Here is a 71,634-nt window from a genome sequence, read left to right as displayed (position 1 = left end):
TCTTAAATTTCTTAAATTTCTTAAATTTCTTAAATTTCTTAAATTTCTTAAATTTCTTAAATTTCTTAAATTTCTTAAATTTCTTAAATTTCTTAAATTTCTTAATTTTCTTAAATTTCTTAAATTTCTTGAATTTCTTGGATAAGCTATATTTTGCAAATCCCGTAACTTGTCATATTCCGGGTTTCATCGGAGTACTGGGAACCGGTCCCAAAGTGGCCAGATCGGTCCAAAAGTGGTTTTGGGGATTATGGATGAGCTTGATTTTGCAAATGATGAACTTTGACATCCATATTGTCTTGTCAAAACTTGTTCAGAAATAATCCCGTAATTTGCCATATTCCGGGTTTCACCGGAGTGCCGGGAACCGGTAACAAAGTAGCCAGATCGGCCCAAAAGTGGTTTTGGGGATCATAGATGAGCTCGATTTTGAAAAAGATGAACTTTGACACCAATATTGCCATGATAGAAATAGTTTTATTTCTGACCGTCCCTTAACCTGTTCCCCCGGGGTAGGTAACCTGTCCACTCAATCCGGAACATCCCCGTTGGTTCAAAATCCATGGTCAGCACTGTCTGTGGGTAAAACAAAGATCGTAACATGAAAAATTGTGTTTTTTCCATGATTTCTGTTGACAAAATTGTGCGAGACCCAAAAATGGCAATTTTTGTCTCTGTTTGACCCAGTGACCCACCGGAATATCTCCGGCCACCGGAACATTTCCGGTTTTGTGGGTCATTTTTGGAAAATAGACATTCTAACGAGTCCAACTAACAAAGAAGTATGCAAATTTGTTTGAGTTTTCACTGAATTATTGTCATTTTGGTGATTCTAGTTTCACCCGTAGGACGCTAGTCTACTCATACGACCATTTGAAAAAGATTTATTGAGCAACATCAGCTTATTTCAAAAGTTGTGCTGGAATTCCGACCGCCACGCAAATGCTGCTTTGTTTACGTTTGAATATGTCATTTTCCATCCTTCGTTAACTTGCATGCAAGTGTTCCTTATTCCGGAAAGTCGATTTTGGGTTTGTGTCCAAGCTAAATGAAGTAACGCAAGCCATGAGCATCGAGTTGGTTCGATGCTCGTGCTCTCGATGTCGTTGCATAATCCATGAAAATCCAGCCTTAAAGAAAACCTCATAGTTCATAGAACCAATTCACAAGCTGTGTGTAAATATACAAATTACAAATTACAAATCATTTTTTATAATTTACCATATGATATCAAATGATTCGAAATTTTGCATATATTTTCACTGTTTAAGAGTTTTTTTAATAAAAAACTTAAATTTTCACAAAATACCGTATTTTCTCCAAATAACTCAATTTTTTTAAATTGGGTATAACGATTCGAAATTTTGCAATATGAATATCAAACGATTCGAAATTTTACATGCTTTTTGTTCAGAGTTTTTTGAATAAAAACCAAACATTTTCACAAAATACCGTATTTTCTGAAAATACTCAAATTTTTATGATTCGCAATGTTGATGCGAGGCGAAATCGTTCCTATTTTTGCACAGTTTTTGTATTTTTGAGAAAATACGTTATTTTGTGAAAATTTTAGTACCTCGTTCAAAAAACTCTAAAACAATTAAAATACATGCAAAATTTCAAATCGTTTGATAATCAAAATGCAACTTATAAATTTTTTAGTATTTTCGAGAAAATTCGGTATTTTATGAAAATTTTATCAATCAAAAAACTCTAAAACAGTGAAAATGTATGCAAATTTTCAAATCGTCTGATACCCATATTGCAAATTTAAAAATTTAAGTAATGTTCGAGAAAATAAGGTATTTTGTGAAAATTTGAGTGTTTCATTTAAAAAAAAACTCTAAAACAGTTAAAATACATGCAAAATTCCGAATCGTTTGATACCCATTAGGGTGGGTACGTTTTTCAAAAAGTTCTCGGATCAAGTTTTAGTATGGTTCCCCTTGTAGGGCATGCCCATAGGGACTTTCATGCCAAATATCAGCTTATTTGGTTGTAAACTGGCTGCGCGCATCAGGGTTAAAGTTTACATGGGAATTACTATGGGAAAATTGGAAATTTTGTTCAAACACTCCTACAGGTCTGGGAAAATAACGCGCCAACTTCTGGTATGGTCAGGCCTATGGGGAATGGTCTGGAGAACACTTTTCCCGAAGAGAGCATATGGATTCGTTGTCCCTAGACCTGGCGCATCGGCAAACAATCCAACGTCTCCGAAATCAACGGTTTTCCCCCAAAAAGCATCAAATTTTCCTTAGCATGCTATGAATGGTTGATGAACACCGCGACGCCATACGTCAGGCAGCTACCACGTGGGTGAGAAACGGCTGGAATATTCAATTGCAAACCTTCTTTGAACTAGAAAATGATCATTTCGAGCAATCCTGATATTATTTAGTCGAATTCAGAATCTTTGCATAGCAAATTTGTATTTTTTTGCAAATATTTCAACCACGTGGTAGCTGCCTGACGTATGGCGTCGCGGTGTTCATCAACCATTCATAGCATGCTAAGGAAAATTTGATGCTTTTTGGGGGAAAACCGTTGATTTCGGAGACGTTGGATTGTTTGCCGATGCGCCAGGTCTAGGGACAACGAATCCATATGCTCTCTTCGGGAAAAGTGTTCTCCAGACCATTCCCCATAGGCCTGACCATACCAGAAGTTGGCGCGTTATTTTCCCAGACCTGTAGGAGTGTTTGAACAAAATTTCCAATTTTCCCATAGTAATTCCCATGTAAACTTTAACCCTGATGCGCGCAGCCAGTTTACAACCAAATAAGCTGATATTTGGCATGAAAGTCCCTATGGGCATGCCCTACAAGGGGAACCATACTAAAACTTGATCCGAGAACTTTTTGAAAAACGTACCCACCCTAATACCCATATAGCAAATAATAAAAAAAATGAGTAATTAAAAAAATACGGTATTTTGTCAAAAAAAACATTTACTAAGAGGAAGCTTGAAAATTAAACATAATTTGGTCGGTTTTAGTCAGTTTTAAAAATATATTAAATATAAGTTATCGCCCGTTATCGTCGATAAAATTTTCAACGATAGAATTATCGGAATAACGATAGATTATCGTTGTCGTTATCGAACCTCTATAATTTTAGCGTCAAAAACCTTGTATTTGTATTTGAGTATTTGAAGTATTTGAAGGATTTGAAGTATTTGAAGGATTTGAAGTATTTGAAGGATTTGAAGTATAGGAAGTATTTGAAGTATTTGAAGTATTTTAAATATTTGAAGTATTTGAAGTACATATTTTAAGTATTTCAAGTATTTTAAGTATTTTAAGTTTTTAAAGTATTTAAAGTATTTTAAGTGTTTTAAGTATTTTAAGTATTTTAAGTATTTTAAGTATTTTAAGTATTTTAAGTATTTTAAGTATTTTAAGTATTTTAAGCATTTTAAGTATTTTAAGTATTTTAAGTATTTTAAGTATTTTAAGCATTTTAAGTATTTTAAGTATTTTAAGTATTTTAAGTATTTTAAGTATTTTAAGTATTTTAAGTATTTTAAGTATTTTAAGTATTTTAAGTATTTTAAGTATTTTAAGTATTTTAAGTATTTTATGTATTTTAAGTATTTTAAGTATTTTAAGTATTTTAAGTATTTTAAGTATTTTAAGTATTTTTAGTATTTTAAGTATTTTAAGTATTTTAAGTATTTTAAGTATTTTGAGTATTTTAAGTATTTTAAGTATTTTAAGTATTTTAAAAATTTTAAGTATTTTAAGTATTTTAAGTATTTTAAGTATTTTAAGTATTTTAAGTATTTTAAGTATTTCAATTTTTTTAAGTATTTTAAATATTTTAAGTATTTGAAGTATTTTAAGTATTATAAGTATTTTAAGTATTTTAAGTATTTTAAGTATTTTAAGTATTTTAAGTATTTTAAGTATTTTAAGTATTTTAAGTATTTTAAGTATTTTAAGTATTTTAAGTATTTTAAGTATTTTAAGTATTTTAAGTATTTTAAGTATTTTAAGTATTTTAAGTATTTTAAGTATTTTAAGTATTTTAAGTATTTTAAGTATTTTAAGTATTTTAAGTATTTTAAGTATTTTAAGTATTTTAAGTATTTTAAGTTTTTTAAGTATTTTAAGTTTTTTAAGTATTTTAAGTATTTTAAGTATTTTAAGTATTTTAAGTATTTTAAGTATTTTAAGTATTTTAAGTATTTTAAGTATTTTAAGTATTTTAAGTATTTTAAGTATTTTAAGTATTTTAAGTATTTTAAGTATTTTAAGTATTTTAAGTATTTTAAGTATTTTAAGTATTTTAAGTATTTTAAGTATTTTAAGTATTTTAAGTATTTTAAGTTTTTTAAGTATTTTAAGTATTTTAAGTATTTTAAGTATTTTAAGTATTTTAAGTATTTTAAGTATTTTAAGTATTTTAAGTATTTTAAGTATTTTAAGTATTTTAAGTATTTTAAGTATTTGAAGTATTTTAAGTATTTTAAGTATTTTAAGTATTTTAAGTATTTTAAGTATTTTAAGTATTTTAAGTATTTTAAGTATTTTAAGTATTTTAAGTATTATAAGTATTATAAGTATTTTAAGTATTTTAAAAATTTCATTTATTTCAAGAATTAGTTCAAGTGACTGAGCTGTGGTGAACCGATTTTATTTACAAATTTTAAAAAATATAGATGTCTGTTAGTACTTAAACCATCCATCTATCAATTGCTTGTAAATGAGCTGTGGTTAGTTCAAAATTACAGTGGTGAGTTTATGACTGTCAAAATGTTGAAAATTAGATGTATGACGCTAACTTCTTAGACTACAATCCATCAGTTGTGTCAGTTGAAGTCGGACAGACGTAGCATTGTAGTTGATTTTCTTGGCACGATTTAAGCTCAGTTTCCACAAAAGACAAGGGAAATTGATAGCGGATGGACACTGCATTCTCGCCCTATTGTGAGGTATTCAATCGCCACAGACAAAATGTTCAGAAAAATGATTGAACGCTCATTATTTTAAAAAGTGGTGAGTTTATCAAATTCACCACAGCGTTTTGACAGTTCATCACATGTTCTCCGATAGCTGTTTAATCTCAAATCTTCAAGGTCTGCTTAGCTTGGTCAGAATCGAACCGTCTGTGGTATGATTGAAATGCTAGACGGGTTGAACCCGTGGGATTGAAATCAGAATACGGTCCGTATCGTAACTTCCCACCCCCTTCCTCCGTTCCATCTTGCGGAGGTGGTCAAAGACATGCCGGATTGACCGCACAAAGTCCGGCCCCGGTGCCAGTAAATGGACGGAAAGTGTTGTCCCAATCAATGCTTCCTATTGTCTTTCGTTTGGTCATGCGGGGGTTGTCTGATCAAGGGTTAACCCTTGGCTTACCAATGTTGAAAAAACTTTTAATTAACCACAGCTCGTTTACACGCGTTTGACAGTTGCTTCGTGCAAGTCTTCGCAGCTAGACGACTCTTATGCCAAAATCAAGCTCCAACGGATGTGCACTGAGTCGTGCACTTGTTTGATGTGAATTTCTCGATTCCAACATTTCAATTTCGTTCGTTGATTTACACTCCTACACTTTCTGAATGGGACTCATCATCGGAAGAAGCTGAATTGAATGGTCCCAAAGTTTTTTTCTTTTCTTTCCCCAGTCTCGAGAGACAACAGCATCGTAAAAAAGGGTTCCAACTCTGCCCGGTGACTTCTGAGAAGATGCTCGCAATTATGGCAGGGTCGGACAAATTCGAAGAATTTTGCTTCCCAAAAGTTTGGTCAACAGTGCGCCGGTGTGGGGGAGTTCGCCGATAATGTGAATTCTATTCAAATCCTAATGGATCTAATGAAACTTGCATGATGAATAGTCCTTGAGAGACTGATTGATCCGGATTCCGAATGGCGAAACTTCATCATGTTCATCATTCAGCGAGGGAATGACAGCTGCAACATCCATCAATGTTCTGGAATCACTTCTCAGAAGCTTTACAGCGAAGCCAATCAGACTTAGATTTCTATTAAAATCGCAAACTCACCTCAAAAAGTCAAACTCACCACAGCTCATTAACGCGCGTTTGACAGTTGCTTGAAAGTCGCACGTTCACAACCAGATGGCACTAGTGTTTTGATAAAAACAAGCAAAATTTTCTTCCGCTTGTCTGTGCTAACTGCACAAGCTTGAGCTGGGCCAAAATTCATCAAAATTGTGTTTCCTTTGAAGAACGGCATCGACGCGAATGCCCAGCCTCAGAACCCGGACTGATGACCAAGCCCCAGAACCACGTATTTCCCGTTCGGAACACATGTGGCTTTGGCAGGCGAGATGATATAGCCCACCGGAGGCGCCATAGTCTGAATTTAGAGCGAATTTAACACGGCTGACGTCAGTTTTGGTGAAAGGTGGAAATTTAGATCTGAGCGGTTCACAGACAAACATGCGTAAATCTGTTGTGAAACCCCTTAATCAATCTGTTAACTGTCAAATTAATTGAACAAATGAAGCTCACCACGCCAAATTAAATTCACCACAGATAATTTTCAAGCGTTTGACAGCTGACAGCAAATTAATAGTGGTGAATTTAAAATTGTTGAGGTGAGTTTGAAAGTTTTTTTAGTAATTTAATAATTTAATAATTCATTACTGATATTTTTGTGCGATAATCTTGAAGAAAAAACATTTCAACTTGAAACATCTTTGAATAGGGCAAGCTTTTCGACTAATTGCTGACCTGAAATCAAAGAAAAACAAGCTTGTTCAGAGCAGACGTCAATTATGCTGATTACAAGGCATCTCTGTAATGAACGTGTATGATGATGAAGATGTTTGTGGAAATTGTACCCTTCATGTAGGCCAGAGCCTGTTTTTTTTAAGTGGAATTCCTTTGATGATGTTTTGTCAGAGATATTCAGAATGTATACTCAGTTTTTTTATGTTTTATTTATTATAATAATTCTGACGATTAAAAAATTAAGCAATAAAGAACTTTTTCATGATATTAACTTGACTATTACCACAGACAAACAGACGTAAGGTAAAAATGTCTTAACAGAGCCATCTAGTTTTGAAAAATTGTACCAAAAGTGACGGAAGTGATCGTAAAGTTGACTATTAACACAGACAAAAAGATGTAAGGTAAAAATATATTAACAGAGCCATCTAGTTTTGAAAACTTGTACCAAAAGTGATGGAAGTGATCGTAAAGTTAACTTTTACCACAAACAAACAGAGGTAAGGTAAAAATGTCTTAACAGAGCCATCTAGTTTTGAAAAATTGTACCAAAAGTGACGGAACTAATCGTAAAAGCTTTCAAGCAAATTGAAAATGAATGTAAACGAGATGTGATTAAAAAAACTTGCAGTGTTGACTGCAAACTGGCCATGAAATTATTCATTGATTAGTTTTAAATTTCTATTCCTGAAGTCTAACAAAATTCTTCAAATTATTCACCTACTGATTTTCAGACAAAATAAAACTTGATAATCAAGTTACAAACTCGACATTCCGGAAGTGCTCAACTTGCAACACGTGTCCTCTTTAATCATCTTAAAAAAATGCATCCTCCCCCTTTCTCCACGCTTAAATTATCACGATTCATCAACCGTATCGTGGGACAGATCGCCCCAACCCCTTCACAACTCGGTCAGAACCGATCCATTTCACAGCGCGTCCAGCCGGATGTGGCTAATGAGAGTTGCGGAATCGAGATTTTTATATGAACTTCCCCTGCACAAATAGACTCCAGAAACAGTGCTGCCGGCAGCCGCGCCTAATAGAGTCGTCCACCAGGACAGCAACTTTACTAATTCAGTGTTCGCAAGTGTTCAGCCAGGCTGGCGTTTTCTTCCGTTTTCGATTGGTTCAAACAGAAAAAAAAGTCGAGCAAAAAACTTTTTGAGTAAAATTTTCCCCCGTCTGCTGCAACCGGCGAGTTCAGTCGAGAGGAAAAGTTGAAGTTGGAAAACTCTTCGAACTGCGGAAAGAAATAACTTGCTTTTTTGCGAGTGGGTAGACACGACTTGGCTGGCTATTGGCCGATGTTGAGCTCGATGGCAAGGGGTGTCACAGACAAAAAAGGAAAAAAAGGTCACTTCAAAGTAGTTTTAGTTCCAAAAATCACCGCAATCGTTAATGGTGGCACCACCTTCGTTCATTGTCATTTTGAATTATGCGTTTTAAGAGCAGTTAAAAAAAAAGAGTTTTCATTTTATGTCAACAGATGGCACTGATTTCAAAATTTCAAGACCTCAAATTGTAAAAAGTTCATCTAGTTGTCTGTGACCTATTATGACATTCGCAGAAGCCTTGCTCTATCAAACTGTTACTCGGAAATGTTCTTTCAAAAAACTTCAACCAGCCAAACTGCTGCTGCTTGTTGACGAAAAAGATGCGCGGGACCATCTTTGGCGCGATTATCTTTAATTGGTGGGAAATTTAAATCCTTGTTCCGTAATTTGATGATGATTACCCGCTGGCGCGCTTGTGCGGTGGTGCTTAATTTAATTATATTTTCATGGTATCGCAGCTCTTTCTTTCGGGTGGCAGCATTTGTTGGAAAGGGGGTAAACAAGATTTAATTTAATTTTGAAACTTTGACAGGATGCTATCAAAGTCTTTACTTGTTTGCGAAGTGAGGCCACAGACAAATTGAACAAAATATTTCAGCTTAATATTTTTTATTTTTTTGAAGAACCTTATACGAATTTGTGGTTTTGTTATTATGTAACTTTTAACCTCAGGTCACTGACAAACAGATGTAAATATGTATACGGATCTCTAAATCAGCAATTTAATCGTCATTTTGAAAAAAACTTAAACTCGAAATTCACCAGAACTTTGTGACGTGAGATTTGACAGTTAATTGAAGCTGTTTTCAGGCACACTATCTTCATAGACAAACAGACGTTATCTTTATTAGAATCTGCTAACCGCTTCCAGAGCCATCTAGTTGTGACCGTGCACACTGCAAAAAATGATTGGCCTTTCATGCAACTGTCAAACGCGTGCAAAACAGCAGTGGTGAATACTAAATAGCCGTGGTGAGTTCAAAAAATTTCAAATTGGCCGTTAAATTGTAGATTTATGGATTTTTTAAAAAGAATTGTGTCTGCTGTCTGCACTTTTTGTGTTTCTTCCAAAACTGGCATCAGTAAAGAGTGAATAATTCGTCTGCTTGTCTACGCTTTTAGAACCAAATGTCCATAACAAAATTACAGCCCATCGTCCTCAAGGTATCAACTAACCCAACTTTACACTTCCTGGGCTGACCCTTGCCATTATCGCACAAAGTTTCATTTTGTTTCAAAACAAGAAACAATCCGGAGATTCTCCGAACGAGTAGTACAACTTTGTTGTAATTTGTTCCTTCACAATACTAGGAGGAGGAGGGGGGGTTCAAAAGTTTCTGTTCCTGATCCAGAGGCACATCTGGGCAAGTTTTCCACCGACGAGACAGGCCCCTTGTTTTGATGCTAATTAGAGAGTAAGGCTTATCCTGATGGACTTCTGGGAAGGGACGGGAATTTAAAATTGAAATTGTGTTTATGCTAGACAAGCAGACGTGATTCTCTTTTGAAATTCATCAGCAACTATTTAACGGTCATTTCGAACAATCAGAAACTGACCACAGCAAGTTTGAATTCACCACAGGTCATTTAAATGCGTTTGACAGTTGCATGAAATGCCATATATTTCGTGTGGTGAATTAAACTTGCAGTGGTGAGTTGGAAATCATTCAAATTGCCCGTTATCTTTTTAATTAATCGAAAAAAAAATGATTTTCGTTTGATCGTCTGTAGTTTAAGAAACTTATGTTATTCGAGCAAAACGAGAAAAAGAATCAATGTTGTTAATTAACCACAGCATCAAAAGAAAAGTTTGATAAAAAGACTTTCTCAACGCAATGGATGAATTATTTGTCAATAAAGAACCCTCTACGAAAAGGGGCTCTCATCTTTCCACAAAATCCATTACCGATATTGAACTAAGAGCACCTGAGAAGCAAAGTTACAGGCAAAACAAACTCCCCATGGGATGGGATGGCAAAAGCAGTAGAAAAATTGAACTTGCATACCTTCGGTAAACGTTTGATTGAGGTATTCAAACAAAATCTGGGAAAAGATAATAAAAAGAGGGGTTCACTTTGAAAAACTGTTTTTTGATCCACTCAAATGGGAAAATCACACCCCACAAAGAAAAAAAAAATCCACCTTTATTTGAGTACCGCAATTTCGCCAAAGCTTCACCTTTTCCTTTTTTATTTATATGAGAAAGAAAGGCCTTCCACAATCTTGCAACGCATCTTTTCACCCCGAAAAAAAGCGAGAAATTTTTCCCACCCCCAAAAAAACCCTTCGAGGACCCCCTCAACGGATGCGGAATATCTTCAGCCATTTTTCCAATTACCTTCGAGAGGGGCGGCCTTTTATGTGACGGTGTTAACAAGAGTCACGCCGCCGCCACACTCACAACAATGCAATAAAACATGGCCCCAGAGGCGATAGTGACAACAGCGTCCCCTTGGACCTGCCGTGGAATCGGTGAAGGTTTTGGTGGAAATCTGACGAAAAAAAAATCTCAAAAAAAAAAACAAAAAAATAGTGGGGAAGTAATGTGATCAAAGTGTAAATATTCACCACACAAAATTTCAATTCACCACCACGTATTTACTCGCGTTTGACAGTTGCTTAAATTTTTAAGCACGCACACAATCATACATTAATAGTTGTGCACGCGTTTGAACCTACGTCTATTTGTCTGTGATCAAATATAAAATCCGTGACTCCTCACTAGAGCCATCTTGGTGTGAACGCGCGCACTATCAGCAATGTATGATTGTGTGCTTGCTTCCAGATTCAAGCAACTGTCAAACCCGAAAAATACATGGTGATGAATTCAAATTTGCTGTGGTGAGTTTCTTCACAAATACCACATTACTTTCCCCCTTTGAATATGTTTTTGTTTTTTTGTCACCTTTTTTTCGCTAAATTTCGTCCGAATGTTAACCGACTTTTAAATCTATTTATCTGTGTTGTAAAAGTGAATAAGATTCGCTTTTAAACACTCTCAAACGTCAAATTCCATGTTGAAAAAACAAAATTGCTGAAATAACTTGTATTTGATTTTTTAGGCAATATTAAATTTAAATATTTAATTTTCAATTTCAGCACACCGTGTTTTTTCACCGCCATCATCGTCGCGAGTCCTTGTCGGAACACGTATCGGAAACACTGCATGTATGCCTTTTTCCTGACTTCATGTTTGGGTTCCGTGTTATGCTATGTTGTTTTGCTGTTATCCGTCCCTTTATCGACCTTGAACCTGAATGAAGGAAATGCATCATGTTAGTAAAGTGTCAAAACAAGTACAATTTGATAATTTGTCTTTTCAAAAACACTCAAAAACTCATTATAAAATTGTTTTAAAAATAATGAAGAAGTTTTGAAACATTTACCATAAACAAACAAACTTAAATGTGCAAAAATCTTCAAATTTTTTCGTCAAAAATCGGTAAATCACTACTCACTAGCTCCACCTAGTTGTGAACGCACGTGTTGCATTTACAAGCAACTTGCAAACGAGTCTTATTGAATTGTGGTGAATTGTAAATTGCCGTGGTGAGTTTCTGAACATTACAATTGTTAGTTGATTGATTTGAAAAGATATTTCTGTCTGCTTGTCTGTGCACCTTCAAATTTTGACACTTACTTCAAAATCGAATCTCACGATTATCTTCATCTCCTTGACCCAGAATCCTTACAAGCTTCAGGGTTAGACAGTAAATATTACACGTACCCACCATATCACGTGAGGCTGTGCTCACGTCAATCTACGTGGTGGTGCTCGGATGAGGACCAAACATCCGTCAGCAGCGCTTCCCTTTTCCAAAAAGGTGACAAGAACCGTCATCATCGTCAATTTTATGCATCATTGAACCGAGAAATTTTGTTTTTATTTTAAATAATATCAAACTTTATTGTGAAAAAGATCATCATATCGAAGAAATTTATTTTGACAGATACGTTACCTTGATTGTGAATGACCTTGACCTGCATCGCATTGAAGGACAGTCAACGTCAATCAAATTTGAGGTAACGTTCTGTGACAGTTGTTTTTTTTTTCGTACAGAAACATACACGCTAAATCCGAAAGACTTATCCGCACCTATTAAGATGACATTTAAATGTACATTTTAATCTGAATTATCTCAAAATTAAACCCGTGACAGCTGCCTGTCAATTATCCTCCCTTTTTTTCGTTTCGTCCAAAACAAAAGCAGCTTATCACCATTAATCTACCGGCAGATTACCTCCAGCTTATCACCGGAAATGCTGCTGCTGCCAACAAAAAAAAATGGGAAAATATCCAGGAAATTTAATGACTAGCCGGGTGGACTTCACCGCGTGAGTTCAATTTCAGAAGACGGAAACAAAATGCCAACGGAAGGAGCTTGTAACAAGGGAAGACAAAACAAACAAAAAAACTCCATTCAACCCTTATCACCGCGCTATCAAACCCCGAAGAATGTTGTGTCCTTTTTCAGGGATCGGGGAAACACAAAAAAAATGAAAACATTTAGATACTTTTTTGGTGAAGAGGAAATTGGGAACGGGTCAATGAAAAACAGTTGAGCAAATTTGGCGAAAAAGAGGTCAAAATAAATCAGAGAATGTCAAAAATGGTCTACCAATCAAGAGTCATTGTTATTGTTGTCAATAATAGTCGGTTTAAGGTTCGTGCGTTCACAACTAGGTGGCTCTAGTGATACACTCACTGCGGCCATTTGAATTCACCACAGATCATTTACACGCGTTTGACAGTCCCTTGAAATTTATTCCTGAACTCTACCAAATAGATCAAGTAGTGTGCACGTTTACAACTAGATGGCGCTAGTGAAGAGTGATCGATGGTTTTTCTAGAAAAATGTTCAATGATTTACGTCTGTTTGTCTGTGCTAAAATTGCTCAATGACGTTTGTTTGTTTACGATTAGATTTTTTTAGGAATCTGACCACATTTTCACCCAAACTAACCCACAATCCAACTATGTAAAATAAAAACAAACCAAAACAACACAACACAAAAAAAGAACCCCAAAACCGTCATTGTTGTTTTTGGCGTAACTTTACCCTCCCTCCCTTTGAGAATGTTTCCGAAACTGCTTCAAACTGGACCCCGAGAAAGACAATGATGCCTGCCGGACCGTCGGAAGGATGTACCCGCTTGGAAATGGAGTCATTTCCCCCCTTTGACACGAGCACGTCAACGCCAGAACAACTTTTCAATATGACCTCCGGAGGAAAGGGGGGGGGGGATCAGCGATTGTGGGGAAATTTTGGGGTAGTAAAAGTGATAGTAGGGTAGAGTGAGCTGTTGTGGTGAATTTAAAGAGATATCAGAAATGAAGACTGGAAGACTTGAAGACTTTAAGTTTGGAAGGCTCCAAGAACGAAATACTCCTAGATTGAAAGACTCGAAAGAGTGGAACATTTTAAGACTGGAAGACCCTTAAGGCTGCAAGACTCCCAAGAATGGAAGATTGAATGACTTCAAGATTTGATGAATTCAAGACTGGAAGACTCCCAAGACAGGAACACTCTCATGATTGTAAAACTCCCAAGACTTGAAGACTCCCAAGACTGGAAGACTTCCAAGACTGGAAGACTCGCAAGACAGGAAGACTTCCAAGACTGGAAGGCTCCCAAGACTGGAAGGCTTCCAAGGCTGGAAGGCTCTCAAGACTGGAAGACTCCCAAGATTGGAAGACTCCCAAGACTGGAAGACTCCCAAGACTGGAAGACTCCCAAGGCTGGAAGACTCCCAAGACTGGAAGACTCCCTAGACTGAAAGGCTCCCAAGACTGGAAGACTCCCATGACTGGAAGACTCCCAAGATTGGAAGTCTCCCAAGACTGGAAGACTCCCAAGACAGGAAGACTCCCTTGACCGGAAGACTTCCTTGACTGGAAGACTCCCATGACTGGAAGACTCCCAAGACTGGGAGACTCCCAAGACTGGAAGACTCCCAAGACTGGAAGACTCCCAAGACTGGAAGACTGCCAAGACTGGAAGACTGATGACCGAGGAATTCAGTCAACTTTTGGCCTGTCTACCCTAAAACCGTTTGACAAAAAAGGGGGGACAAAAACTCTACAACGATGAAAGCATATCATGATCAGCTGAATGTCCCGGGAAGATCCGGGTCGAATCGAACATATTCTAGTCCAGACTTTTTCAGCAACAAAAAACCCTTACACCCCAGTCCAGAAAGTCACTCCCCTCTCCACAGCAGAATAACACTCACAAACACGGCAGCTCGTCTGCAGCTCCAGCACAAGTGCTAATGGTGTCGCTAACAAAGCAGCAAAAAAAGAAGTGGGGGTAGGATCATAAGGATGTGGCGATAAAATTAAATTATCTTCACTTCATCCCTAACGAGATAAGGAAAGGCACTTCTTGGTGTGGCGTCGAGAGAAAGGAAAAATGGGTTGACTTGCCCTTAAGGGGGGTCAGGAAGAGAAAGCTACTTTAGGTTTAGGGGTTGCCTCTGAAAGATTTCCGAATTTATCCGAATTTATCACCATTTCGGTTGGGGTGAGATTTTTGAAGGTCACTCTGCAGAAATAAGTTTGAAGCGAGTTCTTGAAGCGCTAAATAGAATCTCACCTTGGAAACTTTGAATTCACCACACCCCAATTGCACGAGTTTGACAGTTGTTTAAATCTGTATTTTTGTTATGATTGATGAAAAGTTCGTCTGTTTGTCTGTGCTTTGTTATTAAGCTGTTCATCTGTTCATCTGAGCTGTTCATCTGTGCTCTGCTAAATCTTTCTTCTCCAATTTTAAACGTTATTACTTTCCTAAATCCCAACGCCGGCTTCAAACTGACCAATTTGCTTTTGAGAAGATTACTTCCAATGTGCATGCGAATGCTTTTAAGGTGCTTTGCATAATTTAAGGCGACTAACTTGAAGGAACTGAACTAACACTCAAATTTGGGCGCCACCTAGTTGTGAAACCATACAACTGTGAACGTTTTGGGGTGAAGAACTGTCAAAAAACGCAAATTTGTTGTTTTAAGATTTAATCGTCTGATTAAGACGTTTTATTTTTGACACTTCAATCGTCTGAAATTGACGTTACATTTTTTTTACAATTTTCGCGTGCACGTGTGCTCCTTTTAAAAATACGTCATCCTAGTCAGGCTGCACCCAGCATGCACAAATTGCCGGAAACTGGTCCATGTACTCCTGGCGGGCTTACAGAACTTCAGCTTCCACCCTCTCACAGTATCGGATACCATTCTGCGATTGACTTGCCAACGGTGCAGATTGAAGAGCAGCTCAATATTTCATCACAATTTGAGCTTGTTCGTTTTTTCCCCCTTCTCTAGCGAGCGAAATGAAACGCGAACATAACCTAACCTAGCTGGCGACATTTTCAATTTGTGACATTTTTCATTTTTCCAATAAATATTAAATGTGCCGTCGTTTGATCGTGGCGGCGAGGTCAAATTTCGTTCCGGGAATTCTTGAGAGCTTGTCAGAGGCACAGAAATGCTGATTTCGCAAAAAAAAATAAATTCACCAAGTGGATCAATACTCACCACAGAAGGTTTCATTTGACAGATCGTCACAAACGTCGCGTTGTCAAAATTTAGATATTTTCCGCGAAAATAATCGAATAATTTTATCTAATTGTCTGAGCTACACTTCTCTAACGCTTGAAAGAATCTGCCGCCGACTCTGTTGCTCTTGGTCCAGGCACCCGGAAGTAGTTGTCCATTTTGGAATCGATTTTCCTCGGGAAAACCCCCCTCGCCGCCGACAGTGTGTGGGAGATCCTCATGAATGATGCAGGTGTGCGATCTATTCATGGAGATTTGCTCGCGTGGTTTCGACGCAAACATGAATTTTCCATTGGCCGAATTGAAAATAGATTGGAAAAAGTTAGTTTTGTGAGCTTTGAAGTTAAACGAGTGACGTTAGACGTTAGTCGTTAAACGTTAGTCATTAGACGTTAGACGTTTGACGTAAGACGTTAGTCGTTAAACTTTAGTCGTTAGACGTAAGTCGTTAGGCGTAAGTCGTTAGACGTAAGTCGTTAGACTTAAGTCGTTAGACGTTAGTCGTTAGACGTTAGTCGTTAGACGTTAGTCGCTTAACGTTAGTCATTAGACGTTAGTCTTTAGACGTAGGTCGTTAGACGTAGGTCGTTAGACGTAAGTCGTTAGACGTTAGTCGTTAAACGTTAGTCGTTAAACGTTAGTCATTAGACGTAAATCGTTAGATGTAAGTCGTTAGACATAAGTCTCTAGACGTAAGTCGTTAGACTTTAGTCGCTAGACGTTAGTCGCTAGACGTTAGTCGTTAGACCGCAGACGTCCAACGTTAGTCGTTAGACGTTAGTCGTTAGACGTTTGACGGTAGTTCTTAGACGTTAGTCGTTAGACGTTAGTCGTTAGACGTTAGTCGTTAGACGTTAGTCGTTAGACATTGGACGTTAGACGAATGCACTCAAAATCCATCGACAATTTGTACAACAGTGTATCGATAAGCCTTTCTATAAATGCATTGCGGAAATTGCATTTCCAATTGCCTTGTATCGTTCCACCCTCACAGCAAAGCATGTGAAATATATCGTTTGAGCTCAATGCATTCGCGATGAACACCGGTGAATTTATTCATGAGCACGATTCTCGTGTTGAGCAGTGCTGCTTGTCTGCATTATCCACCAGGAATCGAAATATTTACCCTCAAAAATGGTTGAACTTTTTTTCAGGGTGAGAGTCCTTATTATTAGAGCAGTAAATGGAATTTATTGTGTGGGATTTCAAGTGCAAATGTGGAATTTGTTAGAATGGTGGAGCCACAGATTAACAGACGTTGACGTTTGTGTTTCTGCTGTCGCCATCTAGTTGTGAAATTTGGAAACTCTTAACAATTTGACAGATGGAAACAATTCTGTCAACTTGTTTGTCCGCCAACAAAATCACTAAACATTAACTCACCGTAAAGCTCCGGATTTAAATTCCATTTAGGCCGAAAAGCATCCAAAACAAAACCATCATTGGCAAATTGTTTTGGCTTCCGCGCCACAAAAGCCGGCGCAAAATTTCATTTGCATTTGAAAGAGAGAGCGAGCTTTCGGTATGCGAAGCTCCGGGAAAATATGTTTTGCATTTTCTGGTGTGCTTTTACTTGGCCATAATGTATGTGGAAATGGTGGGTGCTTCGGCAAAATTGAGGCAGCTGCAGCAGCACTGTTGTCAGTCTATTGTTGTGCATAGTTGGTGGAAAGTTGTTTGTTGAGTTTCTTTTTGAAAAGAGAGAGTCTTTGAAGGGGTATGGAGACGCATGGTGCTTTCGAAGAAATTGTTTGATAAAAGTGTGATTTGTGAACATCAAACGACCTTTTTGTACAAAATTGAAAAAAAAAGTCAGAAGAAACTGCAAGTCGTATGTACCTACTTGCTTCTGTATCTTCAGAAAGACTCTTTCAGTTATAAGGAAAATTCCAAATTTCCGGGAAATTAGAATGCATCGCTTTCTAAATAAAAAATATTAATTTTAAATAATTGTTCATTGATTCAATTACTTAATTATTCAATTATTCAATTATTCAATTATTGAATTATTGAATTAATGAATTATTGAATTATTGAATTATTGAATTATTGAATTATTGAATTATTGAAATATTGAATTATTGAATTATTGAATTAATGAATTATTGAATTATTGAATTATTGAATTATTGAAATATTGAATTATTGAAATATTGAATTATTGAATTATTGAATTATTGAATTATTGAATTATTGAATTATTGAATTATTGAATTATTGAATTATTGAATTATTGAATTATTGAATTATTGAATTATTGAATTATTGAATTATTGAATTATTGAATTATTGAATTATTGAATTATTGAATTATTGAATTATTGAATTATTGAATTATTGAATTATTGAATTATTGAATTATTGAATTATTGAATTATTTAATTATTTAATTATTTAATTATTTAATTATTGAATTATTGAATTATTTAATTATTTAATTATTCAATTATTTAATTATTTAATTATTTAATTATTTAATTATTTAATTATTTAATTATTTAATTATTTAATTATTTAATTATTTAATTATTTAATTATTTAATTATTTAATTATTTAATTATTTAATTATTTAATTATTTAATTATTTAATTATTTAATTATTTAATTATTTAATTATTTAATTATTCAATTATTTAATTATTGAATTATTTAATTATTTAACTATTAAATTATTTAATTATTAAATTATTTAATTATTTAATTATTTAATTATTTAATTATTTAATTATTTAATTATTGAATTATTTAATTATTGAATTATTGAATTATTGAATTATTGAATTATTGAATTATTGAATTATTGAATTATTGAATTATTGAATTTTTGAATTTTTGAATTTTTGAATTATTGAATTATTTTATTATTTTATAATTTTATTATTTAATTATTAAATTATTAATTTATTACATTATTTAATTATTTAATTATTTAATTATTTAATTATTTAATTATTTAATTATTTAATTATTTAATTATTTAATTATTTAATTATTTAATTATTTAATTATTTATTTATTTAATTATTTAATTATTTAATTATTTAATTATTTAATTATTTAATTATTTAATTATTTAATTATTTAATTATTTAATTATTTAATTATTTAATTATTTAATTATTTAATTATTTAATTATTTAATTATTTAATTATTTAATTATTTAATTATTTAATTATTTAATTATTTAATTATTTAATTATTTAATTATTTAATTATTTAATTATTTAATTATTTAATTATTTAATTATTTAATTATTTAATTATTTAATTATTTAATTATTTAATTATTTAATTATTTAATTATTTAATTATTTAATTATTTAATTATTTAATTATTTAATTATTTAATTATTTAATTATTTAATTATTTAATTATTTAATTATTCAATTATTTAATTATTTAATTATTTAATTATTTAATTATTTAATTATTTAATTATTTAATTATTTAATTATTTAATTATTTAATTATTTAATTATTTAATAATTTAATTATTTAATTATTTAATTATTTAATTATTTAATTATTTAATTATTTAATTATTTAATTATTTAATTATTTAATTATTTAATTATTTAATTATTTAATTATTTAATTATTTAATTATTTAATTATTTAATTATTTAATTATTTCATTATTTAATTATTTAATTATTTAATTATTTAATTATTTAATTATTTAATTATTTAATTATTTAATTATTTAATTATTTAATTATTTAATTATTTAATTATTTAATTATTTGATTATTTAATTATTTAGTTATTTTATTATTTAATTATTTAATCATTTAATTATTTAATTATTTAATTATTTAGCTATATTTATTTTTCTAAGTCAAAATCCAACCTTTTCAGCACAAAAATGTCAAAATTCCATTGCAATGACGCTGCTGGTGCAAACAATTTTCAACACTTTGAAAAAGCAAAAACAGAGCCAAAAATCACATACTGACATACTTGAATGCACAATTTGAGTAGCAGCACGCTTGTAATGGATTCCGTTTTCCAATTAAAACATTTTCATTTCACGTTCATGCTCCTGCTGCTGAATGGTGAGTTTTCCTCAGGGGTCACTGAAAATTATTTTTTTTCTTCGAAATTTTCAGGTATTTCTTTCTTTAAACAATTGATTATAAAAATCTCACAAAAATATCTGTTAAAAAAAAACTTGAATTAACTCACCTTAAGAACCCCTGAGTTCCATCAGGTGGAAGCAAATGGAACGACCCCATCATTGGCACGTCACAACCGGAAGAATTCCGGAAACCGACGGGCTCCGAAAACTACACTCAGCAGGATGTTTTCGTTTTGCAACGTTGTTTCAATTATCGCAAATGGTTGCGGTACGTGTTTGCAGGAATAACACCGGAAATTTTGCTGGAAAGCTGCTTTAAATTCTGACAATTACAAAATTAACGGTTAATTTGAATGAACTCACCATAAAGGCTTAAATTCACCACAACACATTCACACGAGTTTCATTTCAAAATTTTATGTTTGTATGTCGCAGTTCTTTTTTAAATTGGATTCAGGTCCTTTAACTTTTTCGTTATTTCAACGGGACCTAAGTTCTTTAAAATTCTGTCCAAATGTTCATCCCATTCATCCTTCCCAGCGTTCCATAACTCAGCACAAAACTGATTAAAATATGAATAGTAAAACACACACACACGTGCCAAAAAGAAGGCATGTCCGGTCAACCCCCATCAATCTAAAAACCCCGGACAGCACCGACCAGAACCGCAATCTACAACACAAAAGGTTAGGCCCCAAAAACTAACCTCACTTTTCACCAGACAGGGCAACTTTGCTGCAGAGGGGAAGGGGAGCTGCTCTGGAAAAAGGTAATCTGGACGGGAAATTGAGTAACATTTATTAACCCCCTCGTGTTTTCGGTTTTTCATTTTTTTATGAGGGAATTCAACCATTTAATCAAATTCCAGAGGAAAGAGTGCTGAGGTAAACAAACAAAGTTTGACAGTTCAACCACAGACAAACGGAAGTAAACAATATGACTTTTTTTCGAAATTCCGTCAATCACTGTCTGTCAAACTGTCAAACGTTCGATAATGAGCTGAGGTGAATTAAAAATGAATGTGGTAAGTTGTTGAAACTATTCAAATTGATCGTTACAATGTTGGCTGAAGATTTAAAATTTGCTTGAAATTTTTAAAATATCTATTGATCAAATGATTGGAAAGCTTAAAGTTGTTTGCCATCAACTTATTCCAGCGCCTGCAAAATTGACAGCAATTTGCCCATCATTTCCATAACAACCTGGCTCCAAGGCTGTGATGGACGCGCTTTTTGCCTTCATAAAATGTACACCTCACTCATAAAAAAGTTTCATTTCCGGCGTCGATCGTGCCACCGCCAGTGCTGCCATCACACCACGTATGATGGGTTTGTTTTTGTTTTTCCAACCCAACAGGTACCCACAAGTGCTTCATGTGCGCGGAATTGGGTGTCGTTTTACCTTAATGTCAAAAAGGGGTCGCCTGAGAATGACTGAACAATAAATATTTCAAATTCACCACCATTTCAAATTTACCACATCGGAATTCCTCTCGTTTGACTAGTGAAAAAGACAATATTCACCACTAAATGAAACCAGAGTACTCAAATATGGTGTGGTGAATTCAAACTCAGTATCGTCATCCCCGGAAGCTCCCTCCGTGACTGCACCGGATGAGACGCGTCCGCCAATTTGTCCCCGTTTCCACATTATAAGGTAATGACCACGCTCGTAGTCCGCCGTAGCCCAGGCGATGCGGAAAATGATCCCACGCACGTGGGGAAATTGGAAAATGTTTTTACCGCAGGTGTAACGCGAGGAAAAACTACAAATTGACGCCGTGTTGCGTTGGTGAAAATTATTCTGGAGGCGTGGGAGTTCAATTTAGAGGTGAAATGTCCGTTGGAGCGAATATTATTAGAAAAATCATAAACAAAAAGACTTATTTTTTTAACTAGCAATTCAACGGTCATTTTGAATATTTAGTGAGATTATAAACACAAAACGATCAAATTCACCACTTCTTAACTGGCATTTTCTTTAAGATAATAAGGTCGAGTTAATTGTCAAATATCCGAAAAAAATGGTGAGTTTAATAAAAAAGTGGTGAATTTTGACTCGATTTTCACATTTAAAAAAAGACAAAAATCTCTCCGTCAAAAACAGGACCTACGTAAAAGTTCATGTCTAGGTTATGTTTCTGCACATCAATTTGTAATTGGCTTCCCCGGTTGAAGAAGCACCAAACAAAAGTTTTGAATGGAAAAAAACTCAACTCACATGCCAAGCCAATGAGCAACTTTTGCAATAAAACGAATAAAACCGGGTGGAAAATTGCACCCACAGGTTTTCCAACTTACTTTTCCCGGCCGCGCTCTCACAGTGCTGCCCTCTTTCCGCCGCAGAAGTAAACTTTTAGCAAAACAGACAACACAAACACACAGGAAACAACACGATTCAATCTAAACATCCAACTCGCCCGGGAAGGAGTCAATCTTTTTCGTGCTCAAACATTTGCATTCAGTCAGTGAGGGTGAGTTTGCTGGCAACACTGGCAACCCGGTGTCCATCAACTCTGCGTGTGTGTTTGCGGTGGTTGCAAACAAATCCCTTGAAACAATTGTGGTTTATGTTGCAACTTTTCGAAGGATTTTATTGTGATTTACAGAAGGGATAGGAAAGACTTTTCGTAGATTTATTGTTGGCAGTATGCAATCCAATGTTAGGCGAAGCTGCAATTCTGTGGATTTGACAGGACAAAAGTTTTTTGATCCGTCAAACTTGGAGGTGAATTTAAAACTCATTTAAAATGATCGTTGAAAAAATTATCGTCGATTTGAAATTTGAAAACTGTCTTGTCTGTGGCACTAGTGAGCATTTTACAGAAAAAGGAACTGCTCCTAAATTATTCATAACGCTGAAACGTGTCTCCTCATGTCACATTTTAACATAACCCCAAAAATACGTCTTTCGCAGAATCCATTTGCTGCTTTCACCGAACCCAAATCAGATTTGTTAAAATTCCATCAATTTCAATCTCGCACAGTTCGGAACAGTTGAATATTACTATTTTTTTCAGATAGAGTAACTGTACCACATTTTGATCATCTAATTATGAGTTTGATTTTATTTGGAAAAGATTCGAAGAGTGATTCGATTACCTTCCTATCCTTTTTCCCACCCTCCTCTTCTTTCCCTCTGCTCAAACCCGAGATTTATCGAGCAAAATTAACCTCAATTTCCTAGAGTAACAAACCACACACATACACACACACTCATTTAAACTCAAAAGTCAACGTGTCTGACCGACCAAGACCCGGGCCAGTTCAACAACAAAAGGACACGAACCGGAAAATGGAGAAGAATGTTTGCTTAGGACTAGAGAGCACCTGACTTGTTCGTATGGGGATAGTCCCTCTCCCTTTAAATTACTCTCTTTTTCCGCCCACACACATTGTTAGAGGTCACTAATTTAAACTTGACGACACCTGGCTGCTAGTTGGGTTATGTTGTGGGTTGATTGAGTCAATGTTTGCGTTAAACTAAAAACTAAAAACTAAAAACTAAAAACTAAAAACTAAAAACTAAAAACTAAAAACTAAAAACTAAAAACTAAAAACTAAAAACTAAAAACTAAAAACTAAAAACTAAAAACTAAAAACTAAAAACTAAAAACTAAAAACTAAAAACTAAAAACTAAAAACTACATTTTTTTTAATTTCCTGAGTATTCTGAATTTCTTGAATTTTCAGAATATTGGAACAATTTAGATTTTTTTAATTTTCTGATTTTTTTTTTTGAATTTTCAGATTGAGAATTTTCTACAATATCACAAATTGTTCAAGATTTCTAAATTTTGTGAATTTTCTGATTTTTTTTAAATTTTCTAAATTTTCAGAATTTTTTGAATTTTTGTTTTTTTTTTTAATTTTTATAATTTTCAGAATTTTCATAATTTTCAAAATTTTCAGAATTTTCGGAATTTTCAGAATTTTCAGAATTTTTAAAATTTTCAGAATTTTCAGAATTTTCAAAAATTTTAAAATTTTCAGAATTTTCAGAATTTTCAGAATTTTCAGAATTTTCAGAATTTTCAAAATTTTCAGAATTTTCAAAATTTTCAAATTTTTTGGAATTTTCAGATTTTTTTTTAAATTTTTAGAATTTTCTGAATTTTCTGAATTTTTTGAACTTTTTGAATTTTCTGAATTTTCTGTATTGTGTATATTCACAATTTGTATTATTTTCAGCATTTTTAGAATTTTCAGATTTTTTTTTTAATTTTCTGAATTTTCTGAATTTTGTTATTTTATTTAATTTTCTGATTTTTGGGAATTTTCTTAATTTTCTTAATTTTCTTAATTTTCTTAATTTTCTTAATTTTCTTAATTTTCTTAATTTTCTTAATTTTCTTAATTTTCTTAATTTTCTTAATTTTCTTAATTTTCTTAATTTTCTTAATTTTCTTAATTTTCTTAATTTTCTTAATTTTCTTAATTTTCTTAATTTTCTTAATTTTCTTAATTTTCTTAATTTTCTTAATTTTCTTAATTTTCTTAATTTTCTAAATTTTCTAAATTTTCTTAATTTTCTTAATTTTCTAAGTTTTCTGAATTTTCTGAATTTTCTGAATTTTCAGAATTTTCTGAATTTTCTGAATTTTCTGAATTTTCTGAATTTTCTGAATTTTCTGAATTTTCTGAATTTTCTGAATTTTCTGAATTTTCTGAATTTTCTGAATTTTCTGAATTTTCTGAATTTTCTGAATTTTCTGAATTTTCTGAATTTTCTGAATTTTCTGAATTTTCTGAATTTTCTGAATTTTCTGAATTTTCTGAATTTTCTGAATTTTCTGAATTTTCAGAATTTTCAGAATTTTCAGAATTTTCTGAATTTTCTGAATTTTCTGAATTTTCTGAATTTTCTGAATTTTCTGAATTTTCTGAATTTTCTGAATTTTCTGAATTTTTTGAATTTTCTGAATTTTCTGAATTTTTTGAATTTTCTGAATTTTTTGAATTTTCTGAATTTTTTGAATTTTCTGAATTTTCTGAATTTTCTGAATTTTCTGAATTTTCTGAATTTTCTGAATTTTCTGAATTTTCTGAATTTTCTGAATTTTCTGAATTTTCTGAATTTTCTGAATTTTCTGAATTTTCTGAATTTTCTGAATTTTCTGAATTTTCTGAATTTTTAGAATTTTCAGAATTTTCAGAATTTTCAGAATTTTTCAGAATTTTTAGAATTTTCTGAATTTTCTGAATTTTCTGAATTTTCTGAATTTTCTGAATTTTCAGAATTTTCTGAATTTTCTGAATTTTCTGAATTTTCTGAATTTTCTGAATTTTCTGAATTTGTGAATTTTCTAAATTTTCTGAATTTTCTGAATTTTCTGAATTTTCTGAATTTTCTGAATTTTCTGAATTTTCTGATTTTTCAGAATTTTCTGAATTTTCTTAATTTTCTAAATTTTCTGAATTTTCTGAATTTTCTGAATTTTCTGAATTTTCTGAATTTTCTGAATTTTCTGAATTTTCTGAATTTTCTGAATTTTCTGAATTTTCTGAATTTTCTAAATTTCCTAAATTTTCTGAATTTTCTAAATTTTCTAAATTTTTTGAATTTTCTGAATTTTTTGAATTTTCAGAATTTTCAGAATTTTCTGAATTTTCTGAATTTTCTGAATTTTCTATTTTTTTTAATTTTTTTTTTTATTTTCTAAATTTTTTTAATTTTTAGAATCATCGAAAACGAATTTTCAGAATTTTCAATATTTTTTTAATTTTCAGAATTTTTAAAATTTCTGAATTTTTTTATTTTTTTATTTTTTTTTTAATTTTCTGATTTTTTTTTATTTTAAGAATTTTCTAATTTTTTTGAAGTTACTAATTTTTTTAATTTTGAAAATTTACAGAATTTTCGGAAGTTTTTGAATTTTCAAAATTTTAATAATTTTCTGAATTTTGAAAATCTTCTGAATTTTACGAATTTTGTGAATTTAAAAAAAAATCTGTAATTTCAAAATTACCTGAATTTTCAGAATTTTCTGATTTTCTTTAATTTTTAAAATTTTCAGAAGCTTTACTAATTTCACTAAAGTTCTTTTTGATTGCAAATTCGATTTTACATCGAAATATGAAGTTGATTTTTTGAAATTTTTGCGTCCAATATTTCGATTTTTTAATCAGTTTTGATTCAAAAATTCATAACTCGGTCAAAGATTTTTTTCCCCCTTTTAGAAATTTCTGAAAAGTTTGCACTTGATGAAAAAAATTGTTTTGGTGACAAAAAGTGAAATAAGGCTTTCTAGTCAGAAATCTACCAATAAATTCAAAGTATGTTTGCATTACAGCTGGACGATTGCTTGCATCAGGTTTCCTATCTCTTTCTACTTTTCTAGCAAAAGTGTTTTGTCAGGCGGCTTCTAGCTGGTTTTTTTGACTGACCGCCCGATATGACAGCCATCATACTTCGCAGGGCTGTGAGCTGTGATAGCTCGAGTTCGATCATTGTTTGCTTCAGGATACTGTGACGAGAAGTTCGCCATTTTTGGGTTAAATTATATTTTTTTCACTGGGCCTAGAAAGCCTTATTAAAAATCACATACAAAATTCACCATGTATCATTTTTCCAGTCATTTTTTTCAGTTTTCAAATCGATCTAAAAATTCCTTCATTTTCATGTATTTTTTTTGTGTGGACAGCTGCCAAATTTGTATGAAAAATTATATGGACAAACTAATGATGCACAATGGCTTCTTTGGGCATATCGAGTGCACCCAAAAATGTTTAGCCGGATTAAAAAATACAAAAACTTAAATTAAAAGAAAAGGCCGATTTTGTAGACACTGTGCTAAGTTTTCGCATTTTTTTATAAGAATTTTTCAGTTCGACAACGATTTCCTACAAAGAAATGCATTTCCATTTGAATTATCGAATCCGCTCTGTTTCACTCCATTACTTTTACTCAAAATTGGGTGTCTTCAAAGGTACGCTTAACAACTCTCTTGCCTTTTTAACCCACTCTCCATCTTGTTTGCCCGATCGTGTAAATAAATCCCGCCCTGATTTGATGATTGTTTTGACGTTTCTCCGTTGTCGAAAATACCAAAACAAATTTTGTTTGAACTTCGTTCCGGCTTGTTCGCATTTCTTTACAATTTTAAACTTGAATCTTGTGGTGATTTTTACACCAAAAAGTGCTTCCCAAAAATGGCAAAAGACGCCGCCGGACCTTCACCTCCGAAAAAGCGCAAACACCCGGCCCCACTAACCTACGAGAATCGCGTCCTGTTGGCCAAGGAACTGCTCCAAAATCATCCGGTCATCTGGAACCGGAAGCATCCCAAGTAAGATTCGAGAAACCCTATTTCGATTGTAGTTGATTAACATTTCGAACCGCTTCCAGATTCCACACCAACTCCGCCCGCGACACAGCCTGGACCGTGGTGGCGTCAAAGCTTCGCTTGGACCTGGAAGCCACCCGCAAGGAGTGGAAACGGTTTATGAACATGCACTTTACGCGGCAACAGCGCCTGAGCCGGGGCGACGCCCCGGCCAAAACGACCCAGCTGCACCGGCTGCTGGACGGATTGTTTCCGAAAGAGTCCGACTCCGAAGAGGTGGTGGAGGTGGCCGTGCGGAGCTTGCAGTGTGCGCTTTGTTTGCGCTGGACGAGCAATGGGGAGCTGTTTGAGATGTTCGAGGATGTTGGCGGGGTGGTGCCGAAGGTTCGCACCGTTTTGGGGATTTATCTTTGTGAGAAGTCGGCGGGGGATTGGAAGATTTGCGCGTTGTGTCGGGAGTTGGTTGAGCTGATGGAGGAGTTCCGGGCGCTGTGCCAGCTGACAAATGAGCTGGGGCAGGAACGGGTTCGGATTCAGGTGCTGGACTCGGCGGACGCAGTCGGGTGGCGTTCGTGTGCCAGTAAGATTGCGAAGGTGTGCGATTCCGTGCGGTTGCAGCAGCGGCTGGTGGATCGTGCGATGAAGCAGGACGTGGAAGAACCGGTCGGGATAAAGCTGGAAGTTGAAGAGGAAGGCGACCGGAAGGAGGAAGAAGATCGACTGAAATTGTCCCCGGTTGAGGTCAAGAAAGAGGAGGAGAGTTCGTCGGATGAGGGAGATTCTTCGGACGACAACGACTCAACCGAATCTGAGAGTGAAGACGACAATACCCTCTACGAAGTGTTCAAAGTGGTGGACGGTGACGACGAACCCGCCAGAATCAAATCCGAGCCCGAAAATGACGACGCCACCGAGCCCGACAAACCTCCCACCCCACCCTCGCACCACAAATTCACCGCAGCGGACCGGCTCCGCTTCGCCCAGGTCTGCCACTCCCATGCCATCATCTGGAACCACCGCGACCTCCCCAAAAACAAGACCAACTTGAAAACCGACGCCCGGAACGCCGCCTGGGACGCGATCGGAGCGCAGTTCGAAATCACGCGCGACCAGGCCAAGCTCGAGTACAAACGGTTGCGCAACATTCACGCGGGTCGTGGCTCAAGACTCGCCTCCGGCGAGCTGCGCCCCGACGACTATCTGATTGTGGATCCGCTGTTTGGGGTGCTGTGTAAGATGATGGGATCGGTGGCGGTGGCTTCTACCAAGAAGAAGGTCGAACAGAGAAAGAGCACTGCCAAACAGCCGAAGAGACAGCAAAGGGTGCGGACGAACGGGGAAAGGAAGGAGCGCCACCGGATGGACTACGAGTGGAGCTTGCGGTTCGCGAAGGAGATTGACAAGCTGGAGCCGTTCTGGAACGTGAACCATGCGGAGTAAGTTAATTTACCTACAATTTAATGTTTACAATTACCTATTTTAATGTACTCCAAAAAAAAAAATGTTCATTTTACTCTAAAAAAAAATGCACAAAATTTTGATATTTTGTGTAATCAAAGTACTTTATTTTTTTTAAATTTGTATTATTTATTAAATTTAAAGAATTTTTGCAATAAAAAAATAGAATTTAAATTTTGATGTTTGTCCTATTTTGTCCAAATCAGGATTTTTGATTAATTATTAATTAATAAGGCATTTAAAACTTCAGAGCAATTCTCTACGAAATCGGCCGATTTGGACCATTTTTATTTTTTGTATGTTTTAATTTTGCTCAAACTTTGCGGGGACCTTCCCTATGACCAAAGAAGCTATTTTGTGTCATTGGTTCACCCATACAAGTCTCCATACAATTTTGGCAGCGCAAATATTCAAACATTTGTAACTTTTCAGTGAATTTTCTGATCAATTTGGTGTCTTCTGCAAAGTTGTAGGTATTGTTAAGGACCATTGAGAAAAAATAGGTACACGGAAAAGAAAATTTGCAGATTTATCAATTTTTTTTTTATTTTTTTTTCACAAAAACTCAATTTCCCAAAAAACGTAATTTTTGATTTTCGAGATTTTTTTATATGTTTAAGGGGACAAAAACCCGCAATTTATGAGCCATAGAGAAGTCTGGTAAAAAATCTGGCGCCTAGTTATAAATTAAATGTTTGGGCTTTATAAAATGTTAGACTCAGTTCAATTTTTTTTAAAGTATTGTTTTTGAAAAGATCGTAAAATTTTACGAATGTTTCATGTTTTAACATTGAAAATCGGACCATTAGTTGCTGAGATATCGACATCAGGAAATGGTGGGCTGTTTGGGTGAGACTTAGAAAACTTCAATTTTCCTGTATCTTTTTTTTAGTCCGCTGTATCTCAGCAGGTCCAATCCTCAATGTCTCTTAGACTATTTAAGAGCAAATTTTCTAAACTTTTCAAAAAAATATTTTGAAAATTGGTCACAAATGGTCACTGTTTTTCAAAATCTAAAAACTGCAAATAATATCTTTTATCAAATTTTTGCATGAAATTTCGTTGTTTCGAAAATCACTATTTAAAAAACAAAATATTCAAACGTATTGAATGCAAATGTAAAGTAAATAAAGTAAAAAAAATCAAATAAAATTCATTGGTAGAGAATTGCTCTTAAGGAAAAAATCAAAAGAAGTTTTCGCAATTCAGGTTTTTTTATTCGAGATATTTTGGAAATTTAAGGAATACAGTCCAGACTCGATTATCCTAAGTTATTATTATCCAAAGTTCGATTGTCAGAAGTTTTGTACAAGACTTTGAAAAATCAAAACTGAACAAATAAATCGTTGTTTTTTTAATTTCATGAAGCTTGATTTTTGCGACCAAATTAAATAAAAAATGCCTTTTTTCAGTATTTCATCCACGCCAGTTTTGCCGTCATCTTGGATTGATAAAACTCTTAGTCAATCATAAATTTCCTTAGGGTAGTTTAGTAGAAAAAAAAACTCCATTATTCAAAGTGAAATTTTTCCAAGACCTTTGGATAATCAAGTCTAGTCTGTATTAGGAAGTTTAAAATTTAATAAATTTTGGAAATTGGAGTCATCTTGGAAAATTTTAATAAATTTTAGGGATATCAAGAAATTGTGCCAAAATTCTTGAATTTATGATAGTATTGTCGCTCTGGCACTAAACCGATTCGAGCGATTTTCACTCTCGCCGCTTAATAAAAAAAGCTTAATTTGGTATTATTTGATCAGTGTGTAAGCCAACTTTGTTGTGATTCCTCCACATTGTTTTGATTGACGAAAAATTTATGTCGGTGGATGAACCAACTTTTTTTGTTTATTTATTGAAAAACAAAATAAAATATGCACTATTTTTACCTACAGAAATGGTCAACATCATCATCCAAAATCTCCAACGGCATCACGCAAGCGCTGACGCTATTAAGCTTGACAGAAAAAGGCAGAGAGAAAAAGTGCGGCGAGAGTGGAAATCGCTCGTTTCGATTTGGTGCCAGAGCGACAAAATATTTTTTCAGTGACGTTTATCCTCGCGTTCAGTGTTGGAATTCGAGCGAGAAGAAGGAAAGCATTTCTCACTCGCGAGCGAGGAAGAGAACTTGTATTACTTTTCTCTTCTCGCTCGCGCTCGCATTTTCGTTCGCGTTCTCGCTCTCGCCGCGAGCGCTCGCGAGCGCCTCGTGCTAGCCGTTCGTCCAAAGCTAGCAATTTGTTTATTTGGTTTCTGAATACGAACCAGGCGATGGTATAGAGGTGTAACTTCAATCGTTGTGTTGTTTTTTTTTTTTTTTTTCGTTTCTGACACGTTCAACTTCTCGCGAACGGGCAATTCTGGCTCGCGAGAAAGCCCGTTCGCGAACGGAGGAGAGCACGGGAAATCGGTGAGTTTCTCTCGGCAGCTCGAGACTCGCGGCGAGAACTCGAGAGAGAGAAATTTTTCTCGCGAGAGCGCGATAAATACCAACACTGCTCGCGTTCATCTCAACTTGTTACACTCAGAATTAGAGTTGATAAGTTTGTGAAGCGTAGTGTCAGACAAGTCGCCGCGAAAATTCGATTTATTTTCGAAACCACAATATTGAAGAATTTTTTTTTCGCCGAAAAAAAATTGGAGTTCCACAAAAAATGGAAATATTTTTGATCGATCCCAGACATGATTAATATAATTTTAAACGCAGAAAACTGCATTTCTAATTGTTAGCAGTTGGTAACACTTCTGTTCCCTTTAAAATTTTGAAGTTTTTTGAAAAAATATATTTTGTGCCCCCTGAGAGTCAGATTTGCGATTCCTTTCCGTAGGGTCGTAGAATTTTCGCGTCCGCCGTCGGTGTGTTTTTCGTTTTTTTTCGCGTGCGTGTGTGCGTGTGAAGGTGCGGCTGGCTTTGGCTGTCCCGATGACAGCTAGCCAGTTTGATTTGACCCTATCAACACCCTATCATACCATTTCAGCTCGATACACATCGAAACTAGAGAGCCTGGAGCTTATTAGAGAACGGACATCTCAAACCAAAAGTACCAATCGAAGCACGAGAACTGTCAAACGGAGGTACCAATCGAGCAAAATCCTTTGTCTTATGCTCGATTGGTACCTCCGTTTGACAGTTCTCGTGCTTCGATTGGTACTTTTGGTTTGAGATGTCCGTTCTCTAATAAGCTCCAGGCTCTCTAATCGAAACTCGTCGTTCGCACCGTTAATCAGTACCTCACTAAACATCAATCATTTAAAACTCGTAAAATCATCTCAAGTTAAAAGTTACATTGTTTAATCCTTCATTCTATAATTACAAATGATTTTTGTTCTATCTTTCCACAGCCGGCTGTCTAAGACTAGACCATTTCATTTAAAATTTAACAACCGATAAACGGGAAATGTCTCATCCGCAGCATCCGATTGTTTGCCTTGAGAATAATATATAATACCTTTCAACAAACACTATGATTTTGGGTCGCATCATCATCTTCTATGATGAATCCTGACCAAACACCCTATCCTACTAACAAGTTTTCAGGTTCCTGGCGCTCGTGGGGTGTAAGCACAGAGTAAATCAGCTGCCCTAGTAGCAACCTGCGCTAACTAACATTCCCGTCCCTTAAAATCGAGGTCTACAAACTGACATGGCGGGCGCCGTTGGTGGCCAATGACTGTTACCTATTCGCAACTGATCTAGCTTTAGCAATTATGGTGTTTTATCTTTTCAGCGCATTCATACATGCTGTTGATAAGGGAAACACCACTAGATCGTCGAAGCCTATAATCAGTAGTGCTGAAAGGATATTACGGTTCTGTTCAGCAACGGAGGGGCAACCATGGGTGATCTCTCATGCTCATGCTCAAAATATATTTTGTGCCCCCTGATTTTCGAACCGTTTTTTAAGGGGGAAAGGGGCCAGGGGGGGGCGACATAAACTTTGAAAAATATTTGCAACGGCCTTATTGCTCTGTAAGAAAAATGTCACAAGGTTATTTTAAGTAAGCTCATTATTTCGAGGTATTTTAAATTTTAAAAATTGGGATAACTTCAGGATTCTTTTAAGAATTTATAAATTTTTATGGATGAATCTGGAAAAGTAAAGAAATCTAAATAAACTCATTTTTTCAATTGCGAATAATTTCAGAAATTTTAAGTATTATTAATGTTATATCTGAAATTTTGAAAAAAAATATTATTTTAGATAATGATCAGAAAATGCTTCCGAGTACCACACAAAAATTATAGTTTAATTTTTTTTTTTTTTTGGTATTTGGCCTGAAAGGGTTACTAAGTTACAGGAAACTTTAATGGAGTTTTAGAATTAAAGCATTATATTTATGCGAGTTGTTTGTGGCTTTCTCAGTCAATAAAACAGATCAAACGATTTTGTTGTTTGAAATTGCCCGACGTTTCGGCTCGGGTTTGAGCCTTTTTCAAGGGAAACTATAATTGGTTGAAACAAGTTAAAATACACATCAAAACAAACAAAGAAATGGACATACTTATGGTCTAATCGTTATCGTTAAAAACGTTAGTTGCAAACGGTGGGACGTGTCTAGGGGGATGGTGTTGTTGGTGGTGCTATTGGTACAAAATTGAACGGTTAGATTTGAACATAAAACATAATTAAAGAACATACTGCACAAACATGAGATTTGTTCGGAGATCTCATACTATCACTACGCACTGTTACGATCACTTGGCTACTGTTGGGACAACATGGGATTGGTACAGTTTTGGCTCAATAGTTTTGGCTCAAATGTTGGGTTCATTTTGGTTTTTGGTGAGTTCCTCTAGGGACGTGTTTGTGCTGATATTGTTCCTGCGTGTAATATGTGTGTTGATGGAGTGTAGTATTCCTGTGTAGGTAGTGCCAAGCTTCTCTACATCGGTACGGTGGTTAACTGTGTTTGTTTTGACAGCAATATGACACATTTCCAATATCGGCAGAGCAGTGGATTTGAATGTATTGTCGATGATCTGGACCTTGTCCAGACCAAACGAGTGTCCCTCTTCAATACAATGTTCAATTAACGCAGTTCTATCCTTTAGCTTGTCTTTCTGCTCTTCGATATTGGTAATGCCACTTACCACTACAGATTGAAGTTTGTTTACATCGTGCTTGTGTCCGTACATTCTGGTTTGGAGTTTGTTTTTAGTCATGCCAATGTATGTCATTTGGCAGTTGTTACAGGGGATACTGTAAACAACTTTGGACTTTTGTAGAGGTTGTACTGGGTCACGGATGTTTTTGAGGATTTGGGAATTTGTTTTGAGGGTCAACGTAGCTGCCAACTTCATCCACCGAGTGACATCCCTTACGACCGACCAGCCCCTACAACAGCAAAAACAAATCATTTTTAAACACCTGCGCCTCAACAATTATCCAACAACCCTCATCAACCGGCTGTGGTCCCGCAATAACATGAACAACACAACAGGTAACCAGCCGACAACAACATCAGAAACAGCCCAAACAACATACAGATCCTTGCCCCACATCCCGATCCTCACTAGTGCACTAATTAGCTCCTTTAAAAATGATTTTCCCAACACTAAAATAGCCCGCAAAACCCTCAAAACAAATTCCCAAATCCTCAAAAACATCCGTGACCCAGTACAACCTCTACAAAAGTCCAAAGTTGTTTACAGTATCCCCTGTAACAACTGCCAAATGACATACATTGGCATGACTAAAAACAAACTCCAAACCAGAATGTACGGACACAAGCACGATGTAAACAAACTTCAATCTGTAGTGGTAAGTGGCATTACCAATATCGAAGAGCAGAAAGACAAGCTAAAGGATAGAACTGCGTTAATTGAACATTGTATTGAAGAGGGACACTCGTTTGGTCTGGACAAGGTCCAGATCATCGACAATACATTCAAATCCACTGCTCTGCCGATATTGGAAATGTGTCATATTGCTGTCAAAACAAACACAGTTAACCACCGTACCGATGTAGAGAAGCTTGGCACTACCTACACAGGAATACTACACTCCATCAACACACATATTACACGCAGGAACAATATCAGCACAAACACGTCCCTAGAGGAACTCACCAAAAACCAAAATGAACCCAACATTTGAGCCAAAACTATTGAGCCAAAACTGTACCAATCCCATGTTGTCCCAACAGTAGCCAAGTGATCGTAACAGTGCGTAGTGATAGTATGAGATCTCCGAACAAATCTCATGTTTGTGCAGTATGTTCTTTAATTATGTTTTATGTTCAAATCTAACCGTTCAATTTTGTACCAATAGCACCACCAACAACACCATCCCCCTAGACACGTCCCACCGTTTGCAACTAACGTTTTTAACGATAACGATTAGACCATAAGTATGTCCATTTCTTTGTTTGTTTTGATGTGTATTTTAACTTGTTTCAACCAATTATAGTTTCCCTTGAAAAAGGCTCAAACCCGAGCCGAAACGTCGGGCAATTTCAAACAACAAAATCGTTTGATCTGTTTTATTGACTGAGAAAGCCACAAACAACTCGCAACAAGTGTACCAGTCGAAAACAACCCATAAATTATATTTATGTTTATTAGTTTTAAAGAGGAAATTTACAAAATTGCACAATTTTACGAAATTAAGGAATTTTGGCAACGTTTGGTAAAGCCGTTGCAAAAAAGCTTTTAAAGCTCGATCCTGACCGAGGTGAAAAAAGAAAATCGGCAAAATATTTTAAATGTTGGTGGATATTTTAAGGAACTCATGAATTTCCCGATTTTCTCAAAATTTTAGGGATTTCCAAACACTTTGTTATTTTGTCCTTTTTGTTAATTTTAGGAACCTTCCAAATTTTGAATATTTTTAATTTTGAAAGTTTACAAAATAATTCTCATTTTAAGATTTTTAGAAATTTCAAGTACCTATATCAATATTTTTTAAACTTTAGTAATAAAAAAATGAAAATTTTTCAAAACTTAAGCAATTTTAAAATAAAGGGAAATTTTCGTATTTTCGGCAGATTAAGCACTCGCACCTTACTACATCTAATTTGCTAATTTTCAACATATTTTGCAAACTTGCTTCCTATTTATCACTCCATGAGCTATTTATCACTCGATTTCAGTTGAAAACGCTTTTTATGAGCTGTAATGGAATGTCAAAGTGCTAATATGCAGGGTGGCCACTCAAGTCGGGAAAAAGTCGGGAATTCGCCAAAATCGGCCAAAAATCGGGAAAAAATCGGGAATTTATGATTTTTTGTCAAAAAGTCGGGAATTATAAGTATGCTTGATTGAAAATTAAATTTTTAACTCTTGAAAATTTTTGTAATATTTTGTACAAATCTGGTGTTCTTTTTTTTCTTTTTTTTTTGCATGTCTGCCTATAAACCAAATTTTCAATTTTTGCTTTCTGGGTGTTTTTAGAACCGCCTTGAGTCAGGGGTATTCAAAAACACTCAAAAAGCAAAAAATGAAAATTGGGTTTATTGGACCTTTTCAAAAAAAAACTCAAGAATTCTCAAATTGAATTCACTCAATTCTGCTTTAATAACTCACTTTAAATTTAAGGTTCTTTTCACTATTTCAATATATTTGAGTATGGAAAAGCTGTTTAGGACATTCAAAATCTTAATTAATGTTGGAGTCCTTGACACAGATCTTCATAATATTTTTCATGAATCATATGATATCTATAAATTTTTGTTTATCATACAAGAGGTAAAGTTAATGAAAAACTAATATAAAAATAGAGCCAACTTAGAGCTATGATTCTATTTCATTTTGTCACATAAATTGAATATTTGAAAACAGATTCCATCTTGGGTTTGGCAATGGTTTTTGGTAAATATTTTTAATTGTTTAACTAAATTCTTTAACTAATTAAAATATTGTTTTTAATGTTGCCGTTAAACTTTTTTTGGGTATGGTTAAATTACTACTATACATAAAGCTTGATTTTCAGTTTTCGGAAAACTTAAATTTCGAATAAAATACAAAATTTAAAAACTTTTTTACGTTTTGAAAACATAAAGAAAATTTTGAAATTGCAAAAAAAAAATCCAAGAAATTTAGAGTTATTGCAAAACTGTTTAAAAAAATTGTCTCTTCAAACATTTTGCTTAAAATAAGTGGTAAAACATAAAATCATATCTAACTGAATGTTCACTGAAAAAAAAACAGTTAAATACTGACCACTAGATAAATTACCATTGATTTACAAAAACAAAATCAAAAATTACAAAATTAAAAAGGGAACCAGGCAAATTTTTTTATGAATTTCTTGACATTTTTCTAAATCTTTTGAATGAATAATTTCACCAATTATGTTTTAATCATTCTTTGATTAAAAATGATGATGAAGTTTAAAAAAAATAGGAACGAAATTTTAAGTTTAGTTATCTTTAACTTTTTGTCATTTCCAGTTGAAACTAAGTATCAAAAACTATACTTTTGCCAATTTAAAAAATAACATGAATGTTTTGAGTATTGTTGAACTTTCGATAATTTTTTCAAAGACTAATTGTTTATGTTTCTACGCTGAATCATAATAATGCAGTTCCATTTGTGAAGTTTTTTTCAATTGTTGTTTTGTTTCTGTATTTACAAAAAATGCCTATATTTGGATTATTTTTAAATTCATTTAATTTTTTTTTCGGTGGTTAATATTGACTTTTCTTATAGAAAGTTTTTTGTTTGAAATCATTCTTTAGATAAGAAATGCGTATTATTTGAGCATTCTGGAAAAGTCGGGAATTTGAAAATGGGATTTGAGTGGTCACCCTGTAATATGGCAACATCGTGCCTCTGATGGAGTTAGATGCTGTTCCTCTCCAGAATAATTCAAATTTAAGAGAAAATAAGATTGAAATAATCAAAACATTAAAATTGCTTGGAAATCAAAGAAGTTCAATTTTTGTTTGGGACAGTTTTAATTAAAGTATTTAATTTTTAAATAATGCACATGAGTGTTATAAATAGAGCAGTTCTCCCAGATTTCGGTCATTCCATTTTTTTTTGTATTTTGTAATCCGACTGAAACTTTTTTGGTGCCTTCGGTATGCCCAAAGAAGCCATTTTGCATCATTAGTTTGTCCATATAATTTTCCATACAAATTTGGCAGCTGTCCATACAAAAATGATGTATGAAAATTCAAAAATCTGTATCTTTTGACGGAATTTTTTGATCGATTTGGTGTCTTCGGCAAAGTTGTAGGTATGGATACGGACTACACTGGAAAAAATAATACACGGTAAAAAAATTGGTATTTTTTTTATTTAACTTTTTATCACTAAAACTTGATTTGCAAAAAAAAACACTATTTTTTTATTTTTTTATATGTTTTAGAAGACATAAAATGCCAACTTTTCAGAAATTTCTAGGTTGTGCAAAAAATCATTGACCGAGTTATGAATTTTTTAATCAATACTATTTTTTAAAAAATCGAAATTTTGATCGCAAAAATTTTTTAACTTCATTTTTCGATGTAAAATCTAATTTTCAATCAAAAAGTACTCTACTGAAATTTTGATAAAGTGCACCGTTTTCAAGTTAAATCCATATTTAGGTGACTTTTTTGAAAATAGTCGAAGTTTTTCATTTTTTTAAATTAGTGCACATGTTTGCCCACTTTTGACAAAAATATTTTTGAAAAGCTGAGAAAATTCTCTATATTTTGCTTATTCGGACTTTGTTGATACGACCTTTAGTTGCTGAGATATTGCAATGCAAAGGTTTAAAAACAGGAAAATTGAAGTTTTCTAAGTCTCACCCAAACAGCCCACCATTTTTCAATGTCGATATCTCAGCAACTAATGTTCCGATTTTCAATGTTAAAATATGAAATTGAAAAATATATATAAAAATATATATATTCAAAAGGGCCAAACATTCAATATTACGCCCTTTTAAAATGTTAGTCTTGATTTGAAAATTTTGAAAATGTTGTTTTCGAAAAGATCGGAAATTTTTTCAAATATTTGATATTTTAACACTGAAAATCGGACCATTAGTTGCTGAGATATCGACAGTGAAAAATGGTGGGCTGTTTGGGTGAGACTTAGAAAACTTCAATTTTCCTGTTTTTAAACCTTTGCATTGCAATATCTCAGCAACTAAAGGTCGTATCAACAAAGTCCGAATAAGCAAAATATGGAGAATTTTCTCAGCTTTTCAAAAATATTTTTGTCAAAAGTGGGCAAACATGTGCACTAATTTTAAAAAAAAATAAAAAACTTCGACTATTTTCAAAAAAGTCACCTAAAAATGGATTTAACTTGAAAACGGTGCAATTTATCAAAATTTCACTAAAGTACTTTTTGATTGCAAATTTGATTTTACATCGAAAAATGAAGATGAAAAATTTTTGCAACCAAAATTTCGATTTTTTGAAAAAATCAGTATTTATTAAAAATTTATAACTCGCTCAATGATTTTTTGCACAACCTAGAAATTTCTGAAAAGTTGGCATTTTATGTCTACTAGAACGAACGGGTAGCGAAGAAGCCGCCATCTTGGAAGTTCAGATAACAAACACTCAGAATCAGTATTATTCATATTACTTTGGTAACAATGGTAACACGAAGTGTATTATCCTGGTTAAACTCAAAAGTCCCATGCAAATGTGTAAAACCAAACTGAAAAAATTGTAATGCCGATTCACAGTGTACGGGCGCACTGTTTGATCGACCAAAAGAAAAAAAGGAAAAAAAGGTAAACAGAAAAATCACTTTTTTCGATATGAATTTTCAGCCAATATTGGGATGGAATCCCCAAGGATATGATAGAATTTGGCATCAGCAACACAATTCACGTGTTTTTTCCAGGAAGGTGCTGTGTCCTATCCCTCGCCTAGACCAGACCAAAATCCATGATAAAGCTGACAGACCAAATCTGTCAGACCAAGACTGTCAGACCAAAGAGCAAAAAGTAAACAATCTTGTTCTTCGACGTAGGTGCACACAAATCAACAAAAGAAAATTTGAAAAAGATTTTATTTTTCCAATTCAATGACTGGGTTTGGACTGCAAAATTGAATGGACGTCAGAAAATGATTAAACAGTGCGGCGTCCTGTACACCGACAATTAAATAAGCAGTTAAAAGCCTTATTCTTCCACTTTAATTTTTGATCGCGTTTTCGGTTTACACCTGAAAAATCTTGAAATTATTTATACGGATTTGTGATTCATCTCTTTCCACCATTCCCTTGGTTTTTTCAGGTATTTATCGTTTGAATTGCGGGAAATTTGAAAATCAAAAACCCAAACAATGATTTGTTATGGGCTACCATTTGACAGCTAGTGCTTTTGTTGTGGGCTCTCATTTGACAACCGTGCTAATGTCGATTGTTGTCAGTTTGCTTTGGTCGGAATAGGGTTGCCATCCCCCCGACTAGAACATATAAAAAATAAAAAAAATAAAAATAGTGTTTTTTTGCAAATCAAGTTTTAGTGATAAAAAGTTAAATAAAAAAATCACCAATTTTTTTTTACCGTGTATTATTTTTTTCCAGTGTAGTCCGTATCCATACCTACAACTTTGCCGAAGACACCAAATCGATCAAAAAAATCCTTCAAAGATACCGATTTTTGAATTTTCATACATCATTTTTGTATGGCCAGCTCCCAAATTTGTATGGAAAATTATATGGACAAACTAATAATGCAAAATGGCTTCTTTGGGCATACCGAAGGCACCAAAAAAGTTTCAGGCGGATTACAAAATACAAAAAATAAAATTGAAGAAAAAAGACCGATTCCGTAGAGAATTGCTCAATATTAAAATATCATTTTTTTTATTTCTGTTCCTGTAGAAGTGTTTTAACATTTAGCTTGTTTTTAAGTAATATTTTAGGTCATTTGGAAATAAGTTTTGAAACTTAATAAAATTTGAAATGTGATTTTTGTTTTTTTTTTCGGTAATTTCAGGAAATTTTGTAATTTTAAAACACTATTTTTAAAAACATAAGATATTTAAAAAAAATGTGAAGATTTTTCTAGAATTTTAGGAATTTTGAAAATGTTTTGATAATAATTTCCTCCTTCTTCCAGCCACACCCGCCCCACCATGACCAAGCTGCTGTCCTCGCTGGCCGCCACGATGCAGTGCGACGTGGCCACCGTCCGGCGGGAGTGGAAACGCTTCGGCGAGATGCACCGCCGCAAGTTGGTGGGCCAAGCCCGAGGCCGCAAATCCCGGACGACCCATCTCAACGCCTCAGACGACCCGCTCCAGACGCTGCTGGACAAGTTCTTCGCGTACAAGACGCTGGAAGTGGACGGCGGCCGACTCAAGTCCCGCTTCGACTCGGAAGGTTGCGTGGCGCGGGAGCAGCGGGGCGTCATCCGGTACGTGAAGGTGTGCGAGGAGTGCGGCAAACACGTGGAACGGTCCGTCTTTGAGGCGCACATGAACCGGCACCGGGGTGTGAAGCCGTACGGGTGTCGGTTCTGCGAGGGAAGGTACACGACGCGGGTCAATCGCGATCGGCACGAGAACATTTACCACACGCGGGAGGGCTTTGACATTGAGTGTGACGCTTGTGGGGAACGGTTCCGGCATAAGAGCAGCTTGGCGTTTCACTACGCGGTGCGGCACAAGAGCGCGAACGTGCCCTGTGGGATCTGCCAGAAGGTGTTTAAACATGAGTGAGTTAGACAACTTGAAAACCATTGAATTGCTTAATAATTAATGATTTTTGTATCTTTCAGTCGTCACTTGGACTTTCACATGCAGAAGCAGCACTCGGTCAAACTGACCAACTATCGGAAGTCGATGGCGGCGAAGGCGGTGAAGGGTTAGTGAGGTGAAGATCAACTCCGCCAAGCGGAAAGTACTAAGTAAGAAGAGAGTCTAAAAGACTGGTTAATTTAGGTCCATCTGCAGAGCAGATTGCGGCAACAAGTATTATAAAGATATGAAATTATGATTTGATTTGATGATTTTTTTTTTCTTTTGGTAAAAAAGTCATGTTATCATTGAACATACAAAATAAAGAAAGAGTTACTTATGATAAAAAATCCTGACAATTTTCATTTGACACTTAACTTTTTGGGGGGCTTCCATAGGGGTCATTCCGGGTCAATTGGGTACACTTTTGCAATCGAGCTTCACCGATTTGGACTAAACTTGGAGGGAACATTCATCTATCTTTAGATAACAGAAATCCCGAGTTTGGTGCCGATTGGACCATCCCTCTTTTTTTGCATCGCCCCCTTTTGACGATTTTCTAAAAAAAACTTTTTATTCATTTATTCGTTCAGTTCTAGCAGTTCTATACGCAATCGGTCTTTTTTTATTAATTTTAATTTCTTTATTTTTTAATCCGGCTGACACTTTTTTTGTGCCTTCGGTATGCCCAAAGAAGCCATTTTGTATCATTAGTTTGTCCATATAATTTTCCATACAAATTTGGCAGCTGTCCATACAAGAATGATATGTGAAAATTCAAAAATCTGTATCTTTTGAAGGAATTTTTTGATCGATTTGTTGTCTTCGGCAAAGTTGTAGGTAATACAAAAAAAAATAGGTGATTTATAATTTAACTTTTTGTCACTTAAACAAAATTTGCAAAAAAAAAACACTATTTTTTTCATTTTCTGATATGTTTTACGCTTCGCTTCGCTAGGAGACGGTGATTTTAGCGGATTGCAGACTGGATTTTCGCCATGTGATGTGATGATTGTCTAAGCCCAAGTTGCCTAGAAATTGATCATTGGCAATATAACCAATTCCGCCTGAACCAGATTCTCACCATCATAACAGCAATACATTACAAGCGGCTCCCATCTCCACCGCGCACCAAGGACAAGGAAAGAGATTTGGAAGACGGGAAATGTTGATGCTCCACTTTTTTCAGAGTATTAAGGGAAAATCTCCACGGTATCCTCAAGTAAGTTTCGCTTGGAGTTGGACGGTTTTTGGAAAGGTGAATGGTCTGAAGAGCCACCCTAGGCGAGTGGTAACGACCGTTTGCATTGTTGTTCGAATTCTTCGTGTGTTCTCATTTTTAATGGGAAATTTCAATTCTTCTCATCTCTTATTGGATGAATTCTATCAGTCGCCCAGGCTATTTATAGCGAGGTATTTTTTAAATTCAATTTCAACTGCGTTTGCAATCTTGCATGCAATCTTGTTTTGAGTTCTGATGTTCAGCTTGCATTCAATTCTTTGTCCGATTCTTGGATTCAACTATACCAGTCTAATTCTTCCTCAAGCTACCAATGCTCCACGGTTAAGTGGAAAGCAGTTTTGCTTGACAATCCTAAGTACAGGGGATCGAACCCCGCCGTGGGATTCATGTTTTTTCATTAATTCCAAATTCAATGAGTCCAGAACTTTCTCGTTGGGAGCAGATGGGTATCGAACCCAGAACCATTCGCTTATAAAGCGAACATCGTAACCATTCAGCCACGACCGCTCCCCTTCATTTTCTGATATGTTTTACGGGACATAAACTGCCAACTACACTGAAAAAAATAATACAAAAATAGGTTATTTATAATTTAACTTTTTGTCACTTAAACAAAATTTGCAAAAAAACACTATTTTTTTCATTTTCTGATATGTTTTAAGGGACATAAACTGCCAACTTTTCAGAAATTTCCAGAATGGGCAAAAAATCTGCGTCCGAGTTATGAATTTTTAAATCAAAAGTGATTTTTTCAAAAAATCAAAATACTGATCGCAAAAATTTTTCAACTTCTTTTTTCGATGTATTATCGAATTTGCAATCAAAAAGAACTTTAGTGAAATTTTGAGGCAACTTTTGTATATAAAAGTATAAAAATTTAAATTACAAGCCGTGGTTTCAACAATTGGGTCCTAAAATGAAGCTTAAATTTGGTATATTCAGAGCGAGAAAGCTTATTTTCTTTGTAAAATGACCAGGGATGGAATAATCGCAAAACAATCCTAAAATGAAGCTTGGATTGCTGATATTATTGTTTACAACGATAAAGCTTATTTTTCTGAATACAATGGCCCTTGGTACGACCACAAATAGTTTAAAAAGGATTTTTAAATCAATTTTGAAAAATGTCATTTTTTTGACAGAAAAGCTCCTACTTGACAGCTCATTCCAAGGGGACCATAGTTCCATCGAAAAAATTTTGTCTTGTCAAAAACAAAATTTTGCATTAAAATAGAAAAAAAAAGTGATCAGAAATGGTTTTTAATACAGATTGTCAAGTCAAACAGATTTTGACAGATCCAAACGCGCTGGCAGGGAAGGTATTTGCCGATGGGCCTCCAAAAAGATTTTTCAATTTATTTCCTTCCAGTTAAGGAATTTACTATAATCATTTATGGAGCACTTGTAGATATTTTACTAATGAACAACTTTGTAGAACATTGTTTTGTTCTAAACTCAATACTGTTGACATTAGAGCGTAAACAGAAATCACCTCACCATCGCGAGTGAGGGACGTCGATGGTGGCATTTTTAGACATTGTTTACGCTGTAGTGTCAACAGCATTCACTTTGGAGCAAAACAATGTTCTACAAAATTGTTCGTTTGTACAAAATCTACAATTGCTTCATACATCATTATAGTGAATTCTGTAACTGGAAGGTAATAAATCAAACGAGGGGTTCGCGATGGTTTTTTCCCATTTGCCATCCCTGCGCGCTGGACACCAAAGGCGCTGAGCAACGCGTTATGTTTCTTACGGTGGGAAAAGATGAGAAGTATTTTAATTTCAATATTGTTTTTATTTATTTTTTCTATTAATTAAATTATTAGTACATACAATTTAACGCTTTAGCAGCTGTGTTTTCAGGAAATTTTCAAATTTAAATAACATTTGATTTAAGAGTTATGCATTTTTGGATTACGGGTCGAGATTTTTTTTTACGAATTTTGGACAATTTCAATTGTTTTGATAGAAGAAAATTATCAATCGGCAATAATGAAGTTGTCAATACTTTTTATAAAAAAAACACTCAGTTCTCTTTTTTTGTATGTGTATGTGTGTTGTATTCAATTTAATTGATCAACATTTTTTTCTGGTTTGTGGTGTAAAAAAAGATGGATTAAAATTTAGATTTTTAGTCACTTCTCTGACATCAGGAATAATTGTTTGAAAATGCTCGCACTTTTTTTATTCCGTTGGAAAAATATTATTTTTCTAGAAAAAAGATTCAGATTTTAACCACATGACCACCCCTAATTCTGGCTCGATGCCGGCATTATGCGACCGTGTGCTCCGTTTGTTTGTCAACAAAGCTGCAGCTGGATGGTGAGACGAAGTGAGGGGGGAGATTTTTTGACATTTTTATGCCCGCATCTGGCCCGCCGCCTATTTCGTCGGTCGTTGAGCCGACGGTCGTTTCCAACGACCGAGTCCAGTTAGGAACTGATCTTACAATATAGATAATTCAAAATAAAAATTTACGAAGACCCTGGAAATCTAATACTCTACTAGAATCAAAAAAAAATTAAGAAAAATAAAAAAATAAAATTTTAAAAGTTAAGAATTTAAAAAGTCGAAACTTTTTTTTTAATTTAATAATTTTCCCCCCATACCGAACTTTTCAACTTTTCTTGGTGGACGTGGGGGGGCGAGAAAAATGTGCAACATTTTTTGACCGCGAGAAATTCGAGAAATTTAATTTGTATACCGGATAGTAAAAAATGAGCAATATTTGTTTAGAATGTTACTTTTGTTGTAATGCTTTTTTTACCTCGCCAAAGGCACCAAATCGATCAGAAACTTCCTTCCCGAAATACATGTTTTCGATTTTTAAACATTTAAATTTATTTTCTTTGACTAAAGCTTGCTTTCATGAATCTATTTTCCTTCATGAAATATTTTAGAGTTTCAGAAAACTTTCTTTTAGTTTCATTTTTGCAAATTTACAATATTTTAAACTTAGGAAATTTGGAAACATAAGTAAAATCCCATTTATTGTTTTTTTTAAACTTAGAGAGTTTTGGGAATGTAAAAAATTCTAGCTATTTCATAAACTTCAGTATCTTAGAAAACTTGAGATTTGAAGAAAAAAGATTTTTCTCATTTTTTAAATTTTTGTTGTATTCAGTTTTTTTAATTTAAGATAAAAAAGTGATCGCTAGAGAGTTTTAATTTAAGATTCTTTTCCATTTTTTTAAATATTATTTTGTTTAGTTCGACAAAGAGGGAATGCAAAGACAAATAAAAAATACTTAAAATCACTAAAAAACATTCTGAAATTTTGGTGAAGAGCAATCCTACGATGTAGTGATATTTTATTCAAATAATCAGAATTGAGATGACTTTCGATATAACATTTAATAACATAAAAATATCAAAAAACGTAACAACAACCAACTGCTTCATCTTCCCTTCTTGGCCGCCTCCATTTCCTCGAGCTGCACATTGTGCGCATTCGCCAGGTGGCGCTTCATCAACACCTTAATCCGGAACCTTTCTCCGCATAATTCACAGCCAAAGGGCTTTTCGTTCGTATGAATCCTCATGTGCGTTTCGAGCGCGTACTTGGACTGCAGGAACTTTCCACACTGTGAGCACTCGTACCTGGAGTTGTGCGCTTTCCTGATGTGCGCCTGCAGCAAGTTTCTGTGCTTCAACCGCTTGCCACAGATATCGCAAGGAACCTCCTCGCTCTTGTGCTTAACGGCGTAGTGATAATCGTACTTGGCTTGGTGTAGAAACTTTTCACCGCACTCTGGACACTCGATCTTCAAGCGACCTTCGCTCGCATGTTTCACGAATTCGTGCCGATCGCGGGTCGTCCTGTTCCCGTACCGCTTATCGCAGCCCTCGTACGAGCAAGCGTACGGAGTCAACCCGTTGTGCTGGTTGGTGTGAACCTCAAACAGCGATCGCTCGACCTCCTTTCCGCACAGCTCACAAACCTTGTAGTACCGCGCCACTCCGTTGGCATCGACGAGCTTGATGCAACCTTCCGGATCGAACGAGCGTTTGCCGTTGAAACGTCGCCGCGGGAGAGTGGCGGACGCCGCAGCTGGCGTTTCTTCATCCGTTACGGCGATGGAGCCACGTTCCAAGAGCATTTGATGCAGACGGTGGTGCAGCGGATCCTGGAGGTATGCTTCCGGTTCGTCAGCACGGGATGCCTGGTCCAAGCGCTGCACGAAGCGACTCCACTCGTGCTGGAGCACCCGCTTGCTGCAGTCCAAGACGGTGGCGATCGAGTTCCAGGCCTCGCCACGCTTGGCCGCATTGCCACAGCTGAAAGAAAATTGGGTTCAGTTTGGAAGCTTCAAGTTTCGTGACATTACTCACTCGGGATGCTTCGCGTTCCAGATGACCGCATGCCGACCGATTTCTTTAGCCAACGCCAGCCTCTGTTCTGCACTGCGGAACGGAGTATCCGCCACGAGCCGTTGGCTCCAATCGTCTGGGGCTTCCAAAGTCACCGGCGCCGCTTTAGCACTCCTCAGACCCAGCTGTAGATTGTCCCGTAACATCGCGTCCAGAAGCCGGTACAGCTGGACGTCCCGCACGTCGTCAAACTGGCTGATGGGACCTCCGATGCGGTTTCGCCGACTCCGGTACATGTCCCGAAGGTAGCGCCACTCCTTGCGGGTGTTTTCAGCGTCGATATCGAACAGGAATGCCAATTCGTCCCACGTTTCGGCACGTTTCTCCTGGTTGTGGTAGCTACGAAAATAATTGAAGCTGAGTTTCTTATACATTGTAGGAGATGCTTTCATTACTCGACATGTTTTGTACTCCAAAGGAACTCCCGCTCGTGAATCAGTTCCGCGAGCTTCACCTTTTCACCAAGATCCAATCTTCTGGAAACGCTCGATTCAACGAGCTTTCGCTTACGTTCCGCTCGCTTCACCGCACGCGGCTTTGCCGGTTGGTTAAGTCGGTTCAGCAACGACTGTACAATCTCGTACAGAGGGCGACCCCCATCCGTAAGATCGTCCTTCCGAAGTTTTCGCTTGTGCCAGCGTTTGCTCGATTCCCAAGTTTGCTTGGTCTCGTCCAGATCCCAGCCGAGGCGCGCGCTTACAGAGATCCACGGTATCTTATGGTGACTTACTTCATCGGGTGGCAGTAGATCCAGCTGAGCTTCCAGAGCTCGAGCAACCTGCAGTCGCTTTTCCAAAAATTCTGCTTGTTTCTGATCCGTCTGCTGACAACCCTCCCGGTCCGAAGTGCCCTCAAAGTCGAACGCTTCTACTTTCTCCTCTTTGATGTCCACCAGTTCCCGTGATAGTCCTGCATCGAACTCCTCCAGGTACGCCTCACTGTCGTCTTCCTGCTTAATCTCCACCGCTGCACCCTTTCGAGTTTCAGCAAACCTTCCGACCTCGTCCCGCCTCGTTTGAACGAGCGTCGCAGACGCCGTCACCAGTTCCCGGTAACCGTCCCACCGATCCCACGGCAGCACCTCCGCTTCGCGGAACAACTTATCCACCCGGCGGCACATCTCGCCGAAGGCATCAAACAGCCGGATCGTTTGTACGCAGCTGGTGCAAACTGGCGAAAGGAGCTCGTTGTCGCCGCTCAGTTCCAGGAAGGCGAGCGCCTCGCGCGTCACCTCCTGGTTCGGGGCGGCGAAAATGTCCTTGGACGGGTCGGAGTGCAGACATAGGCGGCAGCGACGTAGGACGGTCTGAGGGTCGTCGTCGTCTGGTGGGGGAACGAGTCTCGGTTAGTTTCGATTCGATGGAATCTGTTTCGTTTGAACTGCGTTCGCAGTTCAACCGACAGAGACTCAAGCGAATCGAATTGTTTTGGTTTTGCCTTTCTTTACAACAGTAGTGAATCCGTCATTGCCATTGTCCCCAGTGCGTGGAGAACTAACTGTTTGCCCTTCTTACCTTCCATTTCGAAAGAAAACTTGGAAATTTAACTGAATCTTGAACTGAACAGCGCTGTTTGCAAACAAAAATTGTGACATTTCCAATGATGATGATCATTGGCGGTGGCGGGATTTATAAAATGTCATTCCGTCAAGTAATCCACAGTTTGTTTTTTTTTTTAATTAAATATGTCTTTATTGAACTTTTTTATAATAATTTCATTCCATTTACATTCTAAGTGGTATGGCTAAATGCTCTTCATCTTTGTTATGTTTTTCGTTTTATTATTAACTGTTCACATTCATTTATTTACTTCAAATTGTTTTAAGTTTTTGCATTGAATCAAATACAGTTGGGTAAAAAAGAAAAAAAAAATAACTTTAACAACTAACCCTAACTTAAAACTAAATTCATTGAATATTCAAAATCATTAGAACGAGTAAACTACGAACTGTATTTTAAGATAAAGCGTTCTTACTTGTTCTGCACGAGTTTTGCAACCACGCAGTGTTGTTGTCATCTCGATGAAAATGTTCAGAAGTTATTGTGGTGTGGTGTGGTGGTCACTACTGCCTTCATCCGTTGATGCTGGTTGTTTTTCCCTCGGTTGCTGACTGAAGCCTGGAGGTGTTGTATTCTCTGCAACTTTTTGCCGCTGATTCAACGGTAATGGCTGCAGATTTGGAACCACCGCTCCAGGTGACGCCAAAGCAGGAAAATCCACGTCCGTGAAAGTTGGTGGTGTTTTGCGACGATTTGGTTGTTGCCTCGTCGTCGCTTGCTGCCGAATTTTTACAAACTCAGCTCGTTTCGGGCAGCTTCGATTCTTGGTCGAATGGTCGCCGCCGCAATTAAAGCTTCAATGTTCTCGTTGATTGTTTCGCAAGCTTGAGTTTTGTGCTCACCTCCGCAGGTTGCACAACGACTCTTGATGAAACAGTTCCTTCCACCATGTCCAAACTGCAAACAGTTCGAACATTGCGTCACGTCACAGTGACGTTTCCAAGTCACGATGATGTTGAAAATTGCCCGAACTGCCTGCAGCTCAGACGGCGTTGTCGATCCTTTCTCGAGATGAACCAGGTACAGTTGATCACGATACTTGATGTCCTTGTTGTGTCTCGTCATCTTGAAGACTTCGATCACGTTCAACTTAAGAATTTTGAGTTCTTCTTTCAGCACACTCACATCCATGTCGTACAGGCCTCGGAGGACCTGTTTCATGGGGCGTTTACCTGGATCGTCATGGCTGTAGTATCCGATCTTTGTGTTGTTTAGGAAATCCCGAACGTAGTTGTAATCATTTCTGGTAGGTAGCAGAATTTGGAGTCCATCAGCACACAAGCGAATGGATGCTCGATAAATCCGGTCAGCCACTTTCGCACCGAGTCCGATGACGATGTTTTCACCAAAATGGGTGGCAACTTTTCCCGTCGTTCAAATTCTTCCTTCTCGCTCACGTCCACAGGGATGGTAGCGAACAGGTTTCCAGACGAATTTTGAGCGTCCTAGCCCAAACTGCCTGGCTTTGCAGGTAGCGCTTCGGCATTCTTTAGCTTCTTCAAATCTGCCGATCCTGCTCTTTCTTGCCGTGAGGCATTTTTTGCACTTTTCAGGAGGAGTACCTCACTGATTGGTGGTCCACAAAGGAATGAGCAGTTTTGTTTTTGTTTTGATTTGCTGATCAAAAGGGAACGTCGAACCGGGTGGAAGCAGATTCTGAGCAGAAATTCGAAATGAAGCGAAAACATTGGGGTGCCTTCGAGGATGGCAGTGACAAAAAGAAGGAAGTGGCGTCCAACGAGATTATTCTGCCCATGACCAAAATGGAAAAGTTCCAACAGATCAAGCTGCCGTACACGATTTCGCGCGAGAAGAGGTGATTTCCGATTTCGGGTTTTTGAGTTCCGCTAACTTTGGTTGATTTCAGGATTCCTCTGAAGAACCCGTTGGTCACGCAAACGGTCGAGGTGATGAACCAAACCGAGATGATTCAGACGCTGATTGATACGTACTCGACCAAGTCCGGGTACAGCTACATTCTGAACCCGTGCCAGCTGATGCCCAACATTGACTTCCCGCCGGCCAATACGGCCGATCTGAGCCGGAACGAGAAGATAACAAGACCGTTCTGGTTCGTCAACCCGCATGACAGTAGTTTCACGCGTGGTCAACCCCGGAACTACCCCAAGCTGACCCGGCCGGTGCTGATGCAGGCCCTGCGGAAGGTCATCTGCGGTCTGCTGCGGGTGGCCGGATTCTCGGAGATTAACGAATCGGCGCTGATCATGATGGTTGACGGGATGGACCAGTACATGCGGCTGATGTGCGAATCGATGCGGGATGTGCTGGTCAGCGAGGGCCGGGAGACGGAGTCTTTCCTGGACATTTTGACGCTGGAGCGGGGGTACTTTTCGGTCACGAAGCGAAGCGTTACGAGCTTGCACAATTACTACAAGGACATTGGCAATAAGAACAAGAACGAGATTCGCGAGTTTAAGGACATCTTCCAGGAGTACGACAAGCTGCTGCAGGAGAATCACCAGAGTGCGGCGCAGAGCATGCATTCGAACAGCAGCCGGGTCAAGGAGGAAGATTACATGAGCTTCCTGGACGGGAACTCGCAGCATCAGGGACAAACGGGAACGATGGCCACGATGGACGGCACCTCGACGATCAACATCATCAGCTTCCTCAATGGAGAGGAGAATGTCGGACTCCTCGAGGGTAACATTCTGGATTCAGCCAACTCTAACGACAACATCGTTCAGCAACACTCGCAGGAATCGTTTCACTCAGAAAACTAAAACAATCTCTCTCAAATAAAGCGCTTCAATCAATTTATTAACATTCGTTTGGATTCCCTGTTGTCCTACCTAAAAGTACTAGTTCCGTCTCAACTCCTACTTCCTCCTACTGTGCGGCAGCTCCAGAAACTGCACCTCCCCCTTCGTAATCGCGCCAATCTCCCGCTGAAGCAGCTCGTGCAACGACACCCCGTCGTGCTTGTACACCCAGCAGCCCTCGTTCACCGTGGACTTGTCCGGCACAAAGTCGTACCGCTTGGGCCCACTCGTGGGCGAGCTGAGCCAAATCTGCCGGTTCGGCGACTGCCGATTGATCACGTACGTCCCGTACGGTTGGCCCAGGTTCACCGTGAGGACGCCGTCCCCGTACGTCACGTCGGCCGCCTTCAGGGAGCTCGTCTCCTCGACCAGCTGCTCGAAGTAGTCGCACAGCGATTCGAGCGTGTCCGAACATACCGCCTCGAACGTTACGGAATCGATGAGGGACGCGGCGATGAAGTCGTTCGGGTTGGTCGTGACGGATCGGAGGATGTTGACTTGCCGGTGGAGGGGCGAGCATTCGGGAACGGTGTGATGCCGGGACGGGACTTGGAATCGGTTGGTCAAGCAGGATGAAGAGCGTGTCCACAGCTGAGGTGTGATCCGGCGGACGGAGCGGAACAAGATGAGTGCGCTCATGGTGTTAAATTTCTATTTCCGGATTGGAAAGTTCCAAAAATTGCAGATCAAAATCGAATAACAATGTTGTTGTATTGATTCATAAGTTTCTGTCAAATTGTCAATCCCGCCTGGGATGAAAACAAACAACCACCCGCCACCCACTAGAGATCCTAAATAGGGAGACTGGTCGAAGTGAATTTGACGTACCCAAACAGACACGAGTTTGACGTATCCAAACGAGCATTTGCCTTTACACCCTTACCAAAAATCATGATTTTTTGAGTTCCAAATCCCACTTTTCATACGAATTTTTCAGTTCAACCCATATAACCATTTTTATGGTTGTAGTACCTGAACTCAAAAAATCGTATGAAAAGTGGGATTTGGAACTCAAAAAGTCATGATTTTTGGTAAGGGTGTACGCCCAGCAAAACTTATCAGTGTTGCCAAGCTCAAAACATACGTTGCCAGATCGATTTAAGGCCTATCTACAATCACTTAGCTTAGAAAATTTCACTTAGCTTAGGAATTTGAATCAATAGGGGGATGGCGTCGCTATTTTTAGACCACGTTTTCCACTTTTTCTCATTGAAACCGACTACTTTATCGACTTCATTTTGCTGGGCGAGATAGGACGCCGTCTATTTTTAGACGATGACTCAGCACTTTTCCACTCTTGCGCTTAAAAAAACCAGGTGGCAGCACGATGTAACGCCACGTCCCTATGGAAATGAAGCCGAGCTTCTACAATGGAAAAGTAATCAAATTAGAAACTGACGTATGGCTTGAAAAATTTCAAAATCTACGGTAAGTTGACGTTTCAATTTCAAAGGTAAACAAACAACTGCATAGCAACGTATATCAGCCCAGCAAAATTTCTAAGTTGATTGTGGATGACGGCCGTAAGTTGCGACTTTCCTAAGTAACTACTTTACTTAGATGTTCTAAGCTAAGTGATTGTAGATAGCCCATTAGCCAGCTTAGACCAGTCTCCCTATTTAGGGTCTCTACCACCCACATCAAAACATTCATATTTGTTGCACCCCGATAAAAAGTTGCTGTTTAGGTAAAAAACAAACTGCCAAGACTTTTCTTATGTATAAAAGTGCTGGGAATCGATTGGAGGGAGTTTCATCCTGGGTGGACCACGGGAAATCCAGATATGGCCGAAATTTTACCGGAACTTTAATTCCAACGATTTAAAAAAAAAACCCTGTGAAAAATGTTGCTCGTGACGAAATACACTCAAACCCCGATGGTTTGACATCAACTGTTGTCAAACGAACGGGGTCACGTTTTAGTTTGACACCCCTTTTACGCGAAGTTCACAAACACAACCAAACGTTTGTTTTGATAGTGTGCGTGAGTGCCGTGTAAAAAGTGACAGCTCGTCACTTTTTAGTTTGACTTTGACTAACCAACGAGGTACAAACTAAAAAAGTGTCAAACGAAAAAGTGACCAACGACCGGGGGTTGAGTGTACAATTCTGTAAGAATATCGTAAAATTTAGTCGATAAAGTAGTTGGTGGAGGAAAAGTGGGAAACGTGATTTATAATTTGTAAATTCAAGATTGCGGTCAAAACGGCGCTAATGAAATCAACCACTCAAATTAGACTAAAATGGGGTCACAAAACTCAATTTTGATGATGAAATAAGAAAATAAAAAAAACTTTAAAAAAGTTATTTTTTTTATTCCTGATTCGATTATTAGAAGTCCCATACAAACCTTCGGATAATCGAGTCTGGACTGTAGTAGATTAGGATCGAAAAAATTGAGATCATTTCCAGAGCAACATTTGAAAGGGGCGGTACGACATTGCTCTTACGGCCTTTCCTCCCATTTAAACGCGTGTAATGAAAGGCCGTAAGAGCAATGTCGTACCGCCCAGTCTTCCCGAAACGCGCGCACACCGTACACGCCGTACAAGTTTTCAGTGCAGATGAACCTCAAACACACCAGGCTGCCATGTTCGAGTTCTCCCCGCACGGCGCACTCAAGTTTACACGCGGTGTAAACACGGGGTGCACACCTCGGGTACAACGCCGTGCGAGCGAAGAGCGTGTAAAGAGACGAAAAAATGACTGCTTCTCACTCTCTCTGTGTCAAACACTGTAGTGTGACTGCAGCGGAGAATAAAACACCTTTTTACAGCAGAGGGAGCGTGAGGGAACTATTTTTGTCTCTTTTGCGCGTCGTCGGCTTGCACGGGGTTTGTACCCGGGGTGCAAGGTTCGGTTTTAAACTCAAGGTTCGTGTGCGCGTACAGACTGTACACGGGAGAGTTTAAGTTTGCTTGTACGCGTGCACACGCGGTGCTGGTGTTTGATCGAGTACAGAAAACAGAGAACGTGGTTGAACGCGGTGCACGGGGATCACTGGTACCGCCCCTTTCAAATGTTGCTCTGGATTTGACCGTAATTTCTCGATCTACCTACTATCGACCAATAAGGACTGACGATCGAGAAAATCTCGATATGTGTTCAAAGCACGGTCAACCCTTGTTTTCAAAAAATCAATGGCTGGAAAATAATAAAATAAAAAATTTAGATGTTAAAAATGCAAATGTTTTAGAATTCAAACCTACCAATTTTAAAGCCTTTGAGATTTAAAAGAAAAAAGTAGAAAATTTTAGAATTGTATTTTTTTTATTTAATGATTACTGTAATTTTGTTAAGATCTTTTTTACGTTTTTTTTCAATTTCTTATTTTATAGTTTTGTTTTTAAATATCTCTTTTCTATTTATTTTTTTTGGAAATTGAGCTATATATTTTTAAAACTTTTAAATTTCGTAGCTTGTGTGCTTCCTTGTGCCACGGCCTATCTTTTTACAGCAGACGTGTCATAAGATAGCACACAAGCGACGATTTATTAAAAATTCTTAAATCGTTTTCCAATTTTTGTTTTTTAGAGGTTTTGATATATTTGGTCTTCTAAATTTAATTTTTTAATTAAATAAAAAGTTGTTTTTAAAGTTTTTTAAAAAATTATTGAATTGTTTTGAGTTTTGTTGGGCTAAGGGCATCTCCACCGCAGGGACCTAATTGCGTTGCAAAGCTAATTTGGCACCCGCGTCAAGCCCACCGCGGTACTTGTGCGAGAGCTAATTTAGGTTCGAGTTCAACCGTGTTCATCCGAATCTAAACAAAACTCAGGTTAGCTCCGGGATCTACCGGGATCAAATCGTCTGACGGATGGTTTTTTCAAGCAAAACAATGTAATTAGGTCAATGTGAGTTTGTAAACAAAGAGTTTATCCTGCTCACGACAGTAAATGTTTACATTAGGAGTGATGATTGATTTTTCGATTCAAATTCTTCGAGTTTGGAGATATTTTCCCTCCTGTGCTGCAAGTTTACGCATGAAAAATGACTTTTGGCCACCTTTTGGCAATCTGGGGTGATGCAGTTTAGTTTTTGAGGTCAGATTGGGGCTGTGTTTGATTAATTTTGGTCAACGCATTGTCGATCAACTGCTGGACATGCAAGAGACAACCCAAGTAACCATCCAGCACTAGGAAAAATCATAAAACAGCAATAAATCAGTAATCCTAATGCAAGATTGCCATGCAACAGCACGTGCAAGTGCTAATTAGCATTGTGGGAGTAGCATTCAAGATAGCTGAGATAGTGCTGTTTAAGTGCGGCGGCTGGCAACTCTGTTTGTAAGTTTTCATGAAACTGGCAACAGTGTAAGCTTTGTTTATATTCGGAACGGTAGAGCGAGGGAGACGGCATGAAAACATGTTATTATTTCATTCCAACCGTGGGAAACTGCGAGTTTTTCTTGAGATCATCAAATTATGATACAAATAGGTAAGTTTAAAATGTGTAACAGGCAAGGTAACAGGCGTGTGTATTCATTTCAGAAGTGGCACAAATAAGGCCTGCAACATTTTCAGCGTAACAAGCTGTTCGGGGTGGACGCCGGACTCATCACACATCATTAGAATTTTCAGGAAAACGTTAACTGTGGAAAATATGTGCGCGGTTCCAAAATACGGAGTGTTGAGCCGAGTGTAGATCGGATATGTGTTGTTAAATTTAAAAATTGAATAAATAAACGTAGAATTCAAAACGAACAACACAAAATATGTTTTGTAAATCGAAACGAATTCACTGCATTAAAATAGATCATCAAAAAACACTACCCGTAATCACTTCTGGCACTTACTGTATCAGCAATTAGTTTACAAGTACCTGTAAAGTATCCTCGGATAGCCACCTTTCATTTATGCTTGAAAGCTCGGGCTCACGGACATCAGCGACAACAATTTCCACCATCGGGCATCAAATCTCCAACAGGTCAAGTTCGAGCAAAAAAAAATCATCCCTCACTCGGATCACCTGAGTCGGTAACGTAGTAATTGTAAACAAACCCAAAAATAGAACATGGCGAGAGAGGAAAGGGAGAGAGAGCAACATTTTTGCTCCTCCCATTTTTTGACGTTTTGTGCAGGGTTGGATCGAAAACAGTAGGGGCCAGCACTTAAACAGCCGAGAAAAGTCCAAAAGCGGCCACTATTCAGCACTATAGTAGCTGTTGGTGCTGAAGTAAAAACCGTTTAGCTTTTACTTGCAGCTATGAAAGCGCATTAAGGGCTGAACAGTGACTGTTATTTAGTGCTGGATGGTTACTTGGGAAGTCATTTGTATTGAATAAAAAGCCAAATTCAAGCAAAACATTTTAAATAAGCCAATATGGATTCGAAAACATGCAATCCTGATCTTAAATTCTGAAATTCTTAAATTCTTAAATTCTTAAATTCCCCGATTTTTAAATTCTTAATTTCTTAAATTTTCAAATTTCTGGTTTTGAATTCATTTTTTTTGTATTTTTGATAAAAATAGTATTTTTTTTCGTAAATTTTTATTTTCGAATTTCTAAATTCCAGAGTTTTAAGCTTTTGGAATTTCGACTTGTAATTTCTGTTTTTTTTTTTATAAATTTTTGAGCTCTTACTTTACTATTAATTAATTAATTAATTAATTAATTAATTACTTTAATATTTAAATTATTATTCAATTATGCATATTTTTAATTTTGAATTTCCAAATTTGAGATTTTTTATTATTGAGTTTTTCAGTCAGAAAATAGATATTTGTATGATAATTGTCAAGTTTTTTTTTTCACTCTGGTTTACTTCATTTCGATCCCGTCCGTGTGGATCGAAGGACAGCGCACTGGACACACAATCCAGAGGTTGCTGGTTGGTACTAGCAATAGTGGCCGACATGTCTGCCGACAGCTATAAAGACAACTACTTTTTTTACTCCATTTCGACCATAAAACTATATCTGTCCTTTTAATTTCAAAATTCTGCATTTTGAGATTCGGCGGGGATTTTCAATATTATTATATCCTGTACAAGATTATCAATACGTTTGTAATTTTCAGTCGCATTCAAAAAGGAAAATTCCAATTCTTCGATTCTTATTGCAAACAAGCACCGTGCGAAGAAACGTCAAACGCCACTTTTCGTTTTTGTTACTTTTTAGTTGCGTACCATTTAAGAAAAATCTTTTCGTTGCCCTTTCCCTGACCATTTTTTACATGGAGTTTTGCGTTCCTTCCAATCTGCGTATTAGCCTTTACGGTACTACTATTCAAAATATTTTTAAATCAAATGAAAAAAAAATTATAAAAAATGTATTCGTATTTTTATTTTACTCCCTGCCCTATATTTAAATTTTAATAAATAATTTAAAAATGTTCAAATCGGTTCAGTTATTTTATAAATTTTGAACATTCATGTTTAATTTTTTTGTGATGGTTTACTTATATTAAACATAGGTGGTTGATTATTTATTATTTAAAAATACCAAAATAAACATAAATTCCACAATTTTTCAATTGAATAAAGTCGTTTTGAACCAAATAACTCATTTCTTTAATATTTATTAAAATTTGATAATCAAAATAAATGCATCTTCAACCAAAACAAATACAAATAATTCAAAAAATCGCTGAAAAATTTGCCACCCGCAGCTCGGGGACTTCTCGAGCACCTATCTTGGCTACTCGACGGATCCCCGATGAACTTTTTCTTCGCTGAATGAACTCGAAGGCTAATTTAGCTTTAGCTTTGCTACCCGCGGTGCGAATGTTGGGGTGCAAACATGTCGGGAGCTAATCAGATGAACTCTTTTAAAAATTTGAAAATGATATTTCATAGATGTAAGCAAACAATAAGGACATATAATGCAATTGGAAGCATGTTCTATCATACTAGAACATAGTTTCATTGATTTTTGTCAACTAAACGGCTAAAAATGGAAAATGAATAAATTAGATCCCCGCGGTGGGCTTGATTCAGTAGCCAAATTAGCTCCCAGCGGTGCGGAAACGTGTATTAGCTACGGAGCAAAGCTAAAACTGGGGATCCAACCGATAGGTTTGCCACGCAATTAGATCTCTGCGGTGGAGATGCCCTAACAATCCAAAGATCGTCAGTTTGAGTTCCAGGGTAGATGAAAGCTTATAGGTGTAAAAAGAGGTTTGTATTGCCTCAACAATCAAGCCTTCGGACACCTTATTACAGGATTGTTACGGGAAAGTCGAAAAAAAATCTGCGCCGACCGAAACCTCAATCCGCGCCATTCAAAATAAAATCGCGACCAACATTCAAGAAATGTTATTTCCAAAGAAAAAAAATAATACAGAAAGTATTTGATAGAAAAATGAAACTCGTTTTATGTTTGAAGGAATGAAAGCAAAAAATACCTCAAAAGGCGTCAAGAAAAGTGTCACAAAAAAAATCTTTTTGCAAATCAGAGGGACACTACAATAATTTTGACCAATATAAACAAAATAGAAAATTATAAACAAATATAAACAAAATTTAAAAATCTAATAAATGAAATTCATCTTCAAAAATATAAGCTCACAAAAAACAAAATCTAAAATTTTAATATGATTAGATTTTAGATTTCGAAATTCTAAAAATTCTAAATCTATGAATTTTAATCCAGATTGTATTCAAAATTCCTCACCAAAATTTCATTCCGAAACAAATTGCATTTAAAATATTTGAAATATTTTCTTCTAAAAATTTAAGAATTTAACAATTAAAGAATTAAAGAATCAAAGAATTTAAGAATTTAAGAATTTAAAAATTTAAGAATTTAAAAATTAAGAATTTAAGAATTTAAGAATTTAAGAATTTAGGAATTTAGGAATTTAGGAATTTAAGAATTTAAGAATTTAAGAATTTAAGAATTTAAGAATTTAAGAATTTAAGAATTCAAGAATTCAAGAATTTAAGAATTTAAGAATTTAAGAATTTAAGAATTAAAGAATTAAAGAATTAAAGAATTAAAGAATTAAAGAATTAAAGAATTAAAGAATTAAAGAATTAAAGAATTAAAGAATTAAAGAATTAAAAAATTAAAGAATTAAAGAATTAAAGAATTAAAGAATTAAAGAATTAAAGAATTAAAGAATTAAAGAATTAAAGAATTAAAGAATTAAAGAATTAAAGAATTAAAGAATTAAAGAATTAAAGAATTAAAGAATTAAAGAATTAAGGAATTTAAGAATTTAAGAATTTAGGAATTTAAGATTTCAAGAATTTAAGAATTTAAAAATTTAAGAATTTTAAAATTTAAAAATTTAAGAATTTAAGAATTTAAGAATTCAAAAATTTAAGAATTTAAGAATTTAAGAATTTGGGAATTTAAGAATTTAAGAATTTCAGAATTTAAGAATTTAAGAGTTTAAGAATTTAAGAATTTAAGAATTTAAGAATTTAAGAATTTAAGAATTTAAGAATTTAGGAATTTAGGAATTTAGGAATTTAAGAATTTAAGAATTTAAGAATTTAAGAATTTAAGAATTTAAGAATTTAAGAATTTAAGAATTTAAGAATTTAAGAATTTAAGAATTTAAGAATTTAAGAATTTAAGAATTTAAGAATTTAGTAATTTAAGAATTTAAGAATTTAAGAATTTAAGAATTTAAGAATTTAAGAATTTAAGAATTTAAGAATTTAAGAATTTAAGAATTTAAGAATTTAAGAATTTAAGAATTTAAGAATTTAAGAATTTAAGAATTTAAGAATTTAAGAATTTAAGAATTTAAGAATTTAAGAATTTAAGAATTCAAGAATTTAGTAATTTAAAAATTTAAGAATTTAAGAATTTAAGAATTTAAGAATTTAAGAATTTAAGAATTTAAGAATTTAAGAATTTAAGAATTTAAGAATTTTAGAATTTAAGAATTTAAGAATTTAAGAATTTAAGAATTTAAGAATTTAAGAATTTAAGAATTTAAGAATTTAAGATTTCAAGAATTCAAGAATTCAAGAATTTAAGAATTTAAGATTCTTAGAACTTAAATTTTATTTGAGATTTTTGAGATTTCCTTTTTTTTGTTTGCAAAATTGTTTTAAATTTAATATTTAAATTTTTTTTATTTTGATTTTTATTTAATTTTGTTTTAATTTGAATTTTTCTTAAAATTTTTAATTTTTTATTTTTTAGATTTTTTGAGCAGTGAATTTCAGATTTTTAAAATTCTGAATTTAAAAATTTCAGATTTTTTAAATTACGATTTTAAAAATTCGAATTTTTTTAATCTGAATTTAAAAAAAATATATTAAAAAAAACTATTGAATTATGAAAAAGTTTCGATTTTTTAATTTAAAGTTTTGAACGACGGAGCATTAATTTTTTAATGCTCTGATCTTTTATTTTTCGCCAAGAATGTTTAAATTTTAGAAAACATATTTCTACGAGTAAATCCCATCTAAAACTCAAAGGCAAATTGAATATATCGACGGTAACATTTCAAAAGGCATCATATACATTTTGACACTTTCTGGGTTATTGTATATTCTAAAAGTACTTCTAATAAGCTACACAGAAAAAAAAATGTAAATTTACCCAACACTGAAACGATGTTTTCAATGTAAACATGCTCAATGTAATTTTGAAATTCGTTGTAAAAGGATGTTTCGCATTTAAACAACCTTATTGTAAATCGAGATTCAACGTAATGCATGAATCACACTTAAATGGAATTTTTGTTCCTGAGAAATCAATAATTTGAAAATATGAAAAGCATGTAAATGCTCTTTTGATGTAAAATTTTGCTAACGTAAACGCATAAAGCATTTAAATTTAAATTTCAACTTTGTTTTGAGAATGACAGCTAAGCGGATGATGACAACAAACCATTCGTTGCCGTTCAGTGCAATGTTATGAATGGTTTGCGCTAATCAAAATAATGTTGTTTGTGGATAGAGTGCCCAATTTTACAAAAACAATCTCAAAAAATGTCATGGTGGATGCAAGTATTCCGGGACATTTGAAAAACAATGGATGCCGGTGAGGGGCAACTTAAAAATAGTTGCGGACGGCATCTATTTGTTGATTTGGCAATGAAATGGTTTAGCTTCGAAAACTTCAGTAAGTATTCTATTTCTTATTTAAAACTAATTAACTTTCGTTCATCTTCAACTGCAGCTTTTGGCTGGTTGCGCTGCTTAATTGTGGTGATATTACACCACATTTAATTGAATTTGTTTACTTTCTTAGAATGCAACGGAACAGCCAATCACAGAAGGCCCGTTATTGTTTAGAAAAGGATCGCGTAGTCTGAATTTGTGGGGGGAGAGCTTAACAGCTGGCCTTCATCGCAGAGGCCGCGGCCGATTCCTCGGTGTACTTGCCCTTGTCCTTGGAAAACGCCTGCGTCCAGCGACGGTGACCCAGGATCCTCTTGCGATCCTTGTTCATTTTCAGCTTGACGATCAGAAACTTGAAAGGGTGCACACCGACGTACACGTTCGTTCCGTTGGCCCTCTTACGCTGGATCCGCTCAATGTAAACGACAGCCTTCTAACGGTAAACCTGGATGTTTTTGCCGATCTAGTTTCCCTTGTAATGGCCACACACAACCTGAACTTCGTCGTCCTTGCGGCTGGCATCAAGCGGACGGTGTACTTCTACTTCATCTCTGCCTGAAGGCAAAGGGCGAGCAGTATCTGGAGCGAGGAACCGTAGAATTTCACCTTGGCACGCTTGGCGTGAATCACGCCAAACTGACTAACCAGTTTAACTTCATGTGGGGCACCGACGGAGAGCGCAGATCACTGGAACGGAAAAGCACCCTATCTGGTATTTTTTCCAAGACACTAAAATACGGGGCACTAAAAATATGGATCGTTGCTGCTGTTATTTTTATATGCTTCAGCGGCAAAAAATCCTTTAATTGTTTTGTGATAATTGCTACGAAGAAAAACTGTCAAAAAACTGCTACGAAAAAGAACTGTCACAGTTGTCGGAGTTTGCATTCATGTGCACGGCTATCTTGGCATACTTATGATTAAGATATTTTACAACTCCGACAAGAAATGCATTCTAATTTTAAAACACAGCTTTATCCAAAATTGAGTAAAAGATTTTCCCCTTTTTTCTCAAGCTTGGGAGTAAAATTGTTTGTGAAACTGGAGCAAAACCTATAGGACATTGTCGGAACAACGCGGTACAAGCAACAGATGGTGAAGATTCCCGATCGCGTCAAAGCGCTGAACGAGATGGTAGCGGGGGGGGGGGGGGGCGGGGGGTTGTTACTTCGATGGATCCTGGGGGAAGCCAGGGAACGGGCGCCGTTAGCCACGCTTCGGCATCCGGTTCAAAGACACCCCCAGACACGTGACCCGCGTGTGATACCTCTGATGCTCGATTCCGTCCCCAAATGTGGATGAATTTCTAACAGATCTAGCAACACATTCTTTTCCAAAACCTCATCCAGAACTCAAAATTTCCAAATTTATTTGTCTTATGTTGCCGAATAAACATGTGTTGTGTTCTCGGTTGTGTTAGTTGTGTATGCAATCTAGTCTGTTTATTATTTTAACAGATTTTGACAAATACACTGATCAAAATCGTATCAAGAAGTTGACCATACCATGCCAGGATTATTCGCGTATGGTACGCGCGTATGGTATGCTGTCGTACACAGTATGCGGTATACTCGAAGTGCTTAACCCTTGAGGTCCATTCTTAATAAAGCAGAAAATGAGTTTCAGATTGTTTTCAGTTGATTAAACTACAATTTTCATTAAAACTTTTAAGTTTAAAAAAAATCGTTGTGCCCCCACGTGGCAAAATTTGAACAGTGAACACGCATGCTGTCAAATTCCTAACCATTGATAAGGGACCGTTCTTTTATTACGTAACGCAAAATTTTGGATTTTTGACCCTCCCCCCCTTCGTAACAAATCGTAACAGATGAGCGATCCCCCCCTACCCCCCATGTAACGCGTAACACTAGGTCTTTTTCATTTTTTTATGAGTGCTTATATGGAAATTTCCCCCCCCTGCGCCCCCCCTCCCCCAATTTCCGTAACATTTCGTAACAGACGCTTACACCCCTTCTCCCCCTAACTGCGTTACGTAATAAAAGAACGCTCCCTAAATAAAATATTTCGTTTTGAATTCAGGGCTACCCTAATTTGGGTAACTTGAACTCCGACGAAAAATAATCAATAATTTCGTTTACTGGTCTACCAAGATTCAATTTCATTGGCTGCCAAAACGTCAAGCTTTGTTTACCAACAACAACTTTTGGGAGGGCGTCGCCTGCTGCGATTGTTGCGAACTGTAACAGTTATAACTGGTACTCTCAGCATTTTTTTTTGAATTTGAATTTTGATATTATTTTACCAAAACAAAAACAAACGTGCGCCCTTAGATTTTCTCAACCCTTCGCCAGCACTTGTAGAAAAAATTTGCCAAAAGGTCGATTCACTTCACACGACGGTTACGAAATGTCCGCCTCTGTTGTTGCACCAGAACCTGCTCCATCGGTCCCTGCCGGAGAAAACGTAAGTTGTGTGTGGGTTTTCGGGTGGAATCCTTTGAATATAATTTCGATTGAATTTCGCAGCCTTGGACTCGGCCTACCAACCGGCCCTGGTTGAGGCCGCTCACCGGGATGCGGTTTTCTGTTCAGTGACCTCCGGTGTAAGTTTTAATGTTGCCACCTCCGAACGTAACTTCACCTCGGTCACGCTCTGTGGCCTTCGAAGGCGCGATCTGAGCAGGGAACGGTTTTTGGAGGAGATTTGGAAGAGGAAGAAGGAAAAGGGACGGAGCATCGAGGCGGATTTGAGGGGGCTGGGAGCGAGTTTGGACTGGGACAGGGAGTATTTTACAGATATAAATCGCTGGTCAACTGGAGCTGCTCGCTCGGGTCGGCCATCTCGGAAATTGAGGTTGAAAACGTGAAAATCAACGGTTCAAAGACGGTTTCGGGCTATCAGCGCAAAGTTACCTTCGGTTAAATGGTCGACGTGGCGTATAAGGTTCATGGTTCGTCCCAGGAGATTATCACCTCGACGACCCGCCCGGAAACGTTGCTCGGTGATGTGGCGGTGCTGAGTGATATTTTTATTTTTTCGCCACAGTCGGAAAGTGTCCGGTCGAACCGTTTTACCGTTTTCGATCAGAAGGAAGCAATGGTGGAGGGCCATGACAATGGCTCCGGTGACACCTTCCGAGGTACTTTCCGAGCTGCCAAATCCCAATGGACCCATGTTGTGGGCGAGAAAGCCCATCCCGGTAGCGATCTGGCTGGTGAAATCGAACAGTTCTGAAGTGGTCTGATGCCGGATTTTACCGGTAGGTTGTGTTTGTCTCGTCGGTGGACTGAGTCGGAAATAAAGCTGGCGCGCATGGAAAGGCCGGAGGAAGCATCAGATAGCGATATTCAAATGGTAAGTTTTAGCACGATAATGAGATCTTGCAGAATTAAGTAGGTACTAATGTTTGATTACTCTCTCCTTCTACTCCATCCCCCGACTCGAAAATGACGCGGATGACGATCTGACGAGCCTGCCGACGGGCAGGAACAGGTGATCAACACTTCTCCTCTGAAGGCCAGGGGAAATCATCTCAATATGCGGAGATGGCAGGTGGAAAAGGTGGCAAGCAGCAAATTCAGCCCTGATGATCAGCAACTTTATGTCGGTCGATGACATCATTCAATGAATTCTCTTTCATGTAAGTTTGGAATTTTCATTTTGAATGATACCTACTTGTTCAGACTTGGTTTTTATTTGGTGCAAAATTACTCTCTGAAGCTCTGTTGAATTTGGGGTTCGGTCTTATTTTCAAACTATTCAATTTTATACTTTCATTGGAAGCTATCAATTCAATGTTTTTGGTTGCTTTTTATTAAACTAAAAAAGCATTGCTTTTGATTTAGCATTTGAGTACAGCATAAAACAAAAAGATTGAAAATTACATCGGATTTCAGATTCAACGGAGTAAAAAAAAATTTTTGATTTCGGTAAATTTACGTAGATTTCATCGGAAATTTACATGTTTTCAGAGCGCTGTTTCTTCGGAACAATTAAATCGGATGACATTTAAATTTACAATGAATTAGATGTAAATTCGCATCATTAATGACGTGCACTTTTGGTACATCATAAATGATGTAAATTTACCCGATTTTTTTTTTCTGTGTACCTCTCCACCAAAAATGAGCAAAAGATGCTTAAGTAAAGTCTGTTTAATCATGATTTGAAATAAAGTAACATAAACAAAATCTCTGCCATCAGCAGTCCCTGTTTATATAGCCCTGTCAACCTGTCAAACAAAAGGCTACATAAACCTCGTGACGAAAAAAAAGCAACAAGAAAAAAGCGCCATGTACATTCGGCGAAGAAAAACGAATCATAACAAAGCGCCCCCCTCAGTGACAGCAGGGTGATATCGGCGTTGGCGATTTCAAAAGAAGTTATGTTTGTTTTTCTCAAATAAAATTACGGAAATAATGTTTTATTGAATTTGGATGATCAAGTATCAATAAAAGCAACGTTTTTCATCGTTTGTTATCATTAGAACATCTTATTTTGCTTTTATATAAAAATGGTAATTGAAAATGGATGCTCAACATTCAAATGCGTTTTTCTCAAAACGCATGGTTTGTACATGATGCTTTTTGAAATGTTGGCATCGATATCCACTTTAACATTAAACATAAATAAGGTTGAAAAAACACAAAAGAAATAAGATATTCAGAGCCGGATATATCAAGAAATGTGTTAAGTCTAGTATTAATTTTATTTAAGAAATTCTCAACCATAGAGTAATCTACGTGCGCATGTATTGCGTGTGCGTACACGAAAAGAAAGTGAGGTTAAATTTTGTCCGGCCAGCAAAATCAAATGGTGCACTAGTGTGCGTGCGCGAAACGTCATAAAGCTCTATACATTTAAAAAATAACAGATTCTCAAAAAAGTGTCCACGTGGTTTATGGATGGTCCCAAAGCGAACAACTTGATTTTATTTTTTTTTTGAAAAAAAATCGGAAATTTATATTTTAAATCATTTTAAAATTCAGAAAAGTAGAAGATTAGATTTTTGTATTTTTTAATACAGTTTTTAATCGATTATACGAAGGGTTCAAAAATTAAATACATCATGAGTTCAAAAACTAAAAAAAATGGGAGTTCAAAATTTGCAAACGGAAAACAACTTAGAATTCAAAAAATATAAAATTCAAGGATTCAGAAATTTTAAAAATTAAAGGCAACAAAACTTTGGAAAAGTAGAAACAAAGAAAATTTAAATAATCTAAAACATAACTAAAATTTAAAAAAATAAAAATAATAGTAACTTAAAATTGGGGTTCAAATTCTATACGTGCGACTTAAATCAATTAAACTGGACAGATTGTTAGATTAACTTACGGCTAATTTGTCATCTGCCAAACACAGAACTTTGAAACACCGCCCGCATAGTCAACAACCATACAGTCACCATTTGTCGAATGATTTTTCCTAAATGATCTTGATAATACACCAAATAGGGTGCAACCGTACATTTTCCATTCCCCAAACAATCTTACAATTTATTAAATAGGTCGTTAGGTTATGTTACAATACAATTTTACAAGGGATTTTTTTCGTGGATCATAGTCATACCGTACCCCAAACTGTTCAATTTTTATTTTATGTGAACCGTACCACACCGACACTTACCGACACCATTTGAAAAGGGAGGAGCCAAAAAATAAACTCTACAAATGTTCTGGGAACTATGGATTTAACGGGAATGGTAAGTATATGATTATTAATGGTTAGCGTTTTTTTTTTGTAATGTCCGGGATTTGTTACCGCTTGATGATGATGTCTCCTGTTGATTCTTCCGTTGTGCTGCCGCCTTATCTAATTGAGCTATCTCAGTTACATTACGTTTGGCGGTTTAAAATGCATTTTATTATGAAATGTGGCCTCAAAATTTATCATAAATATATCGTAACATGTATGGTAGAACCATACAAATAAATTATAGACCAATCACATGGCGAACAGTTATCGTTCTGATAATGGTCAATCAATTGTTTAAATTATTTGGACTTATAAAAATTATCACGAAAATAAATTAGCTTTACATACAAACTATATGGCAAACAGGTATATCGTTCCATGAATTGTTGAATAATGGTTTGAATTGTTGAGACTTAGGAAAATTTTCGCTGAATTCAGGTATATCGTTCCATGAATTGTTGAACAATGGTTTGAATTGTTGGGACTTAGGAAAATTTTCGCTGAATTCAGGTATATCGTAGTATTATTTGAATCATTCGGACTTAAGATTTTTTTTTGCTGTAGTTCATTTGGCTCAATCATACAATACCTGTTTCAAATAATCCTAAGCGTTAGGCGAACAGTTATATCGTTCCATAAATTGTTGTACACTTGTTTGGATTATTGGGACTTAAGAGTTTTTCGCTGAACTTCAAGTTGGAAATACTACGTCGGCTATGGTACCCTTATGTTTTAACAATAGCTGTTCCGAAAAATCCTTACCATATGGCGAAAAGTTATATTTCTCCATGAATTGTTCAACAATTGTTTGAATCATTGGGACTTAAGAAAATTTTCGCTAAAATTCATTTTTGGCTCAATCATACAAAAACGGTTTGAAATAATACCAAACATATGAGGAATAATTATATCGTACCATTAATTGTTGTGCAATTGTTTCAATTATTAGGACTTAGGAAATTTAGGAAATTTTCCGCTTAGGTTTCTTTGACTAAATCATACCGAGTATCATAACTTTTATCATACCGGCTACAGTACAATTATGTTCTAACAATAGCTGTTTCGAACCATCCTAATCGTATGACGAATAGATACCGTTCATTAAATTGTAGGAAAAAAAATCAACCATTCGAATATGTCAAGATAAGTGCAACAATTCGGGAAATAGTACCATTTTAATTTTGTTATATGGTTGTGACATTATATCAACAATATCACAAATGGTAACCATACCAGAAATAATTTTCTTATGATTTCGACAGTTTCACCTTTGGTATTTGATTATGCGGGCGTATCTTAGTTTTTCTTAAAAATGCTTACAAAACGCGAGTCAGCCAATTCTAGATGGCCCTGGTCAAAAATAGAAGAAAAAAGGGTTTTTGAAATCTGTGAATTTCAGGGATTGACTTGCAAGCAACGAAATACAATGAAGGTCTGGTATTGCAACATGATTATGCTTGATATTTACTGTTTTTAGAACTTTCGCCTATATCTCAATCACTCAATCTAATCAATAAAATAATTTAAATTGCTAAGCAAATCAATTGAACTTTCAAACTCAATGCATTCTTTCAACTGTCCATTCAAACCCGTCTTATGTTACCACCCTGCCCATCGTAACCCCCCAAAACTCATCGTCGTCACAAACACAGTCCGCTCCTCGCGTGCGTACGCGTGTGCGTATATTTATGTTTTGGGGCGTGAATGCCGAGTACGGTCACCGCGCGCCGGTACCAAGACACCAACATCCTTTTAATGCTGTTCATGTATTATTTTCCTTTTTATTTTTTGCACTGTAGCATGTTCTCTACCCTGAACCTCGAGTTCAGAGAGAGAGAGTTGGAGTCTTTTTATGCTGCGCTGCGCCGCGCCTGCACCAACACTATTACTCCAGAGGCGTATTCGCGCGGCTTGTTCTGGGACTCTCGGAGCCAGAGCCAGGCAGTACTTCTTCACTCTCCGACCAATGTAGACAACACCGCCGCCGCCGCCGTCGTCGTCGTCTTCGTCGCGCTCAGTGTGTACTTTAAAGTTGAGGAAAAGAAGAGGGGAACCAGAGAGAACATTATTTGCTGGCGAAAAGCGCAAGAATTATCGAGGAAGAATTAGCCAAGACGCGAGCGCGCGAGTTCGAAAGGGTGTTCCAAAGTGCAAGCAGCAGATCTTCGCAAAAGTCTAGCCTAGCAGCAGCAGCAGCAGCAGTTGGAATATCGTGAAGTGAGTGTCGTCTTTTCCAGTGGGGGGTCGTCGCGGCCTGTGCCTACGCCTACGCCGAAAACCGGCCGGCCAAAATTTGGCCCCTTTTTCTTCGCTGATTCCTGCTTCTTTTGCTGGACGGGCGCAACGCGCAAGAAACGAAAAATGAAAGGACCTGGAAGAAGGGAGTGACCGCGCCGACAGGATGTACCATGGTCGACGTTTGAAATTACCTGTGGGGGAACCTATTACTGTGTGATTACATATAAATCTACCAGAAACTTAAAAGAGTGTGTCCTTAAATTCTACAAAAATGATGTGTGATTATAAAAAAAAGTACATTTTTTATGCGGCTCGCGGCTTCTTCTTTGTCGTCGTCGTCGGAGGTTGGCGGTGGGGTTTTTCCATGGCCGCTGCGCTGCCTCCAGCTTCTTCCTGCACGGCCCACGGCCGTCGTCGTCGCCTTCGTCCTGTGTGCTCAGGCGCCCTCCGCCGGGGCGCGTCATACGTGTGAGAAAGAGAGCCGTCGTCGAAAAAGGGATATCAAAACATGTGTGTGTGTGCGAGATAAAGGAACATTTAAAAAAGGCCCAGCGCGCTTTGTGTTGGTAAGAGGTTGATGAGTCGTCCTGTCGGACGCACACACATCAACACAACGTTTTCTTTTTTGTTTGTTTCGGTGGGGTAATGTTTTGTGTGTGTCTCCTCCTGTTGGTCGATTTTTGACCCCTCCGCTACTCCTTGCTGGAGACCGTCGTCGTCGTCGTCGACGACGACATCCTGGACGAAAGCCGGAGGGGTTGTTCAACTTGCATCCTCTCTGAAAAAAAAAAACACAAGAAAACAAAAAAAAAGTTATGAGCTCATCCAATTGTTATGACGCGCCGCGCGATGATAACATTCGCGAAAACCCAACCCAACGAATAGATTGCTATCAGCGCGCGGATGACTAATCCTGGTGCGACTTGCAAGCAAATCCAAGTTGGCATTCGCAGTACCTTTTGCGGACGCGAACGAAAACGACAATGAAAAGTAAATGCACACAACACAGAACGGCACAACAGCCACATGCATGACATATGAAGGAGAAAAAAAGCAGGCTGGCTGGCCTGGCTGACTCGCGATAGCAGGAGAGTTTAGCAACCCAAAGCAAGCTGGTGTGGTGTGGTGTGACAAGCAAGTGTGTGTTTGGGTGTTGGGTTGGTGTGTTTATCGGAGCAGGCTGTGCTGAAGGAAAGAAGCTAGCTGTGGTGTGTTATGGTAGTTACTTTAATCTGAAACTCAATAATTTTGCAACGAGCAAAGAAAAGCAAGCATTGCAATGTTAAACTAACTCTGAAGTTGAAACATTTAAACGATCAGGTCAACTGTGTTCAGTTTACGGCAAAGTTGATTCGTTGATAGTGGCATTGGTATTTGTTTTGTTTGATTTATATATTAATAATTTCGAGAAAAATTAGAATCCTGCGCTCCAATTAATCGCCGCAGAAAGATATCGTCGCAACGCAAAACCCTAGAAAAGACAAGAGCAAGTAGGCTAACACAAAAAAGAATTGTTGACATAAACTGACAATCTGGGAAAATCGTGGGGGCTTGTTTGGCTGGCTGGTGTTGGCTTGTTGGTCCTGCCTGCTGTTGTCTATCTTCGGCGCTGGAAGCAGCGGTTCTGCGGCTCTCGCGGTCAGCTTGGTGGTATCCAGTCTCCGGACCAGGTCGGATGGACGCGCAACGGACGTTACTGGCTCCGTCGGGCAGGTTTTTCTCTCGTTGGCAATTAGCAGCTCAAGTATCTGCTAAACCGGACTTGTCGTGAGAAGATCTCCTTAGACGGTTAAGACCAGCGTCCTAAGGGCGTCATCCTTGAACTTCATGGTGCGAGGAGAGGACATGATGGAGTCATTTATTGTTTCCCTTCCCTTTGATGCTGGTGGTCTTTATAAGATTAGATTTGGAGAGCCAAACGGGACTCTCCCTGTCTAAGTCGATACGGACATTCACTCGCGGAACCTCCAGGTTCTATCATCGTACCACTGACGAAGTGATTGTACCGTAGTGACCTGGTAACTGGCCTGGCGGTCCATGCTCGCGCTGACATTAAATCTCCCCTGGAGACCGAGCAGTCAGTAAAGACATCCAAGGACAATTCTGGTCCCGACGTGAAGGCAATCACAATTCTTAGTCGGCATCGCTCTTCAATTGATCTTTGAGCTCGACCTCTCCTCCGGAGACTCACGCGGTTCTGACTTTATCAGAAGAGAAAGATAACCCAACAAGGATAATCAGAAGATATGCTGAAATGCATCGTCCACTGGCACACTCAGGGCTGCGGAGTCGGGTCATATTTCAAGCGATTCCGACTCCGACTCCGGCTTTCTGAGATTAGCCGACTCCGACTCCAGCTTTCAGCTCCAACCGACTCCGACTCCAACTCCATCCTACCAACTCTAGCCGACTCCGACTCCAGCTCATACAATTTAGCCGACTCCGACTCCGACTCCAGGTCCCCAAAAATACCCGACTCCACCGAATCCGGCTCAAACTCCGACTCCACAGCCCTGGGCAAAAGAAGAACAACCCGAACCGGAGGCTCATAACTATCTTACATGGCGCTGGAGATCTTCAAGTGGATTTGAATTGATTTCGTATAAGAATCGTGCAATAAAAAGAGATTGATAACGATTAATTCATGCTGGTTTTAGAAAATTGTATTTTTTAGATTTTTTCCTTCCATATAAAAA

At 36.5% G+C, this 71,634-nt stretch overlaps 5 protein-coding genes, 1 long non-coding RNA gene and 1 pseudogene across 9 annotated transcripts in view; 3 read left to right on the top strand and 4 right to left on the bottom strand.

Annotated features, from left to right (window-relative positions):
* The first annotated feature begins 26,713 nt into the window (after positions 1-26,713).
* Positions 26,714-41,380, top strand: LOC120428510 (uncharacterized). Its single transcript, XM_039593521.2, has 4 exons — positions 26,714-26,966; positions 27,026-28,399; positions 40,436-41,032; positions 41,096-41,380. Exons 1-4 carry the CDS (start codon positions 26,830-26,832, stop codon positions 41,184-41,186), a joined length of 2,199 nt encoding a protein of 732 aa, XP_039449455.1. The 5' UTR covers positions 26,714-26,829; the 3' UTR covers positions 41,187-41,380.
* Positions 41,381-45,637: 4,257 nt separating this feature from the next.
* On the bottom strand, positions 45,638-48,292 carry LOC120428506 (zinc finger protein 1-like). The gene is made up of 4 exons (XM_039593518.1): positions 48,188-48,292; positions 47,069-47,996; positions 46,635-47,012; positions 45,638-46,580 (listed from the first exon to the last, which is right to left on the bottom strand). Exons 1-4 carry the CDS (start codon positions 48,192-48,194, stop codon positions 45,701-45,703), a joined length of 2,193 nt encoding a protein of 730 aa, XP_039449452.1. The 5' UTR covers positions 48,195-48,292; the 3' UTR covers positions 45,638-45,700.
* A 1,550-nt stretch (positions 48,293-49,842) lies between these two features.
* On the top strand, positions 49,843-51,019 carry LOC120428507 (uncharacterized). The gene is made up of 2 exons (XM_039593519.2): positions 49,843-50,048; positions 50,100-51,019. The coding sequence occupies exons 1-2, from the start codon at positions 49,906-49,908 to the stop codon at positions 50,974-50,976; spliced, it is 1,020 nt and encodes a 339-aa protein (XP_039449453.1). The 5' UTR covers positions 49,843-49,905; the 3' UTR covers positions 50,977-51,019.
* Positions 50,993-51,797, bottom strand: LOC120428508 (frataxin homolog, mitochondrial-like). Its single transcript, XM_039593520.2, has one exon. The coding sequence runs from the start codon at positions 51,652-51,654 to the stop codon at positions 51,073-51,075; it is 582 nt and encodes a 193-aa protein (XP_039449454.1). The 5' UTR covers positions 51,655-51,797; the 3' UTR covers positions 50,993-51,072.
* An 8,726-nt stretch (positions 51,798-60,523) lies between these two features.
* On the bottom strand, positions 60,524-62,896 carry LOC120428505 (60S ribosomal protein L26-like; annotated as a pseudogene).
* A 4,485-nt stretch (positions 62,897-67,381) lies between these two features.
* The window catches only part of LOC120428503 (coronin-7-like), a 38,147-nt gene continuing 33,894 nt past the window's right edge, over positions 67,382-71,634 (top strand). For 2 of the 4 annotated variants that reach the window (XM_039593515.2, XM_039593513.2), the window contains exon 1: positions 67,382-68,917. The gene's annotated coding sequence lies outside the window, so the exon portion shown is untranslated. The remainder of the gene's footprint in view (positions 68,918-71,634) is intronic. The other 2 variants (XM_039593517.2, XM_039593516.2) reach the window with 1 other exon arrangement.
* LOC120428504 (uncharacterized) lies at positions 69,039-70,327 on the bottom strand. Its single transcript, XR_005607118.2, has 2 exons — positions 69,895-70,327; positions 69,039-69,716 (listed from the first exon to the last, which is right to left on the bottom strand). It is a non-coding gene; the product is annotated as an uncharacterized LOC120428504 (long non-coding RNA).

Source organism: Culex pipiens, chromosome 1, assembly GCF_016801865.2.
Source record: "Culex pipiens pallens isolate TS chromosome 1, TS_CPP_V2, whole genome shotgun sequence".
In the NCBI taxonomy this organism is placed as follows: domain Eukaryota; kingdom Metazoa; phylum Arthropoda; class Insecta; order Diptera; family Culicidae; genus Culex; species Culex pipiens.
Note: the sequence above shows the minus strand (reverse complement) of the source record. Positions and strands in the feature narration are given on the sequence as shown.

Excerpts from the sequence above, each read along its gene's own strand:
- LOC120428510 (XM_039593521.2), top strand. The coding sequence starts at position 26,830 with ATGGCAAAAGACGCCGCCGGACCTTCACCTCCGAAAAAGCGCAAACAC. Across the intron at positions 26,967-27,025 it reads TGGAACCGGAAGCATCCCAA|ATTCCACACCAACTCCGCCC; the intron begins GTAAGATTCGAG and ends AACCGCTTCCAG. Across the intron at positions 41,033-41,095 it reads CAGAAGGTGTTTAAACATGA|TCGTCACTTGGACTTTCACA; the intron begins GTGAGTTAGACA and ends TGTATCTTTCAG.
- LOC120428506 (XM_039593518.1), bottom strand. Across the intron at positions 47,013-47,068 it reads TGGAGTACAAAACATGTCGA|CTACCACAACCAGGAGAAAC; the intron begins GTAATGAAAGCA and ends TTATTTTCGTAG. Across the intron at positions 46,581-46,634 it reads TGGAACGCGAAGCATCCCGA|CTGTGGCAATGCGGCCAAGC; the intron begins GTGAGTAATGTC and ends ATTTTCTTTCAG.
- LOC120428507 (XM_039593519.2), top strand. The coding sequence starts at position 49,906 with ATGAAGCGAAAACATTGGGGTGCCTTCGAGGATGGCAGTGACAAAAAG. Across the intron at positions 50,049-50,099 it reads ACGATTTCGCGCGAGAAGAG|GATTCCTCTGAAGAACCCGT; the intron begins GTGATTTCCGAT and ends GGTTGATTTCAG.
- LOC120428508 (XM_039593520.2), bottom strand. The coding sequence starts at position 51,654 with ATGAGCGCACTCATCTTGTTCCGCTCCGTCCGCCGGATCACACCTCAG.